The sequence below is a fragment of the Gobio gobio genome, assembly GCF_949357685.1.
Source record: "Gobio gobio genome assembly, chromosome: 15".
Taxonomy (NCBI): domain Eukaryota; kingdom Metazoa; phylum Chordata; class Actinopteri; order Cypriniformes; family Gobionidae; genus Gobio; species Gobio gobio.
Window position 1 is genome coordinate 28605797 of NC_137108.1, and position 72089 is coordinate 28677885.

The following is a 72089-nucleotide window of genomic DNA, read 5'->3' on the forward strand; positions in this document are numbered from 1 at the left end:
GCTATCTCAGCAATCAGCATCTTACCTGGAAAGCACCCCCATTTTGATCGAATCCCTAAAAGATGCATAGCTAGTATTTTTTGGTTCCTAGAACCAAACCAAGCTTTTGGTTACAAAATAGAACCTTAAGAGAACATTCCTAGAACGTTAGGAATTGGTTCTTAAAGAGATAGTTCACCCAAAAATGACCCTCATAGTTGTTCCAAACCTGTATGAGTTTCTTCCTCACAAAAGATGTTAAAGAATGTTGGTAACCAGACAGTCAACCACCCATCAACTTCCCATAGTATTTTTTTCCTACTATGGAAGTCAATGGGTGTCGTCAATTGTTTGATTATCTACCAACATTCTTTAAAATATCTTCTTTTGTGTTCAACTTTTTTTTTTTTGGAACAACTTGAGGGTGAGGAAGTAATGACAAAATTTTCATTTTCGGGTGAATTATCCTTTTAAAGAGAGAGAAAATAAAAACTGTGTGCTAATGCTAGGACAGTGTTTTGTTAGCTGGGAGTTTGATATCATTAGCATCAGCCATCTGATCTAGCTCTATGTAGAATCAAGAGACCTTACAAAAAAAAAAAGGTATCAGATTATGCGACAAATAAAAATCTACATCATACCACTCTCTTTCCACCTACACCCCACTAGCCTTAGTTCCTCCTCACACCAGGGGTTTGGAGTTACCTGGGCTAGTTTGGGACTTTCCTTCATTGTGGGGTTGAGTGGGTATGGAAAGGCAAACTGAAAAAAAATATAGGTGTTTAAAGTCCCCAAAACACCAAGAAGAGTCCATGGTGGGTCTGAACTTGTCAGTTGGTGACAATGCCGTCCAAATGCTGAATCACAGCCAGTTTAGTTCCCATGGGCCAAATGAAGATCTACAAAAAGCAAATTAACTTTTTTATTTAACGGTTAACGTTAGTTTTTTTTTTTTTTTTTTTTTTTAATCACTGAGGGACATGAGGGCTTTCTTAGAGAAAAAAAAAAATACATACTGGTGTATTCAAATGTATTCAAAATTATACTTTTGGACAATCATATATGTATTGTAGGCCAATATGTTTTATTCTTTTAAGCTGATATTCTATTATCTTTTGTGCTCTTCTGTGTTGTAAGGACGGGTGTTCATCCTGTTCTCGGGTTGTGTTTTCTTATTGGCTACATGGTGCACATTTGCAGGAAAAGTGATAAGTGCTAATATATAGGCAGAACGGGCCCCAAAGGGAGTGTACATGTGCTTGAAATGATTACAGTGTTTGTAGGTTGTAAGGCTAAGGTAAGCAGTGGTGTAAAGTATTTGATTAAATGTAAATAGTTACTGCACTTAAGTATCTTTTCGGCTACTTTGTAGTTTTACTGAGTATCAAATATATTAGTAAGTTCTTTTACTCTCGACTTGACTAAATTTTTAAATAAGTAAATATACTTTTTACTCCAATACATTTGTGATGAGTAATGCAATTACACATTATGCATGGTACCTAACCTTTTCTGTAGCGGTTTGTTTCTGCTATAAAGAAGCAATATCGCCATCTAAGAGCACTAAAGGTACTATATCTTGTGTGTTTTGCATTTACTCACTCAAACTTGTCAACAAGGCTACTTTATGCGATTGGGAGTGCACAACAGGCAGTTGAGATTCACGGGTTGTTTGATTTATGAGATGAGGTCATGACTGCAGAAGGTGATGTAGCTGAAACCAGACCATCCAGTGCAAATTGACAATTTAATTTTGTTTATCCACTATATTGACGAGACCTTTTTGAAGGATATTGGTTTACTTATGGCCTTTTTGTGCACTTGAGCTTAACTGAGACTTGAGAGTGTGTAGACATTTAAGAGGCTATTGTGTTGTTGATTGCAATATTAAGGTGTTCGGTTTTATTCTGATTTTAGAAAATGAAGATGATTTCTCATCTTACAAATCAATTGTTTCTTATTTTCACTGGCATGTTTCTTAGATGTTGAGCACTAGTGCATATTTGAGCCTACATTCAGTACAAGTAAAATACTGATAAAATCATATACTATAAGACTTTTACTCAAGTCGAGTCGGAATTGGTGGCTTGTAACTTGTAATGGAGTTATTTTCGCTGTAAGGGAAAACCATACTTTTACTCAAGTATGGTTTTCTGGTAGCTTACTCTTTACACCTCTGAAGGTAAGAAAATTATCTTAAATATTCAGATCTACTAGTAACTAGACCTTTTTTTAAAGATGGTGTTACTAACATAATATGGGCTGACAGGGACTTTTCCTGGGACATGCTCCTTTTAAATGTGCCATTTATACATAACCATATTAGTCTTGGGAAGAAGAAAAATGGTATTTGCATTCAAGTACATATGTGACCCTGGACCACAAAACCAGTCCTAAGTCACACAGGTATACAGTATTTGTTGCAATAGCCAACAATACATTGTATGGGTCAAAATGATCGATTTTTCTTTTATGCCAAAATCATTAGGATATTAAGTAAAGATCATGCTCCATGAAGATATTTAGTAAATTTTCTACCGTAACTATATATAAATTGTATTTTTATTAGTAATATGCATTGCTAAGGACTTCATTTGGACAACTTTAAAGGTGATTTTCGCAATATTTTGCTTATTTATTCATTTAAACTTAGACTAGTTTTGTGGTCCAGGGTCACATATTCAGGATTATGCAGTCAAGCCTAAAGTTAATCAATTTGTTCATGCAAGTATTAATTATGTATCATGGGACCTACATCGTCAAAGCAACCCATGAGTTCATTCAGAACACAAAAAGCATCTTGCACGTTTTTCAAAAGCTGGTCATTCGAGTCTTCTGTTGAAAATGCTGTAAAGCAGTGCCCTCTGCTGGTGTCTACAGTCTACACATATGGTTAACATTTAAAGAATTTGCTTCGTAGCTGTATTTGGATTATGTACCGCAACCAGAAAAAACACAAAAAAATCCTTATGAAAAAATAATGGAATTATTTAATCGAATATAATATTAAGAAAAAAAAGAAAATAGGGAGTAATGATTACTAAGTAGGCTATGGATTTTCCCCCCAGGAAAATCCTGATGAAAAATTACGTGTTAAAGGTTCCATGGCATGGCATTTTTCTATTATTCCATAGTGTTTCCTGAGGTGTACTTATATTGTTAGTATGATTTTTACATCATAAAATGTCATAATTTAGAAATAAAAGGCATTTTTTCTATACTGCTGTTTGCCCTGTGGCTGACTGCCCTGTTTCAAGAGGCGTGTCTGCTGTGAGACTTCAGTAAAAACGCCCACTGTTGTGATTGGCTGACATCTTTGCATTTGAAATGAGCAGAGGGGGCGTGGTTTAACGAGGTCTACGACGCACGAGCTGCTGGCAGAGAGACGGATGGACCGTTGAGTTATGCATATAACAACTGTTCCCAGAAGGAGGGAAACGAGGTACAACACATGACTATGGGATATCGCGCTCTAGCGCCATCTGCTGAAGACATCTTTATTCACGCCTGAAAGGCCAATGACGCATGACGACGTGGGCGGGGTCCCTTGCCCACAGCATATAAATGCAGTCCTATGCGTCATTTCCCTTGTTCAGTGCAGCTTCTTCACCGAGCCCCGACTGTGCGGGGCCCAGAGGTGTTGTACCTCGTTTCCCTCCTTCTGGGAACAGTTGTTATATGCATAACTCAACGTTCCCATTCAGTCGGTCAACTCGGTACAACACATGACTATGGGACATATATTCACGCCCCGCAAGTCGCTGAACTTGAACACAAATGCCAGCACCGCCACACCTTTTATCCCCCTTTTTTTTATTTTTTTTCTCAAGGGAGTGATGGGCCCTGGCTTAAAGCTCCTGCCGTAAGCACGGACCGAGCAACTGACGTAGCAGTAACATCAAGTCGGTAAAACCGAACAAACGTGTGCGGCGATGCCCAACTGGCCGCCGCACAGATGTCCTCTACAGACACCCCTCTAAACAACGCCCATGACGTTGCCATGCCTCTTGTGGAATGCGCGCGTACTCCTGCAGGCAGAGCTAGCCCTTTACTTTTGTATGCAATTGCAATCGCCTCCACAATCCAATGTGAAAGACGCTGTTTAGACAAGGGTTTCCCACAAACTGGTTTTGCAAAACACACAAAAAATTGGTCAGATGTACGCACAGCCTGCGTCTGCTCGATGTACCTGCGTAAAACTCGCACAGGGCACAACGCATGGAGTCTCCTCTCCTCCTCCGAGTCAATCGAAAGGTTCAATAGAGCGGGCAGCTCAAAGGAGAGCGCACTATACGCTCCTGACATGACTTTTGGTGTATACGCCGCATTCGGACGCAACACCACTCTTGACCCATCCAGCGCAAACTGGATGCACGAGGGATGTACTGACAGCGCATGGAGGTCACCAACGCGCTTTGCTGACGCCAGTGCCAACAGTAGAGCTGCTTTATAAGACAGCATTCTCAGATCGAGAGCTTCTAAGGGCTCAAACGGAGGTTCACCCATAGCTTCTAAAACCAAAGTCAGGTCCCATGACGGCACCATTGACTTTGTAACGGGTTTTAGCCGTCGCGCCCCTTTAAGGAACCGAGCAGCCAGCGGGTGCACGCTCGGCGCAGCACCACCAATGCCCTCATGACAGGCCGAAATGGCGGCCAAGTAGACCTTCAGCGTGGAATGGGCACGCCCTTCCTCCAACAGTTCCTGGAGAAAAGTCAATATCTCCGCAATCGGACATTGGTATGGCGTTAAAAACCTCCGACCGCACCACTGTTCAAATATGCGCCACTTCAATGCATAAAGCCCCCTTGTCGATGGCGCCCTAGCGCTCTGTATTGTGGCCACGACAATGCTTGGGAGCCCTGCTGCCATTAGATTCTCCCTCTCAGCGGGTAGGCCCATAGAGCCCACAGTTCCGGCCGAGGGTGCAGAACCTGTCCCTCTGCCTGGGACAACAGGTCCCTGCATAGAGGAAGACACCACGGTGTCCCTACCAGCAGCGACATGATACTCGCGTACCATGTCCTCGCCGTCCAGCGAGGGGCCACTAAAATCAGTGACAGCCCCTCCTGGCGCACTCTGTCTAGAGTGGGCTGTATCAGTTCCACTGGGGGAAACGCATACAGTAGAGTCTTGGGCCATACATGTGACAGGGCATCCACCCCCAGCGGGGCGCTGCTGTCTGTTATTGAGAAAAACAGCGGGCAGTGCGTGTTCTTCGCAGACGCAAAAAGATCCACCTCGGCCCTGCCGAACCGAGCCCAGATCTGCGCCACTATTCGAGGGTGCAAGCGCCACTCTCTGACCTGTGGTCCCCCTCTGGAAAGTAGGTCTGCTCCAACATTCAGACGGCCCGGGACATATACTGCCCGGAGCGACGCCAAATGCTCGCTGGCCCACATCAGGAGTGTCTGTGTCAGTTGTAACAGAGGAAGCGAGCGAGTACCGCCCTGTCTGTTTATATACGACAATACTGTCGTGTTGTCCGTTCTGACTAACACGTGTTTGCCCTGCAAATGCCGAGCAAAATGTTTCAGTGCCAGATGAACCGCCTGCAACTCCAGGCAATTTATATGACGCTCTTTTTGCGCTGCCGACCATTCTCCTCTCACTGAGTTCCCCTGACACAGGGCTCCCCATCCAAGCAGTGACGCATCTGTCGTCACCACTACACGTGACGTAGCTCTCCCCAGGGGAATCCCCTCTGTCAACAGACCGGGGGATCCCCAGGGGATCAGAGCACGAACGCATGACGGCGTTATCGTCACTTGCCTGTTTAAATGCCTCGCGGCATTCAGGCCAGTGCCCAGCGCCCATCTCTGGAACGCGCTCATAAAGAGGAGACCCAGCCGAATGACTGCTATCATTGAGGCCATGAGCCCCAGCAGTCTCAGCACTGTCCGAAAACTCACTCGCATGCCCCGCCGAAACCGACTCAGGTAGCCGTGAAAAACTTTGGCCCTCCGTACTGACAGCATAGCTGTGTTCTGTACTGAATCTATCTCTAAACCGAGATATGAAATCCGCTGACACGGAACCAGGGAGCTCTTTTTGAGATTTATTAAAAACCCCGGAGCTCGCAGATGGGAGACAAGTGCTTGTGTCTGTAACACTGCTTGTTCCCTGCTGTCTGTGGCCAGAAGTAGGTCGTCCAAATAGGCGAACACTCTCATGCCCTGCTGACGCAGTGGAGCCAACGCTGCCTCTGCACATTTCGTGAATATGCGGGGCGCGAGTGACAGCCCGAACGGCAGGACCTGAAATTCGTATGCAGTTCCCTCGAAGGAGAACCTCAGGAATTTCCTGTGTTCTGGGTGGATTGTGACGTGAAAATATGCATCGGTCAAATCCACCGATGTAAACCACTCTCGGGGACGCAGAGTGAATAGCAGGTGACGTACAGTCAGCATTTTGAACTTGTAACGTCTGAGGTGTTTGTTCAATTGCCGTAGATCTAGGATAGGGCGCAAACCCCCACTTTTCTTGGGGAGAAGGAAATAACGGCTGTAAAACCCTTCCTCCGTTCTCCCATGTGGAACCACCTGAATTGCCCCTTTTCCCAGGAGAACCCGAATCTCTTCCCTCAACACAGAGGAAGCCTCTTTCGACACTGACGTCGTAATTATACCTCCGAACCTGGGGGGGGCGCGAAATGAACTGCAGCCGATAACCCCACTGAATCGTTCGAAGAACCCACGGTGTTAGTGCACATGCGCGCCACCGCTCGAGGCTGACAGCGAGGATCCCTGGCATGACCTGGGGAACCCCCGTCCCTTTTTGTGATTTTAGTGGTTCCAACACATTCTGATTGTTTTGACAAATCAACCCCTGAGACAATGTATGATTGTTCTGACAAATCAACCCCTGAGGCAATGTATGATTGTTCTGACAAATCAACACATGAGGCATTGTATGCTGAACACAAAGTTTATTTATTGATACATTTAAAGGTGAACCCGCTCTCTTGCAGGATTCTTTTTTCGGCGAGAGAGAAAAGCGGCTGCCCCTGGACCGACGTTCCTCCCTCGTCTGCGAGCTAGGGACCCGACTGACCCTTCTTTCCTGCGGAGAAATATTTCCCTTTCGCCGGGGGCGGCCCCTTCTTTTGCAACCCCGCCTGCTGTTTAGGATGTGCGTGCTTTCGCCCAGCCTCCCAAGCAGGTCTCGGTGCTGTTGCTGCAGCCGGCCTCTTAGCTGGTGGCGGCCGAAAAGACGCTCTAAAACCAGGCTGTGCCCCCGACTGCGTCGGTCTGCTGAGCTTTCTAGGCATTGACCCCTTCAGCGAAAAGTGTCCAGGCCTTCTCCAAAAAGGCCCGTAGGGGAGATCGGTGCACCGAGAAAAGTATTCCGGTCCCGTTCAGGCAAGTTCGCCAGCGTTAGCCACAGATGGCGCTGAGCGACCACTGTACTGGCCATCGCATGGCCCAACGATACCAACGAGCAACGCGTTGCACGCAGTATATAGTCGGCTGTAGACCGAACTTCTCTCATAAGCCCCTCACATGGCCTACCTCCTAATAAGGCATCGCTCAGTTCCCCCAAACAGATGGCCTGATATGTTTGCAGCAAGGACATAGTATTTAAAGCTCTGGCCGTGCAAGCCTGATCACTATAGATCCTGCTGAGCTGTTTATACGAGAACCTGCATGGCCCCGTTGGGAGAGTCGGAATACCTGCGATCCCACTATTCTGCATTGGAGCTAGATACGCAGCAAGCGGATGCTCCATCGGGGGAGCAGATACTAACCCTGCTGCCCCCGCTCCTTCGAATTCGGTGAACTTATTCGCCCCCGGCACCGGAGGAGGAGGGGACATGGGTTTCGGCCATGAAGCTGTAAGCTCCGCCAAACAATCTGGGTAAAGTGGCAGACGTGTTCTGACCACTGTTTGAACCGGAGACAAATAGAACCCCCCGAAGCGTGAGCTTTTCTGAATCGGGGGAGAGACTGGCCATTCTACGGACAGCTTTCCTGCCACTCTCTGACACAGCTCAATAAAAGAATCACCCATTACCTCACTCCCATCTGCCGCCTCGATGGGCGAGGAGGAAGCGAGGATCTGCTCCGCTTGAAAACTTTCGTCTGAGAATTCCTCGCCCGCTTCAAGCGAGACAGAGTCATCATCCACAAACCGCTGATTACCTTCCGAAACGACTAGAGGAACAAACGCACCCAGACCATCATTAGCCTCCATATGCTCGGCCCAGGATCCCGTAACCTCCTCAAAAACGGATATAGTCGCATCCGGACCAACCCCAGAGGACAGAAGTGGACCATCTCTAGCCACTGCCCCACCGAGCACACGCTCAACAAACGCTACGCGTCGCTCGAGTGTCGAGTGACGGAGCTGCTGGCAGTGCACACATGCCCCGGGGTTGGAGAGAGCCAGCTTAGCATGGACAATCCCCAAACACACCGAGCAGTGCTCGTGAGTATCTCTCTCTGACAGCATATACCCACATGTCATTGGAGAAGGGGCGAGCACCCTTGCTGTGCTTAGACATTCTCTCTTTTCTGTTTTTTTTTTTTTTTTCTCTGAGAAAAGTTTTTAGCTTCTGTTAGCAATGCTAAACTTGTGCTTAAAACTTTCTCCTTTCTGTGCCTTTCCACAAGATTTCACCACCGTGGGCTACCTCCTTGTGAGGACTGGCGTGATGGCGTTCCAGCAGCACGGTGAAGAGCTGAAGAACAAGGGAAATGACGCATACAACTGCATTTATATGCTGTGGGCAAGGGACCCCGCCCACGTCGTCATGCGCCATTGGCCTTTCAGGCGTGAATAAAGGTGTCTTCAGCAGATGGCGCTAGAGCGCGATATCCCATAATCATGTGTTGTACCGAGTTGACCGACTGAATGGGAACTGAGTTCACTTCTCATCAGTTCTCTCAGCATGTCTCAGTTCAGGGTGAACTGTTGTAGTTACTAGAATATACTTCAGGTTATTAGTTTATTTCTAGTCGGAGGGGCTGTCACTCATGTCAGAAAGTTAGTAACTTTAGTAAATTATGGATCAGCGCTGACTCGAGACGCGAACAGTTTAGAACGATTCAGTCCGATGTGGTGAACTGGTTCGGTTCACTAAAAAGAACCGATTCAAAAGAATGATTCGGTCGCGAACCGGACATCACGGAGACGGAGCGATTGCTAACAAAGTTATTTATAGTAACTACTGAGTTGTGAGAGCGCTGTCTGTCAGCGTAAGTTTATTGTGTTTGTATCTGAGAGTTCTGAATAAACACGAGTCCCAGTCACGCCGAGTCCATCTTCATCATTATTCTACCAACTTTGTAACACATGCAATGAACCATTACAGCGAGATGAACGAGTTAGTAAGTTTGATTAAAGCATTATTTCTAGATATGTTCCAATCATATGAAAAGCGTCAGTGACGCGCATTGAGTAACTTACACAGCGCAAACAAAGACACAACAGCAGTAATCGAATGTAATCCAGTTTATTGTGGGGAAAGCTGGCTAGCCTAGCCGGATACCCTCACGCTTACCCCCCTTCTGCTTAATCTCACGCCGCGTTTGGTGCCTCCGCTGTGGGCCAGGTGCAGTACTGGGGGTCGGGGATGTTGAAGGCCGAGCTTCGGCGTGCGTGAGGTTTATCTCTAAAGAGATGTGGCTCTGCCTATGTTGAGCAGAAACTCCCGACTGTATGCACATTTAAGAACAGATAGACGCGACGAGGACGTACAAAAACACTGACTCACAAGATAGAAAACACGAAAACACCGTTCTGTCGGGAGAGAGAGAAGCCGCAGTGTGTGCACGAAAAATAAATAATTAGCTACACATAAGAAATCACTGATCATAGATCAGAAGGAACTGAAAAAAGACTTCTGTTTTCATTTGTACATCCAAACACTGAGAAACTGCCAGCGTTCACTGATCTCTCAAGCGTTTGCATGGGCGTGCCAGATTCTCTGGGCGGAGGAAAGGGAGGTAACCATTCCTGCTTGGACGTCAAACCAGGAGACTTCAGGATTGGCTAATCTGGCCTGTCATTTTCTCAAAGGCAGAGAAAGACAGCCAGAACTCGGTTTTACACCGATCAACATTTCTATCCACTTGGGGACAATATTCAGGCTAGGGGAACTCATATTAAGGTTGAAATACCTCATAAAATGAAAATTTCATGCCATGGGACCTTTAACCTAATATAATATTTGACAAAATAAAAATAAAGAAATATTACAATAGTAAAAGTTACACTTGGCATTTTCAGAGAAGCTTATGTTAGGCTTATTCAATGTTTGTCCATTAGAGGGCCACAAGGAGCCAACTGTTTAAATCAAGTCAAATCTCAAGAAAATTTTTGCTAAAACTAGCTGTAAGTATGAGATTAATATATATATATTTTTTATCTGTGTGGATGTGTTTAGTCTTTGATTTGTGTTAGGATTGTTTTTTTATGTAGTTTTATTAGATTTTATTATAAAGGCATTGGCTATACATATTGAATATATATTTAATATCATAGCATTAAGAGTCACATCAATATGGTATTAGTTTTAATGTTAATTCATTTATGTAATGGTCATTTTAAGGCCAGCCCTACAACAGCACAGAAACTCTATCTCTCCCTCTTTTTGCAGTCTTTTGTTATGCATTCAGGAAGTTGTTCACACATGGTCTGTCCAATACGTCACAATTCAAACAGCGTCCCAAATGCACACAGCCCATGCTGCACAGCTCACTCACAGACACAAAAGAAAACAAACCTGTTTGTCTGCCTCTTAGCTACCCGGAAACTGATCAGAGAGAGAGGGAGGGAGAGAGAGAGAGAGAGAGAGAGAGAGAGAGAGAGGGGGAGAAAGAGAGGTGAATGCCTGCAGCCGAGTTCCTGTCCTCAACCAACGTGAGTGTAAGTGCCTTTTCAAAATTTTGGACACAGAGATACAATCAGACAGGCTGAGAGAAACCGTATGGATGAGAGGGATAATGACAGAGCAAGAGCACTAAATGGCTGTGTGGGTGGAGTGACGGAGCAGGTTGGCTGGTAGATCTGAGAGCAATAATTAGTATTTGAAGAATTCATGTTTTAGGGTTTCGTTTAGCTAGCTTGTTTGCGACGTCTTTGTAATGGAGACATGGCAAAAGGACACATGAAGTTGGACTTTTTTTTCTACGGAGCAATAGCACTTTTTTTTTTGGACGTCTGGCACCAACCTGTATACTTTTTGTAAGGTGTAGCAAGTCTTCTGTTTGAATAAGTGAGCTCTTGTTCTGCTCGTGAAGAATGTATCTTGTTAAAGGCATTTGTATCTCTCAGTGGCAATGGTGACAAACAATTCTCTTCAATTCTTCTCACTTGACCCGACCTGTGGACCTTGATATGGACAATTCAAGATTTTTAAACTGGACTATTGGAAGTTTTGCAGTGGTAAGATGACTATTCATTTAGAAATCATCACAATTACATCCGCTTTTAAACTGCTGTTTCATCATTATATCATATCAGTGATAACAGGACAAAGACTTACCGGGGAAGTGGTTTTCAGATAATTCACTCTACCTAAAAATAGAAATCTTTTCTGAGAATAATGGGGCAAATTGACCACTTGTTATTGTAAGTTATAGCCTCAGAGATTTTCATCTTTTCATGCTAGCTCTGCTAAAAACGACGCTCTCCATAGAATCAACCGATCATCAATTGTTGTATCATGCATACAAGAGGACAACTGAGTCAAATACACTGTAATTGTGTGAAGGAAGTGAGAGGATTCAACACTATCTTAGACAACTGTTGATTCAGACACATGTCTGAAGATTAACATAGGCTGACTAGCACTCCACGTGTGGCTCATTGGATACATCTCATCTATGATGGCAACAGCTAGGCGTTCAGGACCTGCAGGCCGAAGTCAAATTCTTGACGCTTCTCAATCCATGTCTCAAACCCCCACCAGTGCAGACCGCAAACTTCTTGATAAAGTTTTCAAGAGACTGGACAAACTGCATAAACTGAGTACCGACCCCAGGCTGGGTCTAAAAAACAGTCCGCCGTACCTCCCCGAGCTGGTGTCGGAGACCGCCATCCACCTGACGGAAGTATGGGCTCCTTACAGGGGGTCAATGATGGCCGTGCCCCGAGGGGACGAGGGGGATTATCTTAGGATCCATATTCGACACTTGATGGACAAGACAGATAGAGCTGTGCTGCTGTTCAAAGATGGCAAGGAGAAGATGTTTGAAGAAACATCAAGCTACAGGTAAGACAAAGCCAAGCAATGTGGAGGTCAGTTATAGTCTTTGCACACTGGTCCCAGTATGTGTTTTCTTCAGGTGTCCACATTCAAACATCTCAAAGACAAAGTCGACAGAATGATGTTAAAAGTCCAAAAAACAGACAAAAGGTATATAGAAAGTAAAGGAAATTATTCCTGTTTGTTTTCGGTAGTTCAATCAAAGACGTCCTTTGTTATATAGTTTGCAAAAAATAAAAAAAGTAAATTATGTAAAAAAATATTTTATAAAAACTCTAAATCTGTAGTTAGGCATGTAGAAATGTATAATAAAATAAAATACATTACATAAATGTCAATATACGCTCTAAAAAAATCTGTAAAATAAGGGCACAGAGTTTTTTTCGTATTTATTTTTTACAGGCGTTTTACCTTTATTTTGAATTTTGCACTTCAAGTTGTGTTTTAGGGTTATCGGAAATGTCCGTGAAATTAAGATTCAAGATTCAAGATTCAAGAGTTTTATTTGTCACATACACAGTTATATACACAATATACAACTGGCAGTGAAATGTAAACAGGTCCGCTCCATGGACAGTGCAAATAACAGTTACAAGAAATTAAATAGAAATAGAATAAAGTTAGAATAAAAAGTATTAACATAAGTAGAATTATAAATAAATCAAGTAAAAGATAAAAATAGGAAATAAGATAAAAATAAAAATATAAAAAATATGTGGATGATAAGTGAGATAAACTGTAGACTTAAAAATAAGTGGTTAACATAAAATATATAATATGTATATATAAAGAAGTATAATGTGCAAGGTTTATTACAGGTTGTTACGCAGTAACAATAGGGACGTAAAGTAAAGTGCAGTGCAATTGCAGTATGTGGATGTTAATGTTGAAAGACCGTATGTTTATGCGTGTGCGGGGGTGAAGTGAGTCACGTGACTGAGTTCAGGAGTCTGATGGCCTGGGGGAAGAAACTCCTCCTGAGTCTTTCAGTCTTTGCCATCAGGCTACGGAAGCGCTTACCAGATGGCAGCAGGGTGAAGTGAGAGTTTGCAGGGTGATTTATGTCTCTGATGATTTTGGTAGCTCTACCTCTGCAGCGTTTGGTGAAGATGTCCTGCAGAGACGGGAGAGCTGAGCCTGAGATGCGCTCGGATAAGCGCACCACTCTTTGCAGGGCTTTGCAGTCGTGACTGGTGCTGTTCCCGTACCACGCTGTGATGCACTGAGTCAGGACACTTTCTATCGCCCCTCGATAGAAAGTTTTCAGGATGGCTGGTGAAACCCTGAATTTCCTCAGCTGGCGCAGGTGGTACAGTCTTTGCCTGGCTTTTTTCACCTGTGTCTGGATGTGTGTAGTCCAGGTCAGATCCTCGGAGATGTTCAGAGATGAGATGTTACTGGATAATGTCCGGGTGATGAGCTGCCAGTACATTTTCTGATATTTTACAGATTTATTTTTTACAGTGTACTTTAATGCAGGGGCTTATCACCTTCTCTAATAAAACCTCTCGTGGTTCTATGGTTTTTAATGTTTCAATAAACACTGTGAAGAAGAGGCAGAAACACAAAAATTATTAAAACTCACTGAAATTAATCAGTGGGTTTAAATCAGTCATCAGATAAAGTGACCACTTTATTAATGTGATATGTCTGCATACTACAGAAGTACCATGCTTGGCAAAAATGTCAGCCAAAAGAATGTAAATATGAATGCGTACATGTCCATGCACGTATAAAGAGAGGGTCATGTGCATTAGTTTTGCGAGGGAAAAAACTAATTTCCTGGTATACCTTACCAACAACCTGACTGCAACAAAATGGCTTGTTTTCAATCTTAAGCAACCAAAGATTGCAGTCCCTATTTAGTCTTGACCAAGTTTCTGGTCTGCTGTGACTACTAATGACCAGTATGTATAGTGAGGCATTATCATGGAAATGGAGGAAAGTTCCCTCTAGCAATGGAAGCCAGTAGTTTAATGTTGTTTCGGCACAGCAGTGGCCATTCTGTTTACTTCCTGACCACAAAATTGAACTTTTTTCTTTTTCTTTCTACGTCTTTTATTTATTTTTTAATTTGTCAAGTTTAAATAACTTAAAATCCCTGTGACCCAATATATAATATTCGGTCTACTCTTCATTTATCTTCACGTAACGGTAAATACATGGCTTGTTCGCAAGGTCGGCAAATTGTTTTCTCTTCTCTTCTGTGTGAAGTTAAATAACGAGTCCTACAAGTCACAACAGAACAGTTACTTTCTGCTTGACCTGCAAAATATTGTAAATGTTTCACACAGCATGTCACAACTAGAAATTTAGTGTAGATAAACACTACATGATATAAAAGGAACTTGTACCACTGTGCCATGTAGCAGAACCTGATAACAAGTTTACAGTTTATGTAAAAATAAAATAAATAAATACATAAAACATAACACTCTAAGTAAAAAAGTGCTGAAACCATGAAAATGTGCTAAATTATATACATATGTAAATATGAATATATAAAAATGAGAAGTTCTAACAGAACAAATTCTAAAGAAAATAATTTAAACATTAAAATAATATTATAAATAAATGTCTTTTAACTATAACCTAGAAACGTGTAAATTTCATTGGTAACACTTTGTTTGAGCTAGCTATACATGAACAATATGCATTATGCAATATACATTTTACTGCATGTATTAATATTTGAGCAATACAATTGTAACTTCATCCATGTTAGTTCATAGTGCATTAACTAAGTTTAACAGATCAACTAAAAATTAAAACTCAATTTTAAAATGTATAGGCCTACAATACTTTTACAGCATTTATTAACCTTAGTTCATGTTACAAATGGAATCTTATTGTAAACTGTTACCATTTCAAATAAATCCTGTCTGCTTTTTTTAGAACATGACGATTATCTAATCAAAATAACAAAATATGTTTTGAAATTGAATGCGTTTCTGATTTGTTTATATTTTTTTCCGCTGCATGACAATACAGTTTACTTTCTCGTTGTTAGCCTACTGCTAATATTAGCCTAACATCCTCTCAGCCTCTATGACAAAGCAGGCTATACATACTTTATCTGCTAATGCAGCTAGTCAACAAATTAATTACTTATGATTTGGCAGCATGTACTGAAGTGTTCTGTATTCATACCTTTTCGCTGTTGGTGTTTTAAACGCGCATCTGATGTTTCAGCATTCTCTGCAGTCTGCTTTCCATGCAGCGCGCAGCCTCACGTGTCAATGTAAACAACGTCAGTTATAGTTTTTGGCCTCTAGAGGCCGCTCTCGTGCTGTATAATGACAGCAGACCCTTCTCAACGCTCTCGTACTGTGTAATGACCGCGCACCCTTCTGGGAGACAGGGGTAACTGCAGCTTGGAGTAATGGCCGTGCCGAACGGTTTCTCATTGGTCGTGAGAACTGCCTGTTCCTGTTGTTATATTCTTACTCGCTATTGGCCTTTAGATTAAAAGGAAGCAATACATCAAATATAATCATATAAAAACACGAAATTCCAATAAAAACAACACAAATTATATTAAGAACATTCAATCTTTTTAGAAAAAAAAAGTACCATCGGAACTTCTGCATTGCGTGGATTACTGACGTCATTACATGGCGCGTATTAGTGACGTCATCACAGCGAGTTTAGTCTAAGTTTATCAACCATCAAAAACATATAGCAATAATTATTTTAAGGATACAAATGTCTCTCAACACTGTTAGTAACACTAGCTGTTCATAAGTTGAAAATTACCATTTCTATTTTGAACACACATTAGTTAACATGAACTAATAATAAACAGTTCTGCTACAGCATTTATTATTTGTTAATGCTAATTTCAATATTTACTAATACACATTAAAATCAAAATAATTTATTGTGAACATGATCAGCTGTATTTTGAATTACTCAAAACTAACAAAGATTAATAAATACTGTATAAAATGTATTGCTCATAGTTAATACATTAATGGTACCCTAAAAACAATGTTTTGCCTGAGAGACAAATATTGATAAACTGTTGATGAAAGTCACAAAAAAGAGATAAGAATTGTTTAATAACCTTCTGGTGATGGACAGACACAACATTATCCACTAAAACATTTATTTAGGTTTCAATTCAATTTCCATTTAATTTATTTCTTTCACATTCATTCATTCATTCATTCATTCATTCAGTCACATTCATTAATTAATTCATTCATTAATTCACTCATTCATTCACTCTTCATTCATTCATTCATTCATTCATTCACTCACTCATTCATTCAGTCATTCTGTAGTAGCAGTCCATGGAACAGAACCCATCAAAATCTTTGAAAGCTCGGAAGATCCACAGTATCCAGTGGTATTTTTGTAGAGACATCCACAGCCATCACACCTGGTGAACTCCACTCTGTACATCTTCCTCACATCTGGACTGACAGACTTCCAGTCAATGATACCTACACAAGAAATGAATGCAATAAACTTTCTAAATATTTTAAAACTTTGTTCATTTAATAAAAGTAATAAATATAAATACTGTCCAGCCAGGCAAAGTGAGCTTTTCTTCGATGGCTGACAATGTCGTTAAACTTTCTGCACACTACTGACCGAGTGAGAAAGGCTCCACCTCCTTCTTCATTCACTAGAAGAATCTGTCTGAGCAGCTCTGATGGAAGCTGAATAAAATAGAAATATATAACCATTTTAAATATGAAATGACAACAAATAGTTTAATTAAATACTTAATATTAACCCTTGTATGGTGTGTGGGTCTGTTGGACCCGTTTTCATTTTTTATCAAAAGAAAAATGATACGATTAATTATTTTTTCAAACTGAGACTCATTGGCCTTGGCTCATTTTCTGTGAGGAATATATATCAGAACACATTTTCAATGACCACACACTGTACATCCCCCTACACATTTATATGACACACAGGATGTTCGGGTCCACTGGACCCGGGGCTAATAAAAGTGTGGAAATTGTAGGTCCTGTGTACCTTTACTCTGTCCTCCTCCTGTTAAGGCCTGCTGTTAGTGTGTGTATGTTCATGTATATGGTTTATGAGAACACAAATGTGTATAATGACATGGGTATTACAACGTAAACATGGTTTATGACGACATCTGTGTCCTCATACTAAAACATACTAAAAAGCCAAAAGTTTTCTGTGATTGGTAGGTTTAGGGGTAGGGTTAGTGTAGGGGGATAGATTATACAGTTTGTACATTAGAAAAACCATTATGCCTATGGAGAGTAACCATACACCACATATCCAAGTGAGTTTGTGTGTGTGTGTGTGTGTGTGTGTGTGTGTGTGTGTGTGTGTGTGTGTGTGTGTGTGTGTGTGTGTGTGTGTGTGTGTGTGTGTGTGTGTGTGTGTGTGCGTGTGAGAGAGAGATTGTGTGTAAGTGTGAGAGAGTGCAATAGAGTGAGTTTTGTTTCTACCCCTGCCGTTCCCACACGAGGTTGCAAATCTTAAATGTGATCTAACAAAGGTAAAGGTAAAATATTAACCATATATGCTGTTTATATTGCTTGTAATTGGGATGAAGTAAACATCTGTTGAGTATTTTAACATACAATTTTTGATTGTGTTGAATTAAAAACCCCAAAATGCAGCGGGTCCACCTGACCCACGAACACTGGCTGAATAACAAAAATATGAACACCACACAAGGGTTAATACATACTATTCAATCATACATCAGCAAGGCATCCAGCTGGGTCCGTGGCTAAAAAAAAACATACTTATTGAAAAACATACATATATATATTTATAACATTGTAAATGAAAATAGTAATATTATTTACTTGATTGATTGCTTGATTTAATTTCTTTATGGGTTAGCAGCCATATTTGAATTTAATGTTCCCTTTCAAAAGCTACACTCAAAACACTCAAATAACCAGCTGTGAAAATAGTGTGAAAACACGTCAATGAAATTGACCCGGAGCCGGAGGTATTTATAGCCTCGGCCGGTGACGTCATAGGCGCACCTGCTGCACGAGGCTATAAATAGATGAGCTTCAGCTGGAGCAAACCAGGTCTTTTTGTTTTCAGACCAGCTCTGTGTTATGGTGTGTTACTAAGTCACTGATAAAGAAATAAAAATCTCTCTCTCTTTCAAGACTCAACTCGAGATCTTTGTTAGGAGTTAGTTTTCAACATGGCAGTGTGCAGATTTCTCTCTGTCTTTCTCATCTTTGTTACAAAGAAACATTAGTGGAAAGAGTTCTAGTTAAATCTAATCAGTTGGAAACGAGTCAGCAGAGTAAAACGCTGTATTTTCATATTCTCTTTCAAATAACAGAACTGGATGCGCACGTTTATTGCTGTGTGTGTTTGGGGAAGAGCATGCGGTCGCTGCATTGAGTCAGAGTGCGAGCATTGCGAGCCTTTACAGTTAGAATGCTTTATGCTCGTCTTGGCAACTTTCAGTCCGCACCCGTGTTCGGAGCTCTCGAATGGGTTTTTTGACGAGCAAGAGACGGGTCCGTCCCTTTCGCTTGCTCGCTCACCAAATACATGTTTCCCCGCGTGATCCCGAAGCGCGCTCCGGCGTTTCTTCGGCTCGCGCGGGGAATTATGATGACTCTCTGGGTCCGCGGACCTCGAGCAGCCGCCTGCGATCGTTCCTCACATGATAGTGAATCCATACGAGGAATTTATCGAGGTGGTTGTTCGCGCGGTGGCCAGGGCAGTTTGTCTGGTACCGTGAATGAGAGATCCCCGAACGCAGTGAGCTTGAGGTTTCTGTCTAGAAAAAACATTTACTTCACGTGTTTTTGTACCCTTGCGTCGACATTTTCGACTATCATGGGTGCGAAATCGCGTGTATATGTGAGAATACCCCAGGTGGGAGACGCTCACGAGCTATCTCTCGCCTGGGTCTGCATTTTCATTAAAGAGACGGTAACACAATGACAGTACATGAATAATCATGTATTAATACATGAATTAATAGTTAATTAAACATTAACTCATGATTAGTGAAGATATGAACTAATCATGAACAAATGAGGAGCTATCATGAACAGGAGTCATAAGGATTCATGCATGAATTACAGCAGCATTAATACATGTTAGTACATGTTTGATAATTAATGCATTAATTAACATGGTTAAACTAAATCAAACAGGCTCCTTAAGAATAAATAAGAAGTACTCTGACTTTGAATTAAACATGTGATTTAATATTGTCATAATTTAAACTGTAATAGCCTATTATAATCTGCCATCTGCAGCTTTGTGATTTTTAGCCATTTTTGTGAGCCATTAATTACACACATTTGTCTAATCAAACGTGGAAAATAGACTAATAACTATCACTAATCATTTTAATTTGATATAAACCGTTTTTAGATTTTTATATTTCAATTAGGCTACGTTTAGTCACAGCTAGTTTTCTTCCCGGAACTACAGTATGTAGGGTTTGTTTCTGGTGGGATACTCATTAGTGGCGCTCTCGGTGCTCCTAGCGCGTTAGTTGTGTTCCTTCGGTATTGCTGGCATTTTCATCAAATAATATATGTCGACTGCTTTGGTTAACCGAAATAATAATTTAAGACATGTTTGTATGATTGTTGTATTGGGATATTTCTGGAGGTGTGTACTTTAATTAACTGTATCTTTTAATTGTTTAAATGTAACTTATATGCTTCGATTAGCATTAGCCGTGTTTTACAGGTAAACATGCCTTATGTGTCTTTACAGGTATGTTTGGGCTTTCTTTTAAGTCCATATATGTTTAATTATATAAATATAAATAAAAGAACTAGCCTACAAATACTTTTTATCTTTGTTTTTTTTTGTACCAAGGGTGTAAGGAATAAGGATTCTTAGTGTATATGTTTATTCATTTTGTAATGAATGAATTGTTAGTCCATCATTGTGTCATGACTTTACTTCAGGGGGCACGGCATTACTATCTCATGGTTAACTCACCATACACTAACTAACATCAACTAATGGCTTGTTACTGTATGACTATGTCATGACTTTACTTGAGGGGGCACATCATGATTAATTCATTATTAACTAACCATACACTAACATCAACTCATGGCTTGTTAATGCATCATTGTGTCATGACTTTACTTGAGGGGGCACATCATGATTAATTCACTGTTAACTACTTACCAAATTCAGCTCATGATTTATCATAAACTTACAATCAAATAGCCTACACATGTAACTAACTAGTATAGTATTCAGCCCAGTTAAGAGAATGGAGGTACAGTATCATCACGGCCTGTGTCTGGAGAGAGAACTGTACGGTTCCCAGCAGACGATCCCTCACTTACTGACTTTACTGCATGTTTCCTGTTTGGTAATTTTTTGAAAACTGATTTCTCAGAAACTTATAAGTCACGGTAGGTTTAGTTTGATGGGAAAGAGAATATCACAAAACAGAGACCTTTTGAGATAAAATATAGCAGATTTAGTATTTTCTATGTTTGATAAGGGTGATCAGTGAAAGTAATTAAAAACTATTCCTGTTGCTTTCAGTAATATTTATGATGAAGCTTCTGATAGAAATTGTTTAAATTATTACAATAATACATTTTAAAATGTATTTCAAAGTCAAAATATTTGTTATTCATTCTTAGAAAGCCTGTTTGATTTAGTTTACCCATACATGTTAATTAACCTGTTAACTGTCACTGGCCCACCGGTGGGCCCGTTTGCCACTGCATGTTTAAAACAATTATATCCTATATTTATCCTGATCTAATGTTGACAAACTTTATATCATTTGAAAGCTTACGAACTCAAGATTCATCCTGTGAAACCCATTTTCAAATCGGATTTTGCGTTACCAAGGAAACGGTACTCTAAATTCTTCTAGCGGCTCCTCCCCTAGTGGACGTCGTCATGTTTCATATTACAACATTTATTTTAAAAACTTTATAATAAAAACTTTTTCTAATCTTGACAAAACACATATAGTCGGAAAGGTCTGAGTCTCACGGTTCTATATCTGCCAACTGTTTTGTGATATTTGGACAAAAATATATACATTTGTTACAGGAGATTGCATAAAAAAAATCTATGGAATTTCAATGACACCCGGTGGCTATTTGTTGTACAGCACCTAAACAAAATCTCATGGGAACTTCAATTTTTGTGATATCAACTTCAAATTTGGAACAAAAATTGGTTAGACATTTGGCTTTAATTTGATAGTAATTTTAGAGTACAAATTATTTTGTAACATATATTTTTTATATTTTATATAAAATATTTAGTACAGTATATTTGATTTACAGTACATTTAAACTTTCATAACCTTTTCATACTTTGAGTTTTTGAAGTTATTCCACTTGAGCCATAATCTGCTGGCTGTCTTCTTTAAAATGAGACCTAATTTATGTCTATATTCCAAAGCATTCTTGAATTGCAACAATTTAAGTTTGGATAGTGCATCTTCATGTATATCTTCAAAAAGGGGGGTGACAGTTAACAGGTTAATGCATTAATTATCAAACATATACTAACATGTATTAATGCTGCTGTTATTCATGCATGAATCCTTATGACTCCTGTCTTAGTTCATGATAGCTCCTCATTTGTTCATGATTAGTTCATATCTTCACTAATCATGAGTTCATGTTGAATTAATCATTAATTAATGTATTAATACATGATTATTCATGTACTGTTATTGTAAAGTGTTACCAAATTATATATTTTATATGGAATATATATAGTATATGATTTATATAAGAATTATAAATATAAGGGGACAGGCTGGTGCTGCGCTGCACACTATGGCTGTCTTGCAGGCATATCAGGCTGACCTTCTGAAGGATTTGAGTGGTTCATTTGGTGACTCAGTTAACTCTGTAGTGGCCAGATTTAAAGGAGTGGAAGAAACATGAGGAAGTGTTCACTCAGTTTCTTCCTCAATGCACTCAAAGGGAGGGGCTGTCAGCTACATAACCTCTCTTCGATCCTTCAAGATTTAGGGGGGTAATAAGCAGAGTGTGGCGAGTCGCACTCTCCCTTGTAAAGACTGGAGACCAGCTCGTCATCCTCAAGAACCTCCCAGGGCAGACCTCGGGACTGTCATCAATATAAGAAGTCTGGTGGTCTGGTGCCCAGTCTGCCCCCACGGGAGAGGGCGTGTCAAACATTTGCTCCCCCCACCCCGTTATCCTCAAAACTACTCCATCCCGCCGCCTCTGGTGATTCGGGGGGGGCAGCGGTTTCCAGTAAAATGTTAGACGTTCAGTGTTTAAATTCTACTATCATCCAGGACAGAACGTCTAACATCCCCTCAACAGGAAGTGTTAAAATTGTCACTCTCAGAGTCTCAGGCAGCGTGTGAACTTCTGCCAGGCGTTTCTGCATGGGTGTTAAGCACAGTAAAAATTAGTAAACTAATTTATTTGTCGTCCTCCGTGTTTGAATGGTGTGGTCTCCACTTCTGAGAAGGCGGAGTTGGCGTTCGTACTGTCGTACAGCTGTTACTTCCTGGTCCCCAGTAGGGAGGGAGGGGGGGGGGGGGGGGGGGGGGGGTTGTGATTGGATTCGGCACGATTGATCCGATGGACGCATGTATTCGCATATAAAGACTGCCACAACACAGGAAGTTCCTGAGGTTCGCTCTTGGGGGCAAAAGCTTACCAATTTCGGGTCTTCCTTTCGGCTAGCCTTGTAACCGCACCTATACGAAATGCATGGATGTATTACTGGCTCCATTGGGATTCCGGGGCATTCACATTTTGAATTACATAGGCGATTGCTAAAATTAGCACAATCACATGAGATGGTGCTTCAACACAGAGACAGTGTGTTAGCTCATCTAGTTTCTTTAGGGTTGAGACTCAACACCAAGAAAAGTCTTCTTTCTCCTGCCAAGAGAACGGAATGGAAACTCCACCCAGAAGTAGTCAAGCAGATCTAGATCAGATTTTACAGAGTGGGAGTGGACCTTTTCGCCTCTTCTCAGACAGTGCAATGTCCCTGCTTCTCTCTGTCACCCAGCCCCGCTAGGTCTGGATGTGATGGTCCATACATGGCCCAAAATGAGTATGTATGCCCTCCTTCCAGTCGCTCTGCTCCTGGGAGTTCTAGCCAGGGTTCGCCAAAAAGGGTCTTGCTTCTTATCGATAGCGCTGCGTTGGTCGAACAGGGTTTGGTTCTCGGAGATAGTGTCTCTCCTCAACGGCTCGCCTTGGGCAATTCCGGCGAGGAGGGACCTTCTGTCTCAGGCAGAGGGCACGATATTCCATTCCAGGCCCGACCTGTGGAACCTTCATGTTTGGCCCCTGAAGGGCACCAACTGAGGGACACGAGGCTTTCGCCTGCAGTTATTGAGACCATCCTAAGTGCTAGGGCTTCCTCCACTCTGAAAGTTTATGCTAATAAATGGGGTGTCTTTGAAAGGTGGTGTACGACACAATGTAGATTCAGTCAACTGCCAGGTTACTTCAGTTCTGGATTTTCTGCAAGAAAAGTTGTCATCAGGCACCTGCCCCTCCACTCTCAGGGTTTATGTGGCCGCTCTTTTGGCTTGCCACACCCTGGTGGATGGGGTGCCGCTTGGGAGGCATCCTCTGCCTGCTCACTTTGTTGTGCCAGGCAGTTGTGGCCTCCATTAAGAACCAAGATTCCTTCATGGGACTTAGTTTTAGCCTTCGAGGGTCTGGTTGAGACCCCCTTTGAACCTCTACAATCAGCGTCTGACAAACTTCTGACTCTAAAGATGGCTATAATTTCTCAGAAAATAATTGGGGACATGCAGGATCTGTCAATATCGTCATCCTGCTTAGACTTTGCCCCAGGTTTGGTGAAAGTGATTTTGCATCCCCACCCTGACTACCTACCTAAGGTTCCTTTCTCGACTGTACATCCTGTCACTCTTGAAACCTCCTGCCCTCTGCCGTTCACAACGCCAGATCAGGAGAAACTTCATAGACTGTGTCCAGTCCATGCTCTTCAGGCCTACGTCCACCGCACTAGCCAGTGGCGTAAGTCAGAGCAACTGTTTGTTTGCCATGGGGGCCGTAACAGAGGTTCTGCGCCACCAAACAATGTCACATTGGGTCAGGGATGCTACTGCGCTTGCCCATGAGGCGCAAGGTCAAGCCTCGCCTATAGGATTAAGGGCTCACTCCACCAGGGGAGTCGCCTCTTCTACTGTGTTAGCAAGGGGTGCTCCCTTACAAAGTGTTTGTGATGCGGCAGGTTGGTCCTCTTCGCACACATTCATAAGACTTTATAGCTTGGATGCTCATGCCACTCCGGGCTCTCATGTCCTTGAGTTGACATCACAGGCTAATGCCTGAGGCTTCTTGCGTTCTTGTGCACACCTACACAACCGTAAGGGGTCCAGGCACCATCAAGCACAGTGGCGTGGGTATTCTCGTTCCCATTTGCATAAGCTTATGCAGCATTGAGTGTAGCTTTTGAAAGGGAACACTTGGGGTTGCTTGACTGTAACCCTGTCTAAGGTACTAACAAAGATTAATAAATACTGTATAAAACTTCGATGTAAAATATATATATATATATGCTATATTAAAAACGAGGCCAGTGGAAATTATGGTGAAAATTGAAAACACTTGGGGTTACTTGACTGTAACCCTGTTCCCTGATAAAGCGGAACGAGATGCTGCATAAGCTTATGCAAATGGGAATGTCTTTTACATAAACAGCTGTGAAAATAGTGGGAAAACACGTCAATGAAATTGACCGAGAGGTATTTATAGCCTCGGCTGGTGACGTCATAGGCGCACCTGCTGCACAAGGCTATAATTAGATGAGCTTCAGCTGGAGCAAACCAGATCTTCTTTGTTTGAAGACCACTCCTGAAGCATCATCAGCATGGCCTAGCAATGCAGCATCTCGTTCGGCTTTATCAGGGAACAGGGTTACAGTCAAGTAACCCCAAGTGTTTTCCATTGTCACCATAATTTCCACTGGCCTCATTTTTAATATAGCATATATATATATATATATATATATATATATTTATTATTAGTTCATGTTCATGTTAACTAATGTGTGTTCAAAATAGAAATGGTAATTTCCAACTTATGAACAGCTAGTGTGACTAACAGTGTTGAGAGACATTTGTATCCTTAAAATAATTATTGCTATATGTTTTTGATGGTTGATAAACTTAGACTAAACTCGCTGTGATGACGTCACTAATACGCGCCATGTAATTACGTCAGTAATCCACGCAATGCAGAAGTTCCGATGGTACTTTTTTTTTCTAAAAAGATCGAATGTTCTTAATATCATTAATGTTGTTTTTACTTTAAAAGACTGGAATTTGGTTTTATATTATTATATTTGATGTATTGCTTCCTTTTAATATATAGGCCAATAGCGAGTAAGAATATGACAACAGGAACAGGCAGTTCTCGCGACCAATAGAAACCGTTCGGCACGCCCCCACCATTCGGCACGCCCATTACTCCAAGCTGCAGTTACCCATACTTGCTCCAGCAACGGACGCAACCCGGAAAAACTATCGGTATGGATTTTGCGATAACCACCAATCAGCTATCGGTGTGTAAACTAGAGGTTGACCGATTCATCGGCAAAACCCACACACAAAGACTATCTTTCACTATCTTTGTGGGGACTCTCCATAGATTCCGTAAGGTTTTTATACTGTACAAACTGCATATTCTATTCCCTTTACACTAACTCTACCCCTAAACAGGGCTCTACATAGCGACCATTTCGGGCGCATTTGCGCCTGAAAATTACTGCATACGACTGCAAAAAAATATTTAGGCGCACCGGTGCGAGTGACCCGATCGATTCTCATGAATAGATGTATAATACAATCGGAATAAAAGCTACAACTGCCAAAGTGCATCAACACTGACTGAGCAACTGTTACGTTTCGTGCTGCAATCAACTGCTTTTCATGCTTTCTGTCAGCAGAGCAAGTGCAAACAACGCGTGCCACGGAGACGGACTACACTTCACAGATTGTTTAGCCTACATGATGAAACCAAGCCTGTAGTGCTCCTCTCAGAAACTGAAGCCTCCGTGCCTTGACTGAATCTGGTCTCTAATTGGTTTTTAAAGATCTTCCTCCGGACGCAGGTCGCTGCGTCCCTGGCGAATCAGAATTGGATGCGTGTTATTTTATCCAATCTGATTGGTTCTCGTCACCTGTCATTCAACTTTCCGCTCTTGGCCACTAAAGCGAAAGTGCATGGGCGACACAGTCACTCCGACTCCGCCAAAACCTTGTTATGATGATCACTTTCGTAGAGATGGCAGCAGTTAAACCAAATTCTTTCACAAGGCGTTCGCTGGAACGCGTGCAGTTCTGTTTATTAAGCGCCTGAGCGCCTAAAGTTACGGACTGCTATTGCTCCGAGTATTGGCATGGTTACAAATGTGATACTGATCTTGTACAGACGTCCAATAGACAAGTTGATATTAAGTAACAACGTTTTAGCCACAATACTGTCTATTTTGTGAAAATCAAAACTACACCAGAACTGTTGCGCATCTCCAAGCGGTTCGATTCGAATGAATCTGCGTTTGAACGATAGAATGAATGACTCGCACATAGACTTGACGCCACCTACTGGCTGTGTTATTTTCATATTATACTTTGCAATGACTTTTTATTTAAAATATAAATCTTTTAACAAATTTTAAGTATAACTTGTACATAACCTATTTCTAAATTCAAAAACATTAATACAACATTCTTTACCCATGAGCTGCGGAGCTGCTGTGCCACTTCTACAGTGCAAAGATTGATCTTTTGATGCTGATTTAATTAGATTGTTAACAGTCTGGTTGTGTCTGTTGTAACTGAATTTATTGTTTAAATTAACATTTTAAAAACAACGTTTCTATTTTAATTTAAGAAATTGACAAAAGATGATGCACACATTTAATAAGATTAGAAAACATTGCTCTTATAATGGTAAACATGCCCCTGGATATTAATTTAAAGGGACAAAGATCGTCCTTTAATGGGAAATTTATAATTGGAATGTGTGTTATAGAACAGAAAGTGGTCCTAAATTTGTTTAATTAGGAGCACAAGTGCTCCTCAAGAAGAATGTTAGCGTAGAGCCCTGCCCCTAAACCTACCAACACACAAAACTTTGTGCATTTTTACAATAAAAACAAAAAAAGTATAAGCTTGTTTCCTCATGGGGAGCTCAATTTAGGTCCCCACGGTGACACGAGGCCCCATAAGTCAGTGTGCATCCAGGTTGAGGTCCCCACCAGGATTGAAAAACATGTCCACATTGATTATGACACATACATAATCTGAACACCATATGTTTAATATATTTCTTAGATAGATACAGTTTATACCCATTCCTCAAAGTTCTAATTTTTCAGTGAGAAGCGTGGAACATTATATCGCTCCTGTGACTAATTCATTTGATTCATTCACTATTAAAGGTAACGGAATCACCACATAAACCTATTACAGTACATGTGGGTAAATGTAGCTAATTTCTTTGTGACTACTTGGCAACGCTGAAAGGTGTCAACATGGTTAGTGGACAGGACATTGTAAATGTGTGGTGGAAAATTTAAGAACATGACAGAAGGAAGGTTCAAGCCTAAGAAGCGGTGCACTGAGGGCTTTGTGGCTAAGCTAGAGATAAAAGTAGAAACTAAGCGGTCATATTGTCTGAGTGGAAAAATCTGTTGCATGCATGCCATGGTTGGTCAGTTTAAGACCCAGGGCAGAGAGTTTATGCATATCTCAACACACTAAGCAACATTATCCACAGTCAAACAGAAATAGCCTTAAAGGTGTCATGAACTGGCTTTTTAAAAATGTTTATACGGTTGTCTGATGTCAACTTATGACGTTTGCGTGGTTTTTACATTCAAAAACGTCATAATGAAGGCTATTTTCTACCCTGGTTTTGAGGCTCTCAGTGAGAACGAGCTATGCAGATTCCGTGACAGACAGCAGTTATATGGTCATCATTAGGTTCCGTTTGAGTGTTTAAAGTAGTGTGCGTCCAGAGAGAAAGTGAGTATTGTTTTCACTGTTACTCTAGCTAAGTTGATTGCTGTACACTGAATAGAGATGTTAAAGGAATAAATGGATGCTAATGAGAAATATGAGTACTCATACAGTGTAGTGTAATAATGAAAGCTGTTTATAATGTTGTATAATGCCCTTTTGTGTATAGTGACACATTTTGTTCATGTTTGAGGGAAGTCATTTATGTTGTTATTATGAGTGTAATCGGGATGAGAAGCATTGTTTGTTAGAACACATCCTTTATTTGTTTGTTACAGACCACACACATAATGCTGATACACTTCTATGACAGAGCAAGGAAGTTTTCAGCTCTGAAACTTACAGGATATTCTTATATTACCATGACCTTATATATTTCAAAAGCTCAAGGGAAAGTTGATTTCTCAATTCATGACCCATTTAATGAATGTCAATTACAAGAAGATTTATTGTTTAAACATTGTCTAATCATTATATATTACAATGAAAAGTTTAAACAGTGCTTTCTTCAAACATTACTACAGCATTTTTAAATAGATTGTAAATTACTGCCCTGTTGTGTGTTTTTAATATAATATAATATAATAAATATAATATAATATAATATAATATAATATAATATAATATAATATAATATAATATAACATAATATAATATAATATAATATAATATAATATAACATAACATAACATAACATAACATAACATAACATAACATAACATAACATAACATAACATAACATAATATAATATAATATAATATAATATAATATAATGTATTTCTACATTTAGAAGGAGCAACTTTCTTTATAAAGAATCAGTTAGCAGATTCTTGGACAAAAAGAGTATAACAGATGAAGGGTGTAGATCTGTGCCGTGCTGTGTAGAGGATGCTGACGTTACCATGACAACCTCTTTGATCAATTAGTAATGGAACATTCTGTCACCGCAAACACTCAGGACAGGATGCATCAAAGTACTACTTCCTGTTTCCAGTACTTAGAGTGTGTTGTGCTTATGCCAGTTTTTTGTTTCTTTTTTTGGGGGTGTTTGTTTGTGCATGAAGGAATATGTTGTGTATAAACTTGTTGACATGATTATATCATAATGACATGATATATCATTATATCAACCAACAATCATCATATTAGCTCTCATGTGCGTTCAGTATTTTTGCCAACTTTATATACAGATAAAGTGCTTGTTATATCAGATAATGTGCTTGTTAATGTTTACTAATGACATAATAATATAATGATTAACAGATCATTATTTAATGGAAATGCTTGCAAATGTCATTAAACTTTCAATTAATTCAATCATGCACTTTTTAAAAATCTATAAATCATTTTGACAGATGGTTTACAATGATTAAAAGACATTATAAACGTTAAATAAAACATGATATAATGCTTAACAGATAATTAGTTAATATCCAAATAGCTATGCGATAACATACTTGTTAGTGTTTAAATAAACGTATTAAAGATTACATAGGATTAACAGATCATTATTTTATGTAAATAAAATGCCAACAAATCGTTTTAAACTTCTATTCTTATATTACCTAATACACTTTTTTTTTCATTTACAAATGTTGTGAAATTTTTTTTTTTAATTAACAACTTTACTTTTAATAATATTATAATTTATAATTTTAAATTTTAAAATCTTATAATTTTAAGCATATCACACACTATTCATGTTAACATATTATTCATTAACTTATAAACAGTCTTTAAAGGTCATACATTTGGTCTTCGTTTGTTATGGTGTGTATTTTTTACAAGACATATATTAATTATTTGTTCATGTTTTTGCAGTACCAATCTAAAATTGAAACTATTATTTGCACATTATTATAAATGTTTACTAATCATTCAGTACCTTTATGGGCATTGGGCTTTTAGCTACTGTAACGTTTGTTTAAAGGGTTAAGTTTAGCTAAATGCTTGCTAAAGACAGCAACACCACATAATTGTAATTTGGGTGCAAAACATGTTTTTATTGCCTCAGAACTTAGTATACTATATCCTTAAACAGGATATTCCTTGAATCATACATCAACATGAGAAAACAAATAATTTTTTTCAAGAAAATACTTGCGCATTTATCAAAACTGTGTTCCCTTATCAGACTGACCCCTGTACACTGTTGACCCTTTAACCAAGCCTTTAACCTACCCGTACCAGCAAACCTGTCCCTAACATTACCCGTATCACACCTCAATAACAGCAAAGTGTTTTGCACTTTGAACATGAACACCATCAGTACATTGTACCTAACAATTCAGTACATAGTAGTTAAAGACACCTAAAATTGTCACATTTGTTCTGTTTTGGGCACTCTGTGGGACTTTTATGTTGAAGTTTATCTGTGCAGTGTCTGTGTTCATTTCTGTGTCCTGTTTCCTGTGGAGTTTTTGTAGTTGTTGTAGTTTTTCATCATGATTAGTTTTCCCCAGGTGTTCCCTATTAGCCACTCCCCCTTGTTATCTTGTTTACCTTGTTCCCTTTGTGTATATATACCCCTGTGCTTCAGTTGTTCTCTGTCGATCATTGTTTCATGTCATGCAGGTGTTCCCCGTTCCCCGTTCCCCGTTCCCCGTTCCCCGTTCCCCGTTCCCCGTTCCCCGTTCCCCGTTCCCCGTTCCCCGTTCCCCGTTCCCCGTTCCCCGTTCCCCGTTCCCCGTTGTTTTCTTTGTTTTTTCTCAGTGCTATTTTGTTCCTGGTTTTTGATTGTTTATTTTCATTAAATTCTCTCTGCATTTGGATCCCTCATGTCTGACTGCCACCTGTTATTTCCCGTTTCCTGACAAATATAAAGTGGGACTCATTCTTATCTTATATTCAGTTCTTGAATATCCGGATCACTCATAGCTACCAAATGCCCTTTTGCATTTGTATATTTGTAAATGTAAAAAAAGTGCATTAGGCACAGTAATATTAGTAAACATTAACAAGCACATTATCTCATATTTCTAGCTATGTGAATATATATTAACTAATGATCTGTTAAGCATTATATAATGTTTGTTTATGATTTATTAATGAAAGTTACTATAAAGCATTACCTATTTATTATTATTAATTTTTTTTAAAATTGTGTTTTAATTTGCTTTATCTTTCAGGAGAAATCTAACTAAGCTGTCACTTCTGTTCAGCCACATGTTGAACGAACTACGAAATATGTTTCCTGGGGGACGATTTCAGGGTGACACTTATAGGGTTACAAAGACAGAGGCCAAAGATTTCTGGAGGAAGGCTTTTGGACACAAGTATGACAAAAATTATTGAGTGAATATGCTTTCAAAGACTTAAACCGTATGCATCCATTTTTGGACAATCATCCCTCCCTCTCTCTCTCTCTCTCTCTCTCTCTCTCTCTCTCTCTCTCTCTCTCTCTCTCTCTCTCTCGCTCTCTCTCTCTCTCTCTTTCTTTCTTTCTTTCTTTCTTTCTTTCTTTCTTTCTTTCTTTCTTTCTTTCAGGTGTATAGTGCAGTGGAGCATTTTTAAACAGCAGCTGAGGAGGGTTCATTACTTCGAAGAGGGAATGGAGGCCATGGCTTTGAAGTCCACAGTTGATCTCACTTGTAATGATCACATATCCATCTTTGAGTTTGATATTTTCACCAGGCTTTTTCAGGTATTCTGAGCTTGAGGTATACTTCTAAGGAGATACTAATATAGTTTGGTTGCTTGCATAGCAAATGCTTCTTAAAAATACTTAAAAAAAATAATAGTCATATTCCATGAATATGGTATATAGTATTTTTTTTGGTTGCACTTTAATTTACAGTATGTAAAATCGAATTAAAATTAAAATTATGCACAAAGCGTGTCATTAAATTATATTGACATTAATTTTATTGTAGTAAAAAAAATATTAACACATTTTAATGACAAAAAAAAAAAAAAAAAAAAAAAAAAATATATATATATATATATATATATATATATATATATATATATATATATATATATATATATATATATATATATATATATATATATATATATATTTATATACAATATTAACACACATTTTGTCTCAAATTATTTACAAATCCTTAAAATAATAATATTTGGACCCTTTTGCACCATTTTATTACACAAACTGATTTGTGATGTTCAAATTATATCTATTTAATTTTGATATATATATTTTATGCTTATTGCAAAATGGAAAACCCCATAGAAATTGAATAGAAAATAAAACTAATATATTTCTTGCAAGTTTCAGGCCTTATTTTGTACTCTATTTATTAAAAGTTCCAGCAATAGAACTTGTCCTGGCCCTTTCATTCCTCCCCTTACTTTTTGAGTTTGTTTGCATTTTGGTCTTTTGTCATTTTCATATTGTAATCACTTCAAAACATAAAGTTATTTCATCTTCTATTCTCCCTTTAGCCCTGGTTAACTTTGTTAAGGAACTGGAATCAGTTAGCAGTAACTCACCCTGGATACATGGCGTTTCTCACCTACGATCAGGTCAAGGCCCGACTGGAGCACTACAGACATCGTCCTGGCAGGTGAGACATGCAGCAGACAATACTCTGTAAAACATTTCAGGCCTCTCCAATTAAATTGACTGGTCACATCTAAATTTTTAATTTTTTTAATTGATGCAAATTAATTCACAGAAATTCAATTTGGCCAACTAAAAAATTTAGATGTGATCAGTCACTAGAAAATTTTAAATTGGAGACCTGAATTTTTTTTACAGTGTATCAAGGTAGGATGCTTACTTACACTTACTATGGTTTAGATCTAAACTTTCATTGGCTCTCTCTGCGCATCCACAGCTACATCTTTCGTCTCAGTTGCACACAAATGGGTCAGTGGGCGATTGGTCATGTGACCAGTGATGGCAGCATTGTGCAAACCATTCCCCAGAATACACCTCTCTTCCAAGCACTCATACAAGGTTTCAGGGAGGGCTGGTGTGTATTATTTCAAGAAAAAATACACAATGAAATGTAAGCCGTCATCATAATGTTAATATAATCTGAACTACTTTCATCTGCAGCTACTTATACCCTGATGGGCGTGACGTGAACCCTGACCTCACCAGCCTGTGCAGTCCGGCTCACAAGGGTCGAGTCAAAGTCACAGAAGTAACTGAAAGTTCATAAATTAGAGTTTCAGAATTATTTCTGATTTGCTCATTTCTTTTATCTCTTGAATGCAATTGCATTTTTGTCTCTAATGCAAGGTCTTTTTTCTGTCTTCACTTTCTCTCTTCAGGAGCAGTATGAGTTGTACTGTGAGATTGGCAGCACATTTCAGCTCTGCAAAATCTGCACAGAACGAGACAAGGACACTCGCATTCAGCCCTGCGGGCATCTGCTGTGTCAGCCCTGCTTGACTGGCTGGCAGGTATATTGTTTTTTATTGTGCTCAAATCTCCCATTCACATTTGGATCCACACTCATGAGCAATTATGGTGGTGAGGTTACACCCAAAAAACCCACATTCAGAACAGCTACACATGATTACATGATTGTATTTGGTCATATTGGTGCAAATATATAAACATTATAAATAGAACTCCTTAGAGTATAATTCTTTTCATATAACTTAATTAATAATTAAATACGTGCAAAAATCAAAGTCAGTACTGCAGTACTGCATGAATTATAGTGTTTGCCACAGAGTCATGCAGCGTGACCTGACTTTTTGGCTCAAGCTTCCTGCCTGTGTTTGATCAAGCATGTGTGCGTGTGTGACTGATTTTCCACTTCTCTCAAGTTCACAGTCACACATCATGGTATGGTGAGATAACATTTACCTTAGATTGAGAGGATGTGATGCATGTATGCAGCTCTAGAGTTAATGTAACACATTTAAAGAGTAGTGCAACTCATTCTCATAAGATGCAAGAGATAAGCAAATCTTTCTTGTGGTATGTCTTTGTGAACTAAGAACTCGATTCCATGGTTTTGGTGCCCTGTGCATTAGATAAGTAGTTAAATGTGCATTTTGAAAGTTGTGTCACTCCCTCTAATATGCAGAAGTCAGATGGACACACGTGCCCCTACTGCCGCTGTGACATCAGAGGCACGGAGTCCATCCTCATTGAGCCCTACCTGCCAGTGAGAGACAGGAGTGCAGGGGGAAATGAGGAAGAGGAGGAAGATGAAGATGAGGAGGAGGATCATGAGGACATAGAGCTGGTAATGAAAAAACTGGCTTGTATGAAAAAGGTGAGAGTGCATAATTGTTGCATCAAGAAACTTTTGCTTGCCAATCTGAAACCCACATCCTTATTTGTTTTCTCATATGTTCTTAAATATTGATTGTGCATTGTTTGCATTTTTGTATTATTAACCACATTCACACCTCATATTCTAGACCTCACACTGTCCTTTCAATCAAAATGCATTTACATTAAACAAACAGGTACTGTATTAATATAAATATACAGCAGTGTAATGGCTAGATTATAGATGATTAAACTAAGAATGCACAGTATCTGCACTATAATATATTGGTTATATCAGTTGATATTAGAAATGTATACATTTATAGGGTATTTAATGTGAATGCTCATTTCCCCTGTTTTAACATTTACATTACTGTTGCCATCATCTAAAGTTCACTTAAAGTTAATCTTGAAAAACACTAACAAAATAAATATAATTTTTTGATGCCTAAAGTTACAGTCATAGGCCACTTTATTAGGTACACCTTGCTAGTACCGGGTTAGACCCCTATTTTCCTTCAGAAGTGCCTTAATTCTTCATGGCATAGATTCAACAAAGTTCTGGAAACATTCCTCATTGACGTGATAGCATCATGCGGTTTCTGAAGATTTATCAGCTGTAAATACATGATGTGATCTCCCATTCCACCACATCCCAAAGGGGCTTTATTGAGTTGAGATTTGTTGACTGTTGAGGCCATTTGAGTATAGTGAGCTCACTATCCAGTTTGAGATGATTTGAGCTTTGTGACATGGCGCGTTATCCTGCTGGAAGTAGCCATCAGAAGATGGTACACTGTGGCCATAAAGGGATTGGACATGGTCAGCAACAATACTCAGGTAGGCTGTGTCGTTTAAATTGTGCTCAGTTGGTACTAAGGGACCCAAAGTGTGCCAAGAAAATACCCCCACACCATTACACCACCACCAGCAGCCCAAATTGTTGATACAAGGCTGGATGGATCCATGCTTTCATGTTGTTTACACCAAATTCTGACCATCTATTCAGTAGGAACAGTCGCAGCAGAAATCAAGACTCATCAGACCAGGCAACGTTTTTCCAATCTTCTATTGTTCAATTTTGGTGAGGCCCGTGCGGTTTGTAGTCTCAGTTCCTTGTTTTTTGCTGACAGGAGTGGCACCCAGTGTGTAGCCCATTTGCTTCAAAGTTCAGATGCTCTTCTGCAGACCTTGGTTGTAATGAGTGGTTATTTGAGTTATTATTGCCTTTCTATCAGCTCGAACCAGTCTGGCCATTCCCTTCTGACTTCTGGCACCAACAAGGCATTTTTGCCCACAGTACTGCCGCTCACTGGATATTTTGTCTTCCATTCTCTGTAAACCCTAGAGATGGTTGTGCGTGAAAATACCAGTAGATCAGCAGTTTCTGAAATACTCACCCCATTCTGATGCTCAGTTTGAACTTCAGCAGATTGTCTTGACCATGAGTGCATCTCAATGAGCTCCCAAGCTCGTGAATCAGTATATCGTATACATGAATCTGGGCACTGTAAGGACCCTGCTTACTACACATTGGGACTGTGATTACTCATCTTCCTACCTGTCTATCAATGTGTTTATGCTGACATATAATTAAAAATGTTTTGTCTTTTCCAATCTTCTATCGCGTGTCATTATATTTATTGAGTTGGTTTCAGAAATGTGATGTGATTTCCGGTAAGGGAGCATAGTGAGCATCGATGCTCCCTGTATTTTAATATAAAAATAGAATTTTAATATTGGGAATTTATCGGTTAGTAGCAATGATATAAAAATGATTATTGGCTTATCCCTAATTGCTAGAATGAATTCATACATTTAGTCCGTAATTCCAAAATGTATTGTATCATATGTATCAAGTTGGTTTGCTAAGAAAATGCCAGCTTAGACAATAAATGTGAACGTAAATGTAGGTTTATCTATTTTCCTGAATCTGTACAAGTCTTCAATTTACTGACTTTAATGGTTGGTTAAACTCATTCCTCTCTCACTATTACAGATATCACAGGAGGAGTATCAAGTTCCCCGTTCCAGTCTGTTACCTCCTCCCCTTCCTCCCAAAAGAAACCCACTCTCCCCTTGTCCCTCTCCTAAACCACGCTCCAGATCCTTTGGCACAGGCACACAGGTCTGTCTGTCTACGTGTTGTTTTTTAAACCACTTTGTGGTTGGTAACCTAATGAAATGAATGTCAGGTTTGTTAAGTGCATGGTCCTTGGTAGTTAATAAGTAAATTCAAACTGACTGTTTTCATGAAAATCAGTTATGTTTTCTCCCCAGAAAGTTAAACACAGTTCCTGGTCAGAAAACATGCTAAGACAAACTTCCTCAGATAGGTAGGAAAATATCTGAATAGGCAATATTCAATCCAAATACCCCCCTCACCCCCTCCAAAAAATTATAATAATGAAACCTTATGGCTAATTGCATTTTCTGTTATCATTTTCCTCCTTTACCTTTCCCATTCCGACTGGATTCAGAAGCGAGGAACTTTTGGAAGACTTCCGTCCCTCCTCTTTGCCATGTGTTAGAAACAGTGGGTACCATAACTATGCTTGATTCACCTCTGTGTTCTTATAATGTGATAATTTTTTATTCTGAGAATACTTGTGACACAACCAGGCATGACTTTTTCTGCTGTTATACTGACATCTGGTGGCAGGGCTTGAAGTTACATCACTCTAAAAAAAATTGCTGGGTTGTTTTAACCAATGTTTGGGTCACATATGAACAAACCCAACCATTGGGTTAAAAAATTCAAACCAACAGTTCGGTTAATTCATATGGGACCCAAACAGATGTTGAAACAACCCAGCATTTTTAAGTGTAGAGTATAAGCCATATCTGATGAAAACTAATTTCCCTGTCTCACGTAGGTGGGGTGCCGTGGGAAGGGCCTTCAGAAACTGTAAAAAGGAAGAAGAGACAGAAAAGGAGGGACAGGGAAGGAGAAGATAGTGAGAGAGATGTGGCGGATTCAGAATCTCTCTCAGGAAGACACGGTCATGGGGAGACCCAAGAAAACACTTCATCCTGACAGCAACATTTCTCAGACTTCAGACTGTAAAAACAAAGCAATTGTGTGATGTCATCAACACTGGACAACCAAAAGGATTCAAGGGACTTAATATCCGCCAGATTCAGAACAGACATGTAGTATACTACTGTATATAGGAATGTTATTTCGATTGATCTTTGCATTGACAAAACAGAAAACACATCTTAATGCTCACACATTTTAAGACATTTTAAATTCTACCTCATGGCTACTAAATGTTTAGAGAAAAAGCACTGTTTTGATAGATCACATCGAATAAAAAAATTTAAGATAAAACAAACTACAGACTTTTTGCTTTTAGATCTTATTTTGCCGCCAAATCTGTCCCAATTAAACCACCTGCCTGTAACATCAGTCCACTGTAGGCGAGTTGCAGAACCCAAGTGCAGTTTTTATTCCAAAAGATCCACAACATAAAACAAAGGCTTGGCTAACTAAACTCGAACAGCCACAAAAGCCGTGTTTCCACAGCAGGAACTTTCCCCAGGAACTAGGAACTTTGGGCTGGTACTTTGTGTGTTTCGACCGCAGGAACCAGGGTCTAAATGAAGTTCCGGGTAAATATTTCCCCCTCCAAACCAAGGGGATAATCCAGCACCCGGAAAGCGCACCTTCCATAAGGGCAGCCATTGCTAACCAAGCCATCACCTGCTGTTAGCATCCCATTGACATGACAGCCCATTCATTTTGGCGTCACTTTGACAGCGAATAACTTTACATCTGAGGCGTTTAAAGATTTCATTTGTCCATTGTTTATTTTTAAAGAAACACGACAATGTATAAAAGGCTCCATTACCTTGTATCTTACACTATCGCCCTGTAGAAGCCGTTTTTGTAAAAAATAGGCTAACGATTGCGTCATAATCACGAGACTCAGTCGCATAGTAGAGAAATTACCGTATATACAGTTGGAGAAGCTCGCGGGCAATCTTTTACTGTCTATGAGGCAATCGGGGGGACGTGGAGGCATAGAGTCCGATAAAGTAAGGGGAGAAGCCTATAGAGAGCCAAAAGCAACGGGACAAAATATTTCAACAACATGATTCAGATTTCACTTTGCACAACTACTAGTCAGACAGGTTGCTCACGTCACATCTATGTCGTCAAGCTCAGTCTGAGGCTGCGCAGTACGCTCAGCCATCAGGAAGTGAGTGCTTCTAACTGACTTCACTTTTCCCCATATTAGCCTATGGGGTCGCTGTGTCCATTTCTTTTACTGTCTATTCTCCAAACGGCCCTGCTCATGAGGTAGTACTTTTTCAAAGTTCCGGAACTTTCGGGGGTGGGACTTGGGCACTAAACATGCTGATCGGTTCAGCGCACGCAGCATTTTATTTCAACCAGCATTTTTTAAAGTCTTGCGAGGTTCATTCCATGTTCAGTAATTATCAGTCTTGCTCTTTCTGTCCGATGGCGCGCGTTGTCTCAGCAATCGCACAGTCAATGTCCGTAATAGCTGATAATAACATACGTGGTCTTATTTTAAATCTAGCTTTACGAGCTTTCAGAATATGCTTCAGTATCAGTGCTCGTCTCTTTTCCACCATTTTGTTAATTACATATTTAGTAAACCAATACATAACCAGCAAAAGCAGCGCTGCTTGCATCTCCTCCATACTTGTTATTGTTGCAGACAGTATAAAAATTATTACTGTCCGTCACTGACTGGGAGGAGCAGTCGCGCACAGTCCCACGTCTCTGGACTAAAATCTTCACAGTACTTAGGACCGCAGTGGAAACGCAGACAGTAGCAGGTCTGGGGGAAAAAAAGTTCCTGGTACAAATTGTTCCGGGTAATTTTGGTGGAAACGGGGCTAAAGACTCACTACCAACAGGTTACAACATTCAATAGCCTACTAGACAAGAACACATGGCAAACACGAGGGCTTAAATACACAAGGACAAATGACTAGACAAGGGACACCAGTGAACAATGATTGAACAATGAACCAATGAGAACAAGACAACAGAACACATGACAAGAGAGCATATGAGGGCATGGGAATCACATGACCAACCAGGAAACAAGTGAACATGGCAAAATAAGAAACATGACAGGGAATATGACAAACTAAGAACATGAAACATCACCAAAACACACTGTCAAGCTGGAATTTACAATAAAAACGTTTTTTTTCTGACTGTAAATGTAATTTATAACAGCCAATTGTTCCATACTTTGGCTTCACCCTCATTAAAGGCGCAAAATATAGGATTTTTACATGAAAATATGAAAAAAACACTAGAACAATGTTATATATTTTGTTGACTTGTGTACTTACATTATCCCAATGACGGCTTACGATTAGCGGGTGAAGGTTTCTGTGCGTTCAGTCTTTTCAGTGGGGCCAATTTAATTCCAATTTACCTTTATCTGACTCCATTTTATTATGATTGGTTATTTGGTCATTTGTATAATAGTTTATAATAGTTTTTACTACACATTTTATTATTCTATTTAACCCTTTGTTGAAATTATACCCGTTCATCCAGATTCCGATAACACTTTGATTCTCGCACCGGCCAGGTTTACGATCTCTTTGTCACAAACTCATCAGTCTTGGTCACTAGACAGAGGCGATTAACTGATTTTCAAGATGCCCGTGCTCCACATTGATTATTCTAGAATACTTTATTCAGTCCCAATAGAACTGAATTCACTTAAAGGGATAGTTCACCCAAAAACTAAAATGTTATGTTTTTCTGCTTACCCCCAGGGCATCCAAGATGTAGGTGTCTTTGTTTCTTCAGTAGAACACAAATAAAGATTTTTAACTCCAATCGTTGCCGTCTGTCAGTCGTATAATGCATGTGAATGGGGTCCAATTCTATTAGAGTAAAAAAAAACATGCACAGACAACTTCAAATTAAACCCTGTGGCTCTTGGCGACACATTGATGTCTTAAGACATTAAACGATCGGTTTCTGCGAGAAACCGAACGGTAGATACCTCATATCAGACGAATGTCATCAGCTCTCCATACCACCATAACTTACTGTGAATAAGGTCAAAATACCATCGCGATCATAGAAATATATACATAGATTCTAGGGGTGTAACGATTCATCTACTACATCGATGTATCGATTTATTTTCCTATGATCTAACTACATCGATCTGTGCTCGGCAAGTTGGCCTTCCGGACGACATATATCGATCTAACATCGTTTTAAAAGGTAATCAATCGATTGTATCGATCATAGGAAATAACGCATTGGATTTAAGCACGTCAGACTTTATATGGATGTTTTTTCTTAGCACTTTTAATGATAAAGGCGTTAAACGTTACTCGATTAAGTCTGCCTATCTGTGACATCTTCGCAACGCACCAGCAGCAGCAGCAGAAGAAAACAAAACATAGCATGGCGGATGGCAGAGGAGAAGCCAACGTGCGAGAAATGATCAAGCCACCAGGAGAAAGAGCTAAGTTAGTAACGTGTTACCTGTACTTTCAACCCTTGCTAAATGTTACCTGTGCATTCCTGGCACCAGTGTGCCAGCAGAGCGAGCTTTTAGTACTGCTGGAGACATAGTGAACGCACAGAGAAGTGTTCTGCGGTCAGATCATGTTGATATTTTTGAAAAAAAAAAAATCTTTAGACTCATTGAAGAGTAGTTGGTTACATTTTATCTTTGTTAAATATTGTTTGTTTATTAAACTGAGAGTAGTAGCAGGTTCAGCCAGTTTATTCAACCTGAAGAAATGTTGGTTGCACTTTATTTGTGATATTAATATTGTATTTGTATTATTTTAATGTTGTAAAACAACAGCAAAAGTAGCAGGTAAACCTACTATTAATAAAACATGAAGAGTAGTTAGTTGCACTTTATTTTTGATATTAATATTGTAATATTTTTATGTTGGAAAACAAAAGCAGAAGTAGCAGGTTAACCTACTGTTGAAATGTTGGTTGCACTTACTGTGCTTTTATTGAAAATTGAAAATGAGAGCAGAAAAGGTTAACTTCCTGTTAATTCAACCTAAACTGTTGGTTGCACTTTATTCAAATAAAATTGTAATGCATTTGCCATTAATTGTTGTTTACTTGTTTGTTTATATCCATAATTAATTGTATACCTGATTCCCTTACAAGAAACAACAGGAATCTAGGAAACTTTACCTGCACTGACCAGTATCCAGATATTTATTTCAGTCACACAATTTTTGGCTAAAAAGTTACTGAATCGATTTCAAGTCACTGAATCGTTTCGGATCGTATCGTTCTAAATGAACCAATATCGTCCTTGAATCGTATCGACAACCTCAAATCGTGATACGAATCGAATCGTTGTTAAAACGAATCGTTACACCCCTAGTAGATTCCTCATTCGACCGTTCCGCCAGGCACTAATGAGGCATCTATGTATATATCTATGACCACGCTGGTATTTTGACCTTATTCGCAGGAAGTTATGGGGGTCTGGAGAGCTGATGACATTCGTCTGATAATAGGTGAAATAATAGCATAAATACTGCTCGGTTTCTCGCAGAAACCTGTCGTTTCATGTCTTAGACATCAATGTATCGCCACAAGCTTCAGGGTTTAATTTGAAGTTGTCTGTGCATGTTTTTTTTACTCTAATAAAATTGGACCCCATTCACATGCCTTATACGACCATCACACTGCAACGGTTGGAGTTAAAAATCTTAATTTGTGTTCTACTGAAGAAACAAAGACACCTACATCTTGGATGCCTTGGGGGTAAGCAGAAAAACATAAAATTTTCGTTTTCTAATCAATGGCCATGACCATTACCATAGAACCAGGCGACCAACTTAACTACCTCTAATGGTAACTTTACATAATCATGCTGTGGTTTCCCACATACACGTAATTAGAATAATATTACACTAATCATGAATTGAGGCTCGCGCTATTTAGATTGGTCTAACAACTTTTTGTTGCTCTAAATGGAAGACCCATTTGTCAGGGCTGGTGATGGGAAAGGAGCGAGGACTCAAAGATGCAGATGAAATGGGTCTTTTAATGATAATAATAAAATAAAACAAGACAAGACAAAACTACCCCGAGGGGGAAAACAGACTTGACTTGACTTGACTTGACTTGGCTAAGCTTGACTTGACTGGAGCAGGGAAACATGAGGTAAAGACGACGATTCCGCACTGGACTACAAACACAAGGAGATTAAATAGGGAACAAACAAAAGAGGGTAACGAGGGAAGACAGGTGGGGCAAATGAACCAATAATCAGGAAACAAGGTGGGCGGGGTTAGACAATAGACACGAGCACATGGCACAAAGAAACACTTAACAAGACACTTAACAAGACATGTGCTCACACCAAACATGACATGAACATGCAGCCAATGAGAACTCATCAGCAGCATGTTCACACAAAACATGACAACATAAAAGCACGTAGCCAGTGAAAAACACCAACCACGTGCTACACAACATAAGATAAAACATAACATGAAAGCACACGGCCGATGTAAACATGAACCTTGTGCTACACAGAACACAACACACAGACAGAAGAGCACACGCTCACATGACAAGACAGAGCGCACGAGAACGAGCGAATGCTCATTCTGTGCGCTCGAGACAAAACAAACACGCAGAGCATGAATGTCCAAATCCCAACACAAAACTGAAACCCAAACTAGACCGAAGTGCTGGGATCCGAACACCACGCCCGCACACAAAACACAAAGACAGAAGAGCACGCAGCTCGAGCATGCTCAAAGCTGCGCGCTCACACAAGACAAGACAAACAATACAGGAGTGTCAGGGCTCTGTCACAAAACCATGAATAAACTAGACAGAAGTGACAGAACCCTGACACCATTAGGTACTAGCCTCTACAGTCTAAGTATACACTCTAAAAAATGCTGGGTTAAAAATAACCCAAGTTGGGTTGAAAATAGACAAACCCAGCGGTTGGGTTGTTTTAACCCAGTGAATGGGTTGTTTTAACCGACACTGTAAAAAAAAATCAGGTCTCCAATTGAAAATTTTTTAGTGACTTTGTCGGAGATCTGGTGGGTCCTTATGCTTCACCGAAACTGTGTTTTAGTCCGCTACTGACCTGAGTGTAGATATGTGGTGTTATGGACTTAACTTAATCGACTTACTCCAGAGTAAGTCAGAATTAAAACAAACGTAACAATTTATTATTAGTCAGGTAAATGTATCATGCCTATTACATACTCAATTCAAAAATAATCCATACAGACCAGGACAGAAACCTCTTTCAAATTTGAACATGAGTTCACGATGGGAATTTGCATTAATTAAGTCCTGTGGACCTGTAATTTACACCAATAATTGGCAGAGGACACACCCACACCCACATGGCAAAATATCTCTAAACTCTTAAAACCTTTGTTACCTTTTGCTTTACTTCTGTGGGAATGAGACCTTTTGTACCAGTCACACTGAGACGTACAAACGATTCCAAACCTGTATAATACTGTATAGTACACTTGTTCACAATAAGCCATGTAGATTGTGGGTGAATTATAGAGGAGAGATGGGGGAAGAGGCAGTGGAGGGAAAGAAATGTGAATTTAGGCAATACTTGGGTGATCAATTCAGTGTGATAGTCGTCTCGGATGGGGACACTAAATGCACAAGAGTGAGTTCAGATGTTCATTTCCTTTGTTTTCTCAGAGAGTCTGCATCTCTTATAGTTCTTCCAGTTTTCAGTCTTACAGACCGTGTCATTGCGTCGCCTGTCAATGACGTCTTATCAGTGCAACTCTCGATTTCCAGTTTTACTTTCTTAGAAACCATGGAAAGAACAAAGACGATTTACTATATTATGGGTTTATTAGACAGGTTAGCAACTGTTTGAATACATTCATCAAACTAAGGAGAAAATTAACCATTGTTATACAGCTCAACACGGTTAGTCTCCTTGTTTGCATCAAAATGTTTTCTTGATTTAACATGTGTAACGTTACCATGTTTTACCATGCATCAGAGACAACACTATTCTGTCAAGTGGCTAACTATAGCATAATCAGAGAGCGATTTCTCCATCATACATTTTAAAATTAATTCTATGCAATATATTTTTTTATGAAATAAAATTGACAGCTTTGCAATTTTCCCTCCATTGACAGCAATGCAGCTATAGGCCTACCATTCTGACTCTTCAAAAAGATACTAAAACAAATCCATATTTTCTGAAGAGACACGATCACTTTATATGCTGAACAGATTGAATTTAGGCGCTTATTCATATATAAACATTAATCATACATCAATTGTGGTAAATGGCCGCATGTTCGCTTAATGTGCAAGAACCAGCACGTTTGAGCAGCACGTTTGAGCTTCTGCAAGAACCAGTGAGGTTTGTTCTTGCACATCAAGCAGGTTCAGTTGAGCTTCTATGTTCGCTGATCAAAGTTTATATGTGAATAAACGTGAAAAAAGACTGAATTAAAACTTTTATCATATAAAGCAATCAAGCACCTTCAGAAAATTTGGACTAAACCACTCAATTCATGTGGATTATTTTTACACTCTCTTTGTGAACATTTTAAAGCGTTGAAGTGTCAGGAGGGACATTTCTCAGATTTCCTCAAAAAGACCTTCATTTGTGTTCCAAAGATGAATGAAAATATTATGGGTTTGGAATAACATGAGGGTGAGTAATATAATGACAGAATATTCATTTTTGGGTGAACTATCCCTTTAATGATCTATATTTGTCTCTGTTGTCCTCTGCTGGTTAGAGACAGAACTTCATTTGTGTAAATACTGAAGTAGTTTAGTTGGTTCAGAAGTGGTTGGGATTCACCTGAATGCATTCTTCCAGTTTCCTTCATTCACTTAAAATTAGTTTTATATTATTTGTTGTAGTGGAATATGGATTTTAACAAGAAGATCATTTAAAAAAATATATATATCAAGGGTGTGCTTCAGAAAGCCCTGAGAAAATTCATCAGCTTATTCTCTTTTGGATTTTTTGTTTAGATTAGATGTTGCTATAATAATTACTTTTCCAAATAATGACTCGAAACAATGGACGTTACAAAATCTGATATTGCTAGAAAACAGGTCTATAGAATGACGACCTGCATCAGTAGCCTACATCAAATAAAAATAACGTTACAAAAACTATTAAATAACGATCGAGTAGCTAATTTAGTTAAACGATCATAGGCTAGTCTATGTGTCATGCAGTTAGCTTTCATTACGTCGTTCGTTCCCTCCTCCCACTGCCCTTGTTTACAGCTACATTTGATAATTCGGCGAGAAGACAGTCGTCATTTTATAAGGTCCGCAGTTCTGAAAGTAAATTATCAAGAAAACATGAGAAATATGACAGTGTGTTGTTTTTGTTAATATATACATATTTTTTTTAAATAGCCTACCTTACTTTCGATTTCTTGGAAACTGAAACAGGGAATCGACAGCACAATGGATAATGGGTGAGTGGGTTCGCAAGTTACCAATCGCCGAATTAAGTCTATCATTAATTATTAAACTGTCATTAATAGCCTAAGTGTTGAAATTGAAAGTGTAAACGTTATCCACGCGTCAAATTTGTGTTACGCTTTCGACTGCATTTCCTGGTAGGTAGGCTACATAGACGATAGACATAGCCTAATCACTTTAAAAGCATGACAACTCTACATCGATGCGATGTTATTTTTCTTGTGTGCTTTATAAAGCCTACGACTGTGTAGGATAATGTTGAATAAAAAAAAAATGTACAGCATAAAATGTTGACAGACTATCATGTTTTCTATAGATTTTACATGCCAGAAAAAATTCAAGAAGACCATTCCAAGAAAATCAAGGATGTGTTTGCTTCTGAAAGGCCAGAGGAAATTCCCAGTCAGCTTATATCTCTTCTGGAGGTTTTTGACCATTTTAAGATAGATATCGCTGTGACTGGAGAGTCTGGTGCTGGAAAGTCTTCTCTTATCAATGTGTTCCTCGGACTGAATCCTGATGACACAGGGGCGGCTCCAACTGGAGCTATAGAAACCACAAAGCAAGCAACTATGTATCAGCCTCCAAATCTCCCACACGTCAGACTGTGGGATCTTCCAGGGATGGGGACCCCTTCCTTTACATCCAAGAGTTATGTAAACACAATGAACTTTGATCTGTATGACATGTTTATGGTTGTGATATCAGAGCGAGTCAGAGAAAACAACATGCTTTTGATTGACGAAATTGGGCAACGAAAAAAGCCACTTTATTTTATTAGAACAAAAGCTGATAATGATATGCGATCCCAAAAAAGGAAAAGCAAATTCTCTGAAAAACGTGCATTGGATCAACTGAGACAAGACTGTGAGAAGTATCTAAAGGAGAAGAAATTGGACCCCCACGTGTTCCTAGTTTCAGCCCATGACACACACAAATATGACATGCAGAAGCTCATGGATACTTTTAAGGATGAGGTTTCTCAGCTTAGAGCAGAAGTATTTTCAAGTTTTCTGGACAAGTTGTTTCACGGAGGTTGGATGAAAGCAAGGTTAGTATGCACTGTAACTAAATACTTGTTCAGAACAGTAGTAATTTGTTTTAGTGATTGTAATAGTTTGAAAGAGAGTAATTTAATTAATGCGATGTTCTTATAAATGTACCTTATATCATTTTTATTCTCGAAATATGTAATTTTTAATAAAGTATAAAGCAATAACATATTTTCCTTACACCTTTAATACAGGTACACATCTGAACCATCATTCTCCAAAAGACTAAAACCATTTTTTTAATTTATTTTTATTTGCATTAATTATTAACTCTAGCCTGACGTCGTCATACTCAATTCTAGTCAGAATATGAGTCTGATACTGCTCCGTTGGGCTGTGATTATGGGGCGTGTTTCAACCGAACCAGGAAAGACCTCAATTGGATAGACCTACAACCAATCAGAGCAACGGAGCGACGCTAGTTATCAAATGTCAACAGAACTCAACTGCACTGTGTTGCCATGTCCGCGGGTTGAAGCGACCCCAATTATGTGATATACAGACCCAGGAATGCGAATTTTAGCTGCCAGCCCTGCCAACATAACACATATTTTACCCCCCAAATGCCTTTTTTTCCCGGAGAACCCCCCCTGGAAAGCTATTGGGCTTGTTTTTGGCTAGTTTTGAGGAACGTTAGCAATTGGGCGGGTTTTGTTGTAAAAATTTGGCAACCCTGTACCTGCACGCACGCTGGAATAAGTAGCCTAACGTTAGAAGGAAAAGATGAGTGTAAACGATCTTTGCCGGTGTTGTAAAAAAAGAATTTAAGGATACACAGAGTACTTACCAACACGATCATCATTTCTGAGAGAAATAGTAAAGGTGAATGCATATACGAACAAGTTCTCCGTTTAGGATTAGAACAAACTCAACCCAAGCGCCTTTGATGACGTGGATGATTACGTTAATGTTGATCATTTGTCCATCATCGTCTAAAGCCCGCCCTGACAATTTCATTGGTCCGAACAGTTTCTGTTCGGGCATAATTACTTCTCTTTGGATCAAGTCCAGACCGAACTGCCCGAGTAAAAATGTTGTGGGCGGGGCTAAGTTTGGCTGGCATCCAGGCTATATTAACTCATAAACCTCATTACATTTTCAACACAGAATTTGTTGTCACATTGGAAAATTCCAGTACTTAAAGGAACACGGCAATTTTTTGGGACTTTAGCTTATTCACCGTATCCCCCGGAGTTAGATAAGTCCATACATACCATTCTCATCTCTGTGCGTGCCATAACTTTGTCTGACGCACCCACTGCTAGCCTAGCTTAGCACAAAGACTGGAGGTAAATGGCTCCAGTTAGCCTACTGCTCAATAAGTGACAAAATAACGCCAACATTTTCCTATTTACATGTTGTGATGTGTATAGTTACATCGTGTACTAAGACCGACGGAAAATGAAAAGTTGCGATTTTCTAGACTGAAATGGCTAGGAACTATACTCTCATTCCTGTGTAATGATCAAGGAACTTTGAGACGTACCATGAGTGCAGCGGCGCAATGATATTATGCAGCACCTGATAATAGTCCCCAGCGCTCTCTGTGCAAGCAGATTGTCACGTTGTGTAGCAGACCCTGTCCGAATGATGGCCAGACTTTATTGATGTTTCATGGAGTTTATTGAAACCGTTTGATCTCCAAAAAATCACTGTAAGAGCTGAACAAATAAAGCAAAGAAGTGCGCATTAACACCTCGTACACAAACTCTCTCTCTCTTCATAGCATTATCATTAACATACAGCGAAATACACAAAAGAGAGCTGTTTTCATGAATATAAGTGTGATTGCAAATGATATTGATTAACACAAATGTTCAATAAACAAGAAGTTGATATTAAATGATATTTTAAACTGTCTTTGCTAATTTGGCAACGTTTGATTATTAAATGAATTGTCTGCTTTAAACAACTCGGTTGAATAAAGGATTCCGTGACTGTTAAATAATGTTCATGTTTTAATGTTAAATTAATCTGAACATTATTTATGCAGGTGTAATTATACCAATTCAGATGCAACTTCTGTGCCATGAATTTTATAGTTAGTGATTTGATTGGTAACAGCGTTATAGTGTTTTACTATTCTAATTGTAATTAAATATTTGTCATTTCTCAGACAGTAGATATGGATCTTTTAGATGAATTTAAGGAGTGCTGGACTGGTCTCGGTCTTGACTCGGTCTTGCCCTGTCTTGGTCTTGGTCTTGTCTTGGTCTCAACCCCACAAAGTCTTGGTCTTGTCTTGGTCTCGGCACATGCTGGTCTTGGTCTCGACTTGGTCTCGGTTTAGGTGGTCTTGACTACAACACTACTGCATAATATCATTGCGCCGCTGCACTCATGGTAAGGCAGTAAAATTCTTTGATCATTACGCAGGAATGATAGTATAGTTCCTAGTCATATCGATCTAGAAAATCGTCTCGGTTACGGATGTAACCCTCGTTCCCTGAGGAGGGAACGGAGACGTAACGTTAGTGACTAACGAATGGGGGTTTCGCTTAGAAGCCTATCAACTTCGAGTTTTGAGAAAACGCCCAATGGCGTGCCAATGCCATGGGGCATGCGGAATTTGCATACGTAGCTCCGCCTCACTGCGTGAGTATATAAGGAAGTACGAGGCAATATCGCATTATGTTACCTGCTTGAGGAGCCAAGACTGAACTCCTGCGTTCCAGGTAGCACAGCTCGAAGTGGCAAGGGGACGTTACGTCTCCGTTCCCTCCTCAGGGAACGAGGGTTACATCCGTAACCGAGACGTTCCCTTTCGTTCAGTCACTACGACGTAACGTTAGTGACTAACGAATGGGGGTCCCAATATAATCCCGCCACTCAGCTGTCTTCCAGTGCCCTGCGTAAGTGTGAGTACCCTGTCGTAAGACTAGTACGGACGAAGGACTCCCACTTAACACAGGAATACCAAGGTACACTGGGAAGCATATCCCAGTGAGGGAATGCCAAAGATGCCTACCCGTGGGGAGGACTTAAGAGACACATATGACCCGGAGAGGGTTGCATATGGAAGATCTCTAGGGTACCAGCCGAAGGTGGATTTTTAACCCTAGGGGTGGCGGGGACACGCCAAGGGAAGAAACCCGCTCACTGCGGAGACTTACGGTGAAATACACATGTGGGGGTCGCCGGAGGGAACCATGCACATGGGGCACCTGGCCGGACATGAGGGTCTGGGCTCGAAAGGGCAGACAGAACTGATGTCGGCGTCGACAGTGCTGGAGGAGCTCAGGGCTCTCGGGGAGCTCACCTGAGGAAAATATTGCACGTATCCAGTGCGTGGAGTGGAGTGGCGAGCAAGCGAAGACACCTGAGCCTGGCCCATCACCGGCCCCTCGGGGGGGCGAGTACATAGTCGGACACTGGCTCCACTCGGAGATTGTAGAATCTGGCGAATGTGTTGGGTGTCGCCCAGCCTGCAGCTCTGCAGATGTCTGCTAGCGAGGCGCCATGCGCTAGAGCCCAAGAGGAGGCCACACTCCGGGTGGAGTGTGCCCTCACACCAAGGGGACATGGTCGGCCTTGCTGCTGGTAAGCCAAAGCAATGGTGTCCACTATCCAGTGAGACAGCCTCTGCTTTGAGAGAGCACTTCCCTTCCGCTCTCCACCATAACAGACAAAGAGCTGGTCTGAGGTCCTGAAACACTGCGTCATGTCTACGTAGGCGCGAAGGGCGCGTACTGGACAGAGCAATGCCAAGGCTGGGTCTGCCTCCTCCAAAGGCAGCGCTTGCAGGTTCACCACCTGGTCCTTAAACGGAGTGGTGGGAACCTTGGGCACATATCCAAGCCGGGGTCTCAGGATCACGTGAGAGTTAGCCGGCCCGAATTCCAGGCACGCTTCGTCAACCGAAAATGCCTGCAGGTCCCCGACCCTCTTGACTGAGGCCAATGCGGTCAGCAGAGCCGTCTTCATAGACAGAAACTTAATATCAACCGACCGCAAAGGCTCAAAGGGAGGTCTCTGCAGAGCAGTTAACACTACTGCGAGGTCCCAAGAGGGTACGAGAGGAGAGCGAGGAGGATTCAGTCTCCTAGCTCCCCTCAGGAACCTGATGACCAGGTCGTGCTGACTTACCTTTTTGTTCTCCAAGAGATCGTGGTGGGCAGATATTGCGGCCACATATACCTTGAGGGTGGAGGGAGACAGCCTTCGCTCCAGCCCCTCTTGGAGAAACTCAAGCACGGACCCGATCGGGCATTTCCAGGGGTCTTCTTGGCGGGAAGAGCACCAGGTGACGAAGAGGTTCCACTTCAACGCATAGGCATGCCGAGTGGACTCTGCCCTAGCGGAAGTGATGGTGGCGACCACCGTAGGTGGTAGGCCACTCAAACCTGCCGGGTCCCGTCTAGGAGCCACACGTGGAGGCTCCAAAGGTCGGGACGCGGGTGCCAATGGGTGCCCCGTCTCTGAGTAAGGAGGTCCGGTCTCAGAGGAATAGGCCAGGGAGGGGCTGTCGCAAGGAGAATGAGTTCGGGGAACCAAGTCCGGCCGTGCCAGTACGGGGCGACCAAAAGGACCTGCTCCTTGTCCTCCCTGATCTTGCACAGAAGCTGTGCGAGTAGGCTCACTGGGGGGAACGCATATTTGCGTAGGCCCCGCGACCAGCTGTGCGCCAGTGCATCCGTGCCGAGCGTGCCCTCGGTCAGGGAATAATACAGGCTGCAGTGGGAAGAGTCGTGGGAGGCAAACAGGTCTACCTGTGCGTCGCCGAACTGTTCCCAAATCAGCTGAACTGTCCGGGGATGGAGTCTCCATTCTCCCGGGAGAGGCTGAAACCGCGAGAGCTCGTCGGCTGCGTGGTTCAGGACTCCCGGAATATGGACAGCACGAAGGGACCTCAGGCGCTTCTGACTCCATAGGATGAGATGGCGGGCGAGTTGAGACATGCGGCGGGAGCGTAGACCGCCCTGGTGGTTGATGTATGCTACTACGGCCGTGTTGTCTGTCCGGACAAGCACATGTTGGCCCTTCAGCAACGCTCGGAAGCGGTGCAGGGCGAACCGTACTGCCAGCAACTCGAGGCAATTGACATGCAGGAGGCGCTGGGGTCCTGTCCAGGAGCCCGCGGCTGCTTGTCCATTGCACATGGCACCCCAGCCCGTGGCAGAGGCATCCGTCGATACGACAACATGCCTGGAAACTCGTTCTAAGGGCACACCGGCCCGTAGAAAGCTGAGGTTCGACCACGGGGTGAGTGTCTGTAAGCAGGCCCGAGTCACTTGGACCCGGAGCGTGCCAGACTGCCATGCCCATCTCGGGACTCGATCGCGAAGCCAGTGCTGAAGCGGTCTCATATGAAGCAATCCGAGCGGCGTTACCGCGGCTGCAGATGCCATATGCCCCAGGAGCCTCTGAAATAGTTTCAGTGGAACCGCATTCTTGCTCTCGATTTGTCGGAGGCAAGTCAGCAGAGACTGCGCGCGCTCGCTCGAAAGCTGCACGTACATGGCGACCGAGTCGATCTCCATACCGAGAAAAGAGATCCTCTGCACGGGGCAAAGTTTGCTCTTCTCCCAGTTGACCCGAAGGCCCAGACGGGTTAAGTGGTGGAGAACCAGATCTCTGTGTCCGCAAACCTGCTCTCGAGAGTGGCCTAGTATGAGCCAGTCGTCGAGGTAGTTCAGGATGCGGACCCCGTGCTGCCAAAGGGGCGCAAGGGCTGCCTCGGCGATCTTTGTGAAGACGCGAGGGGACAGAGATAACCCGAATGGGAGAACTGCGTACTGGTATGCCCGCCCCTCGAAAGCAAACCGTAGGAACGGTCTGTGTCGAGGAAGGATGGAGACATGGAAGTAGGCGTCCTTCAGGTCGATCGCTGCAAACCAATCGTACGGACGAACGCATTCGAAAAGGCGTTTCGCAGTCAACATCTTGAACGGAAGCCGGTGAAGGGATCGGTTCAAGATGCGAAGGTCCAGGATTGGCCGTAACCCACCGGTTTTCTTGGGTACAATGAAGTAGGGGCTGTAGAACCCCGACCTCATTTCGGCTGGAGGGACAGGCTCGATCGCACCCTTCGCCAGTAGAGTGGCAATCTCCACACGCATGACGGGGGCATGGGCCCCGGTCATGGTATAGCGGACTCCCCTGTAACGAGGAGGAGCCTGCGCGAACTGAATCGCGTAGCCGAGCCTGATGGTCCGGGCAACCCAGCGGGACAGCCCCGGAAGCTGAAGCCAGGCTTCCAGAGACTGCACCAACGGGGTCATACGGACGACAGACGTACCCTGGGTGGGGCAGCGAGGCAGCGTTACCGGCGCGGACAGGGGAGGCTGTTGGGCGTCCCCGGGTCGGAGCACGGTTAACGGCTGCGCCCTGACAGAGGAGACCAGGGAAGGACTCGCGTTCCACTGGGGTCTGCTCTGCCAGGGGGCTGGCGACAGAGAGGGACGAGAGTGGCGAGACCCGAGGGTGGCGCGCACTGCCGTCACCGATCTCTGGGGGCTCAGGGATGGGGTTGTCAGTTCTTTCTTTAACCACATTAGGGTGCTGCTGACCCGGGGGCCAGCAGCTGAACAAAAGATTCTCCCCCGGCCCTCCACCGGGGGAAGGAGCGGCCCTGCCGCCGTCTCCTGGAAAGAACTGCCCATCCTTGAGCCGTCCGCATCAGGAGCGCCGCTTAGCCTGGCGTTTCTTCTTGGCGGGCTGCGGGGCTGGAGCGGACTGGGACGCCTTCCTGCGGCTGCCTCTGCGCGGCCCGGGTGGAGGCTGCTGCTTGGGTGGCGCAGAGGCGGAGGAAGCCGCGGGAGGGCGTCCTCGGCGGCGAGCAGGCCGAGGCACCTGCGCGGGCGGTGGGGTGGAGGCAGCAGCTGACCGCCGGGGCAGGATGTATTTTATTGCCTCAGTCTGCTTCTGAGCGGCCGAGAACTGTTGGGCGAAGCTCTCGACCGCTCCGCCGAATAGCCCATCCTGCGATATGGGGGCGTTGAGGAAACGTGTTCGCTCAGCGTCGCGCATATCAGACAGGTTGAGCCATAGGTGTCTCTCCTGGACCACATTTGTGGACATCACCTGACCCAGGGAGCGTGCGGTCACCTTCGTCGCCCGGAGAGCGAGGTCGGTGGCGGCACGCAACTCATTGCTGAGTCCTGGATCAGCCCCTCTCTCGTGCATATCACACAGCAACTTGGCTTGGTAAGCCTGAAGAGTTGCCATGGTATGCAAAGAAGCGGCGGCCTGCCCCGCAGCTCTATAGGACTTCGCCACCAGGGATGACGAAAACCTACAGGCTTTGGAGGGGTGCTTTGGGTCACCACGCCAGGACGAAGCGCTCTGAGGACACAGTTGCATCGCAACAGAACGTTCGACTGGGGGGACCCCAGTGTACCCATGAGCCGCGGCTCCATCAAGAGAGGTGAAGGCGGAAGAGGCCGCCAAACGTTCACGGGAAGACAACGGGGCCTTCCAGGAACGCGCGACCTCTTCATACACCTCGGGGAAGAAAGGTATTGGAGGAGCGGTCGGACGGGTGTCCGAACGCGCCGCCCCCAAAAACCAATCATCCAACCGCGAACGCTCGGGCTGAGGCGGAGGGTTCCACTCCAGTCCAAGCGCTGCGGCGGCCCGAGATAGCATGGCTGTCAACTCTGGGTCCGACTCAGGCAATGCTGGCGCACCCGAAGGTGGCAGCACAGCCGAATCATCATCCTCAGATGACTCCAGCCCACCTTGTGATGCAGCGATAGACATCACTTCCTCTTCCGCCGCGCCAAACGCCACAGTTGGGACAGCAGGAGCCGGCCCCGATGTAGACGCCTGAGCGCGGACCGGGTCAAGTGCCTGAGAGGGGGGTGTGGGCCGAGGAACTAGCGTCGGAGCTTTGTTCCACACCGTCACCCTCAGATCACCCTGGTCACCAGCCAAAGTGCCGCCTCCAGAGGAGACCGCAGATTGGGGGGTGGCGGAGGGGACTCTCGTTCCGGCATCAGCACGGAACTCACGGAGTCTCGATCGAAGCACTGAGATGGCCAGGTTCCCGCAGAGGGAACATGAATCATCCACGAGCGCTGCCTGAGCGTGCTGAAAGCCCAAACACGTCACACAGCGCTCGTGCCCGTCAAAAGAAAAAAGCGATCTACCGCACCCAGAAGTGCACGGACGAAACATCCTGAAAAGGACGTGTCACGTGCAAGCTCTTTTATGAGAGGAAACTTTGCAGCCGATGCCGAAGCGCCCAGGGAAACACACACCAGCTGGATGCAGACCACTGCACAGATCAGCAGGCAGGAAGTATGCGATCACTGGAACGCGCCGTCACACCAACACCGACTGGAAAGCTGCTCGTCTCGAAGAAGCTGACAGAGTCTCAGAAGGCTGTAGGAGTGAAGAGGTAGGTACTCTTGGCTCCGAAAGCAGAAACATAATGCGATATTGCCTCGTACTTCCTTATATACTCACGCAGTGAGGCGGAGCTACGTATGCAAATTCCACATGCCCCATGGCATTGGCACGCCATTGGGCGTTTTCTCAAAACTCGAAGTTGATAGGCTTCTAAGCGAAACCCCCATTCGTTAGTCACTAACGTTACGTCGTAGTGACTGAACGAAAGGGAACTCAACTTTTAATTTTCCGTCGGTCTCAGTACACAATGTAACTATACGCATCACAACATGTAAATAGGAAAATGTTGGCGTTATTTTGACAATTATTGAGCAGTAGGCTAGCTGGAGCCATTTACTTCCAGTCTTTGTGCTAAGCTAGGCTAGTGGTGGGTGCGTCAGACAGAGTTATGGCACGCACTGAGATGAGAATGGAATGTATGGACTTATCTAACTCTGGGGGATATGGGGAATAAGATAAAGCCCCAAAAAGTCGGCCTGTTCCTTTAAATATAAGATAAATATACTTAAATATATAACATAAGATAAAGAATGTAAAAAAAAAATAGTTTACGTTTAAAACTAAAGCTGCTGTCCGTAACTTTTTTTTATAATGAATATGAAATATGAATTATATTATTTAATTATAATTTTATAATTATTTAATGAGAATGTACAACATGAATTCATTTTCCAAACCGTTTTTTTGTCTTAGCATGAATCATTATGGTACACTTATAATAAGTGCAGTTCTGTTTATTAACTGCTAGAGCGCAAAAAGTTACGCACTGCAGCTTTAAAGGGTTAGTTCACCCAAAAATGAAAATTCTGTCATTAATTACTTACCCTCATGTCGTTCGATACCCGTAAGACCTCCGTTCATCTTCGGAACACAAATTAAGATATTTTAGTTGAAATCTGATGGCTCTGAAAGGCCTCCATTGGCACAATGCACGGTTCACTCTCAAGACCCTTAAAAGGTACTAAAGACGTCGTTACAAAGTCCATCTCACTACAGTGGTTCTTAAATAACTTTATGAATCGGCGAGAATAGTTTTGTGCGCAAAAAAACCCTAAATAACGACTTATATAGTGATGACGATTTCAAAACACGGCCTCATGAAGCTTCGAAGCGTTATGAATCAGTGAGCCGAATCAGCAGTTTGGATCGCCAAATTTTAGCAGTTTGGCGGTTTGACACACGATCCGAATCATGATTCGACTCACTGATTCATAACGCTTCGAAGTAGGGGTGGGCGATATATCGCATGACATTGTTAGGCGCATCTCGTCAGTAAAGCCGGTTCCTTGATTAGTAGTAAATCACCATCACCTGCTTTCAGATGGAGCGGCATTTACTACACAGAGCCGTAGTTCACTGACAAGCTGAGCCATATCGCATTAATTATCGCAGGCGATACGTCCGTGATAATTAATGCGATATGGCTCAGCTTCATGAGGCCGTGTTTTGAAATCGTCATCACTATATAAGTCGCTATTTAGGGTTTTTTTGCGCACAAAAACTATTCTCGCCGATTCATAAAGTTATTTTAGAACCACTGTAGTGAGATGGACTTTGTAACGACGTCTTTAGTACCTTTTAAGGGTCTTGAGAGTGAACCGTGCCATTGTGCCAATGGAGGCCTTTCAGAGCCATAAGATTTCAACTAAAATATCTTAATTTGTCTTACGGGTGTCGAACGACATGAGGGTAAGTAATTAATGACAGAATTTTCATTTTTGGGTGAACTAACCCTTTAAGTTTAGGGATTTGAACCACAGGACAATTAACAACCTGAACTAGCCTTGCCCTGTCATAGAAAGTCAATATCAATTTATTTGATATTTTATTGACTTGTTGACCTTGACTCAATAAGGGTCTGGTGGGTTCTTCTCTACGATATAATTTCCTGTTCTGATTAAGCATAGTTGGAGCACATGATTTTTATTTGTCAGAAAAAAGTTTGGTTACAATTTATTTTAAGGTGGCTTACTCAGATAAGTACAATACAGTTAGGTGGTGGTACAGTTAGGTTCGGTTTAGGGTTAGTTACTTGTAATTATGCATAATTTACTGTTATTACTAGTACATGTAGTAACGTGTAATGACATCACCTTGAATTAAAGTGCTACCATCAAGTTTTCTTTTTCAAGAATTTAATTTTATTGTTGAACCTTTTTTTCTTCATTATTATATCAGGACATTGGTATCAGCTGATATTTTTGGTTTTATACCCAAAATCAAATATCACAAGTGAGGGGCCGTTTACACGACATCGTTTTCAAATAAAAACTTAAAACTTTTTATGCGTTTCGGCCGTTCAAGAGCGTATTGTCGGCCTGAAAAAGCAAGCTTTTGTAAGTGCAAGTTTTCGAAAATGATAACGTTATAATTTCCATGTAAACAACTGAAGCGCAAATTTGTGAAAATGATGATGTCATTTGCATGCATATTATATGTTCAGTCTATAGGCGCGTAGTATTTATCTACAAAGTAACATTGTCAATTACTGACCTGGCATGAATAACAGCATAACATACCCTTATTGTAATACAGAAATTAAGAACATCCTCATCATAGATGAGGTTTATTGAAGTATTTGAATGTTTGACTGGCATCTTTAATGTATTTCTGAATAAATGAATAGGGAGGAATGAATGAATGTCACATCACCCTATCATTAATTTCCTTGATATTTCTTTATTACTTACTTTACTTTATTACTTGTATTACTATAGGAATGCTACGTACCACATCCAACAGACTGGGAAACTTCAAGCTGATGACATCACAACATTGCAAAATATGTACAAGCGCACAGGCTTTGGAGCCACAAAAGTCAGTGTTGTACTAGAGGCCCTGAGTCACTTTCAGCTAGATGTTGCAGTTTTGGGTGAGACGGGATCTGGAACATCCACTTTAGTAAATGCCTTAATTGGGCTTGAGAATGAGGAGTGTGGTGCAGCAACAGCATCCATCAGCAACCCAGCACTGAGTCCTGGAAACCCAGATGTCCGGTTCTGGGATGTATCAGGCATAGAGACAGTCATGGATTACTCAATGAATGAGATGAAACAAGCTCTGAATTGTTATGACTTCTATATCATCCTTGTATCAGACTGGCAGAAAGCACGGCATATAAAACTAGCCAAAGCAGTTGAAGAACAAAGGAAGCATTACCTCTTGGTCCAAACCAAAGTAGACTGTCATCTACAGACGCAAACAGATTTCTGCTGTGATGAGACTGACATGCTTGATGGGCTACGGGCACAATACACACAAGAGCTTCAGATGGCAAAACTGTCTGAACGACAGATTTTTCTCATGAACAGCCTAGACAAAAGTGCATTTGACTTTGTAGGCCTGGAAAGTGCATTATCCAGTGACCTCAGCACTGTCAGGACAAGTGCTTTTGCATATTATATAGCAAGAATAGTCAAGGAACATAAATAAAATAACACAGAAAAATGAGATGTGATGCAGCGATAAACTGTTTTAAAATTATTTGATTTCTATTTAATTTACCATCAAATATTTAACATTAAATGTTTGTAACTGGTGTGCAATATAATATGTGAATGGAATAAGCTAGAAATATAAAATATAATGGCTTAATATACTGTATAGTTGATTGTGATTGTGTCTTTGAAACAAAGAAAATACAAACTATCTCAAAACGGTTGGTGATCAGAAGTATCCTGTCTACTATGAGTTATATCTGATGTTAATTGTTTGTGCTTGGTACACTGATTGAAATTATCTCAAGTCATATGTTTTAAAAGTAATATTGTATTGTAATTCGCTGTAAATAAACAGAAAAGGGTTGCTCTTTATTTTACAGTACATGCTTTCAATGTACTCACAGTGTACTACCACAAAAGAACTGAGTAGTGTAAGGTAACTACATTGGTTAAACTAAGGTTTAGGGGTAGGTTCAGGGTTAGTAGTTAGTGTCATTACTACAATAAGTACATAGTATGTTTATATGAAACAGCACTGTAAAATAAAGTGCCAGCCAGAAATGTAGGACATTTTGTAATGATACCACATGCATGATCTCTATTTAAATTGTCATTAAAGTCTACAGGCTTTGAATATTCTGATTCAGAGGGATAGTTCACCCAAAAATGAAAATTCTGTCATCATTTACTCACCCTCACATTGTTTCAAACCTGTTTGAGTTTCTTTGTTCTGCTGAACACAAAAGAAGATATTTAGAAGAATGTTTGTAACAAAGCAGATAGAGCAACCATTGACTACTATAGTATAGGGAAAAAAATACTATGATAGTTAATGGTTGCTCTGCTTTGTTACAAACATTCTTCTAAATATATTTTGTTGTGCTCAGCAGAACAAAGAAACTCATACAGGTTTGGAACAATGTGAGGGTGAGTAAATGATGACAGAATTTTCATTGTTGGGTGAACTATCCCTTTAAGGCAGAAATTAGACTATTTCTTTAATAAAAGGTTCACGAAAAATGCACCACACTTCTCTTGTTATGCAAACCCAAGGCTCGAACATTGTATTACAATAATATTTTATTTAAAAATATGCACACATTTGCCTTTATTTGTATGTCTAATTTGTCAAAGATGCTAAATGTTTATTGTCTCGTCTCGTCACATTATGAATGACATGGATCATATAAAAAATTATAGCATATTTTCAATTCAAAATGGCATAATTCAATTCAATTCGGCCATTTCTTATTATTCAGGGTAAGAAGTAGTAAGAATCATGCTATGTGCACTTTCTGGATCAGCTTCTATATGTTATGTTGTTATGGGTACAAACAAATAGTTCATGACTCCCACATGACTCTATCGATGCTAAGAAATGTACTAATCTTTTGTTTGCTGTGACACCAATTAGTCACAATTTTCAATAGGTTTATAAATGATAAATGTGTCATAGCTGATAATATGCCCAAAATAAACATGTGAACAAAGGGCGTTTTACACAACAAAGCTTCATGTATTAACAAACCAACCCAACACCTTTGAGAATTCAACAAATAAACTGCCAACAGTAAAGCTTAAATTTATGTAAGCAAAATGTACAATTACATTTTTTTAAGTCAGTTCAACTTAGAAAATGTACTTCATGTAACATCTACAGTAACTGATTTTGTTGAAATGAAATAAATGATTTAAAATGACTGATTATTACTGAATTCAACCAACCTGAAAACTGGTTTTGTTGAAATTAAATAAATGATTAAAGATTACTGAATTCAACCAACCTGACAAAACACTTGGGGTTACTTGACTGTAACCCTGTTCCCTGATAAAGCGGAACGAGATGCTGCATAAGCTTATGCAAATGGGAAATGTCTTTGACATAACCAGCTGTGAAAATAGTGTGAAAACACGTCAATGAAATTGACCCGGAGGTATTTATAGCCTCGGCCGGTGACGTCATAGGCGCACCTGCTGCACGAGGCTATAAATAGATGAGCTTCCGCTGGAGCAAACCAGATCTTCTTTGTTTGAAGACCAGTCCTGAAGCATCATCAGCACGGCCTAGCAATGCAGCATCTCGTTCCGCTTTATCAGGGAACAGGGTTACAGTCAAGTAACCCCAAGTGTTCCCTTTCAAAAGCTACACTCAATGCTGCATAAGCTTATGCAAATGGGAACGAGAATACCCACGCCGCCGTGCTTGATGGTGCCTGGACCCCTTACGGTTGTGTAGGTGTGCACAAGAACGCAAGAAGCCTCAGGCATTAGCCTGTGATGTCGACTCAAGGACATGAGAGCCCAGAGTGGCATGAGCATCCAAGCTATAAAGTCTTAAGAATGTGTGCGGAGAGGACCAACCTGCCGCATCACAAACACTTTGTAAGGGAGCACCCCTTGCTAACGCAGTAGAAGAGGCGACTCCCCTGGTGGAGTGAGCCCTTAATCCTATAGGCGAAGCTTGACCGCGCACCTCATAGGCAAGAGCAGTAGCATCCCTGACCCAATGTGACATTGTTTGATGGTGGCAGAACCTCTGTTACGGCCCCCATGGCAAACAAACAGTTGCTCTGACTTACGCCACTGGCTAGTGCGGTGGACGTAGGCCTGAAGAGCATGGACTGGACACAGTCTATGAAGTTTCTCCTGATCCGGCGTTGTGCACGGCAGAGGGCAGAAGGTTTCAAGAGTGACAGGATGTACAGTCGACAAAGGAACCTTAGGCAGGTAGTCAGGGTGGGGATGCAAAATCACTTTCACCAAACCTGGGGCAAAGTCTAAGCAGGATGGCGATATTGACAGAGCCTGCATGTCCCCAATTCTTTTCAGAGAAGTTATAGCCATAAGAAAAACCATCTTTAGAGTCAGAAGTTCGTCATACGCTGATTCTAGAGGTTCAAAGGGGGTCTCAACCAGACCCTCGAGGGCTAAAACTAAGTCCCATGAAGGGATCTTGGCTCTTAATGGAGGCCACAACTGCCTGGCACAACAAAGTGAGCAGGCAGAAGATGCCTCCCAAGCGGCACCCCATCCACCAGGGCGTGGCAAGCCAAAAGAGCGGCCACATGAACCCTGAGAGTGGAGGGGCAAGCTAATGTTTCAAAGGGGGTCTCAACCAGACCCTCGAAGACTAAAGCTAAGTCCCATGAAGGGATCTTGGTTCTAACAGGTGGCCTCAACCGCCTACCCCACGAATGAAGCGAGCGAGTAGAGGATGTCTCCCGAGCGGCACCCCATCCACCAAGGCGTGGCAAGCCGAAAGAGCGGCCACATGAACCCTGAGAGTGGAGGGGCAGGTGCCTGATGACAACTTTTCTTGCAGAAAATCCAGAACTGAAGTTACCTGGCAGTTGACTGAATCTACATTGTGTCGTACACCACCTTTCAAAGACACCCCATTTATTAGCATAAACTTCCGAGTGGAGGAAGCTCTAGCACTTAGAATGGTCTCAATAACTGCAGGCGAAAGCCCCGTGTCCCTCAGTTGGTGCCCTTCAGGGGCCAAACATGAAGGTTCCACAGGTCGGGCCTGGAATGGAATATCGTGCTCTCTGCCTGAGACAGAAGGTCCCTCCTCGCCGGAATCGCCCAAGGCGAGCCGTTGAGGAGAGACACTATCTCCGAGAACCAAACCCTGTTCGACCAACGCAGCGCTATTGATAAGAAGCAAGACCCTTGTTGGCGAACCCCGGCTAGAACTCCCAGGAGCAGAGCGACTGGAAGGAGGGCATACAGACACATTTTGGGCCATGTATGAACCATCACACCCAGACCCAGCGGGGCTGGGTGACAGAGAGAAGCAGGGACATTGCGCTGTCTGAGAAGAGGCGAAGAGGTCCACTCCCTGTGGTCAGCTCTGTAAAATCTGATCCAGATCTGCTTGACTACTTCTGGGTGGAGTTTCCACCCCCCCATCTGTAACTCTATCTGGACAGTAAATCTGCTCCTGCCCTTGAATGTACACTGCTCGAGTGACAGGAACTTGTTCTGAGCCCAGAGAAAAATCTGTCTCGCTATTCTGATAGCGTGAGCACAGACCCCCCTGGTGATTATATACAAGATATTTAGCTGTACTGTCCACCCGCACTAGGACATGACAGCCCCTCAATTGGGGGAGAAAGTATTTCAGGGCCAGAAATACAGCCGTCAACTCGAGGCAGTTGATGTGCCAACTGAGTTGATAACCCTCCCATTCCCGTTGGGCTGGACGACCACTTAAGGCCGCACCCCAGCCCGTCAGGGAAGCGTCCGTCGTTAGCAACTTGCGACGACAAGGTACGCCTAGAGTGGGACCCAAGGCAAAAACCGGGGTCTGAACCACATAGTTAGTGTACGAAGCCACATGGCGCGCCACTTTATTTGCCTGAGGATTGGCCCTAAGTCCTCTGGCTTTGAGCCACAACTGAAACGGTCTTATGTGCAACAACCCCAAAGGGAAACCCGTGGATGCTGATGCCATTAGACCTAACACTCTGGTGCTGATGATCAGTAAGATCTTGGTCTAGCCTGACTTTGCTCAGGGAATACTGAATGGTCTTGATTCAAGCGGGAAACCATTGTGCCCACCTTGTGACCAAAAACCGAACAAACCCTAGATAAGTCGTTCTCTGGGCAGGAGAAAGAACACTTTTCTTGGTGTTGAGTCTCAACCCTAGAGAAACTAGATGAGCCAACACACTGTGTTGAAGCACCATCTCATGTGATTGTGCTAATTTTAGCAATCGCCTTTGTAATTCAAAATTTGAATGTCCCGGAATCCCAATGGAGCCAGTAATACATCCATACATTTTGTTTATGTGCGGTTACAAGGCTAGCCAAATGGAAGACCCGAAATTGGTAAGCTTTTGCCCCCAAGAGCGAACCTCAGGAACTTCCTGTGTTGTGGCAGACTTTATATGCGAATACATGCGTCCTTCGGATCAATCGTGCCGAATCCAATCACAATGTTGAATATGCGACACGACCGCCTTCACTGTAACATCTTGACCTTGAGTACTTTAACTGCTTCACGGTTTAAGACTCGAAGATCTGAGATTAGACACCCCCCCCCCCCCCAACCTACTGGGGACCAGGAAGTAACTGCTGTCACTTGTGACAGTACGAACGCCAACTCCGCCTTCACGGAAGTGGAGACCACGCCGTTCAAACAAGGAGGATGACAAATAAATTAGTTTACTAATTTTTACTGTGCTTAACACCAATGCAGAAACGCCTGGCAGAAGTTAACACGCTGCCTGAGACTCTGAGAGTGACAATTTTAACACTTCCTGTTGAGGGGATGTTAGACGTTCTATGTCCTGGATGATAGCAGGATTTAAACACTGAACGTCTAACATTTCACTGGAAACCACTGCCCCCCCGAATCACCAGAGGCGGCGGGGATGGAGTAGTTTTGAGGATAACGGGGTGGGGCGAGCAAATGTTTGACACGCCCTGTCCCGTGGGGGCAGACTGGGCACCAGACCACCGGACTTCTTATATTGATGACAGTCCCGAGGTCTGCCCTGGGAGGTTGTTGAGGATGACGAGCCGGTCTCCAATCTTTACGAGGGAGAGCGCGACTCGCCACACTCTGCTTATTACCCCCCTAAATCTTGAAGGACTGAAGAGAGGTTGTGTGGCTGATAGCCCCTCCCCTTGAGTACATTGAGGAAGAAACTGAGTGAACACTTCATGTTTCTTCCACTCCTTTAAATCTGGCCACTACAGAGTTAACTGAGTCACCAAATGAACCACTCAAATCCTTCAGAAGGTCAGCCTGATATGCTTGCAAGACAGCCATAGTGTGCAGCGCAGCACCAGCCTGTCCCTTTATATTTATTATTCTTATATAAATCATATACAATATATATTGATATAAAATAATATATATATATATATATATATATATATATATATATATATATTCCATATAAAATAATATACAATATATAATTCATATATATAAGCTTTGCCCATGACAGCCGATGTTTATTTTCTACATGGCTTTATGGGGAGGTATGTCTCTTTAATGAAAATGCAGACCCAGGCGAGAGATAGCTCGTGAGCGTCTCCCACCTGGGGTATTCTCACATATCCACGCGATTTCGCACCCATGATAGTCGAAAATGTCGACGTCAAGGGTACAAAAACACGTGAAGTAAATGTTTTTTTTTTTTTCTAGACAGAAACCTCAAGCTCACTGCGTTCGGGGATCTCTCATTCACGGTACCAGACAAACTGCCCTGGCCACCGCGCGAACAACCACCTCGATAAATTCCTCGTATGGATTCACCATCATGTGAGGAACGATCGCAGGTGGCTGCTCGAGGTCCGCGGACCCAGAGATTCATCATCATTCCCCGCGCGAGCCGAAGAAACGCTGGAGCGCGCTTCGGGATCACGCGGGGAAACATGCATTTGTTGAGCGAGCAAGCGAAAGGGACGGACCCGTCTCTTGCTCGTCAACAAACCCATTCGAGAGCTCCGAAAACTGGTGCGGACTGAAAGTAGCCCAGACGAGCATAAAGCATTCTAACTGTAAAGGCTTGCAATGCTCGCACTCGTCTGACTCAATGAAGCAACCGCATGCTCTTCCCCAAACACACACAGCAATACACGTGTGCATCCAGTTCTGTTTTTTGAAAGAGAACATGGATATACAGCGTTTTACTCTGCTGACTCGTTTCCAACTGATCAGATTTAACTAGAACTCTTTCCACTTATGTTTCTTTGTAACAGAGATGAGAAAGAGAGAGAAATCTGCACACTGCCATGTTGAAAACTAACTCCTAACAAAGATCTCGAGTTGAGTCTTGAAAGAGACTTTTTTTTTCAGAGACTTTGTAACACACCATAACACAGAGCTGGTCTGAAAACAAAAAGACCTGGTTTGCTCCAGCGGAAGCTCATCTATTTATAGCCTCGTGCAGCAGGTGCGCCTATGACGTCACCGGCCGAGGCTATAAATACCTCCGGGTCAATTTCATTGACGTGTTTTCACACTATTTTCACAGCTGGTTATGTCAAAGACATTTCCCATTTGCATAAGCTTATGCAGCATTGAGTGTAGCTTTTGAAAGGGAACAAGGTTTTACTGAAACATAACTGTCAGTATAGATATAACCTGATTTCTCCAGTTAGGTAAAATTAAGTTTGACATCTTTTTCGAATTATATGATGAATGTCATTTTTTCTACCTTGCTGTAAATACACTCAAAAAATAATTCATTACCCTTACTTAATTCAACTGAAGACATTTTTATCCTTATGCATAATGTATGAACCACTAAGAAAACACTGGAGTCAGTACTGACATTAGCATGGAACACTGAGTGCCCACAGCCTAAGCACAAACGCTACACTCTAAAAAAAAAGGCTCGTAATCATAGGGGAACCTTTTTTAGTGCTATATAGCACCAATTTTGGTGCTTCAGTGGTTCTTCAGCGGTTCTTCAGAGGTGCTATATAGCACCTTAGTCAAAGAACTGGTTAAGAACCTCTGAAGAACCGCTGAAGAACCACTGAAGCACCACTGAAGCACCACTGAAGCACCAAAATTGGTGCTATATAGCACTAAAAAAGGTTCCCCTATGATTACGAGCCAAGAACCATTTTTGGTGCCATATAGAACCTTTTTTTTTTTAGAGTGTACTATTCATCACAATGGTAACAACAGAAAAAACTCTAAATGTCCAGCATAACTGAACGCTGACCCAGGGCTGCATTTACCAAAAGCATCAAGGCCTAAGTAGATCGTAGAGTCTTTTCCACCAATGATCTCAACTGAAAGGGTGGATTCTGAAATTCACTGCCGCTTCAATATACCTATATATATCCGAATTCAATTCAAAATCAAAGCCTTAATCAATATTTATCTTTCTATATCATTCTAATGATTTGTAATGAATCTTTCCAGCTATGCTTTTGCTTAATCAATAGGACCAATGATTGTTGTTTCTTCCTTTAATATTTTCTAAAGTTTGTATTTGGTCTCTGAGTGGTGACTGAGGGTCTGTCCTAGGGATGTGTGATGTGTCACTAAACACTTGATTTCAGTCATGTGCTTGGATTTTGGAGGTATCACACACCCTGACCTGACAGAGTGCAGTAACAGTGCTTGCTCACTTAGCCCGGCTTCCAGATATGAAATATGGATTTGTCTTTAATTTTAATTATTTTTTTCATTTTATATTTCCTTTTACTGAAACCCTAAATAATTGAATGAATATTGCCTGTACTTTAGTCTGTACCTCTCACTGAGAGAAAGCACATGTTATCAGTATGTTTTGGGAAACTTTTTCTGGTCAGTACTAGAGCTCACCAACTCCAACCTTGGAGAGACTGTGTATCTGTGTGTGTGCGCAGATCAGTATTGGAGGTGGATTACTGGCATCCGAAGAGATGGGTAAACTAAGAGATGGGTAAACTTGTTGTTCTGGGCAAGCTGGCGCCTGCTCCAGAATCTGGAAGCTCACTATGTGCCTAATTCCAGGGTGAAGATGTCAACATGTGATGTACACGTGAATCTGATTAACTGACAATGTGTGGAAATTTATCATGACTGTTCATTTTCTCTGAGCCAATCAGAATCATCCACCTTGCAGTAATGACATGGCTAGACCTTAAAAACAGTAAAACTGTTCATAAATTGCATGCACGATAAGCGGGTAGAGGGAGAGCGGCCTACAAACTCCTTGTGAAACTTGTGAAACTGGCTTCTGCTGATGAAACTGCAAACTATTCTTCAGTAAATTTCTCTTTAATTAATTGCACCCCTGACTCTTGGTCTTCATTTTTCACTACTGGTCCTGGGTCCTAAACTGTTACCCCAACACAACGATCAACATAGCTCACGATGCTTTTGAGAAATGCAGCCCTGGGCAGTGGATCTGTAGTTCCCAGCATGCTTTGCAAGGAACACATTAAGAATAAATGTAGGGATCAAGTGCTATTTTATGTTATATTTTATTTTTTCAGTAAAGGGAAAGATGTTGGTTTAATGTTCAGTTATGGTAAACATTTAGGAGTTTATGTTATTGAATATGTTGGATCAATGTAACTCAATTAAGTTAAAACAGCCTTCCCTTGTTTAATGTTACATAAAACTGATTGAAGTAGGTTAGAAAAACAAACTTAGATTTTATTGGTAGAATCACCTTCTTAAAGCAACAACTGCACATGTACACTTTTTACAGTGAAGCACCATGGAACAAAAATGCTAATGGATGACAATCACAACACATTTGTTAATATAAAAATATTTTTTTTATTCTTTTATTGTTATTATTTCATACTTTCTGCCCCCTTTTTATAGTAAACCACACACATTTTGGATAAATGCAAATCCCCACCTCATACAACTATAGACCATCCAGAAAGTCAAAAGCCACTGTGCCTTTTATTATCATAAGTCTAATTTCATTAACAATAAGCATAAAACAAATTCACTGATTAAAACACTATTTCTATATCTATACAGAACTAGTTTGTTGTTCTGTGGAAGGTACTGTAAAGAGATCCTCACCCTTGGCATAAAGCCCTTCTACATTATAAAACAAGTTAAACATTCAGTGAAGTTAATAGTCCTCATTTACAAAATTGCACAATAAAAAGATAAGACAGAACATTTCTTGCACAAACCACCAGATTCCCATATTTTCACACATTTAACCCATTTTGTTGTTAAAAAACATATTATTTTATATTCCATTACATTTAACATTCACCTTGATAAATTATAAAGAAAATTACTGGACAATATTCAGTATAACTTTCTATTTCCATTTTCCTTTTCTGAATAACTCTCCATTGCAAATTCCCCAGTGTAAACTTGTGGCTAATAAACTAAGTTTTGATGTTCTGATTAAACATAAACAGTTTTAGTAAATATCTCTTTGCTGTACCAGCTTGATCTTATTCATCCAAACCTGCCGCTTGGAGAACCTGTCTCATGTCATTTATCATTTCATTTAGAGTTCCACTCAAGACAGTGTATGTCATTTTGAAGGCCTCAGTTGCATTCAGAAAACAGTTTACAATAAATTTACCATCTAGGATATCCTCTAAGCTTTTCACTGGATTTGTCATTGATCTACGAGGCCTAATCCCCAGTGTGTTTACCACTGCTAATGTTACAGGAGATCTTATAGCTGATTGCAGCTGTGAGACAGGCTTATCCATTCTCTCTGACAGTTGGATGAGTGATTTCTCATTCAAACCCAAAGAGTAATGACAACCTACGAGATAGCTCGCCAATACCGTCTTGTCAATGGCCAGCGATAACACAGGGACAGGGACAAAGGCACCCACACCTGAGGCCAATGCTGCAAGCCAAATACATTTCTCCAAAGCCTCTTTCTTCTTCTCCAGCATTGCCAGAGAACACACAGGCAAAGACTGAACCAGAGCAAGACGCTTCTGTTCTGGAAGGTCAACCTCTAGGGTATCTACCAGACATTGGAAGTCATATTTTCCCAAGTCATAAGAGGATATCAGAAACACCTTGGGGTTTCCCAATTCTTTCAGATTTCTGTTGCAGTCCTCTCTAATTGTGCAAAGTACCTGCTGCTCATTGAAATTTATTTTCTGTGCCACTGAGCGAATGTCATTATCAATCTTGGTCCGGACAAAATAAAAACGTTTCTTCTTTTTTTGAATCTCCTTGGCCAAAAATACATCATTTTCCTTGAACCTCTCTGAGGAAATGATGATAAATAAATCATATGTCTCAAATTGAACGTCTTTGAGGAATTTGTTAGCCTTGAATTTTGGCATACCAGTCCCTGGCAGGTCCCACAGTTTGATGTTTGATTTCGTGGGATGGGTGTACATGGTCATTTGTTTTGTGGTTTCAGTTATTCCAGTTGGTGCAGAATTGTCATCTTCGTCACCCAGACCTCGAAATGCATTAATGAATGCAGATTTTCCTGCTCCTGTTTCCCCAGTTACAGCAATATTCAGAGTCACACTGTCAAGACTGTCCAGTTGTTCTTTAGCCTTTGTAACAGCTGCATTTGAGTCATTTTCTCCCAGTCTCTGCAAAGCTCCAGACAAATCCATGTCAGAAGAAGAATTTTCTGTCAGTATGCCACCTGTAAAACACACAAACAAAATATTATAGAAGGTATAAATCTTCTATCATTGCATGGTTTAACTCAATTTAAAGTCATAACATGGACATATTTCACATCTAACTTTTTCGTTCGTAATTGAAACTTTATTTTTCACAATGCATCTTTATATCTCCTAACTGAGATTGTTTTTATTCCTTATTTATTTTTTAACTCTGAAAAGGACAGAGGCTTCCATAAATAACTTCAGGAAAATGTTGAAAAATATTTTAATTATTAGAAATATTAAGGGGCACATATTATGCCCCTTTTTGCAAGATGTAATATAAGTCTCAGGTGTGAGAGTGTGTCTGTGAAGTTTCAGATCAAAATTCCTAACAGATCATTTAATATATCATTTTGAAAATTAAAATTTTGGGGTTTGAGAAAAATGGGCTGTTTTGTGTGTGTCTCCTTTAAATGCAAATGAGCTGCTGCTCCCCACCCCAGAGGGCAGAGCCTTCACAGCTCATGAACGCAAATAAAAACTGAAACATGTTTGGCTTTGATTATCATCTCTATGGCAGACACGCTCACGTGACATTGCAGTTATTCATCATCATGAAATATCATCTGCATGCGTTTTAAAGCCATTTCACTCTCAACCTTACAGTCTATGCTCCCAACTTGAGCACACACACACACTTGACGCATGCGCACAGAGAGCTGGATGTCGGTGGTTCCGTGAGTAGGCTATTAAACTAGATTAGTTCTCTTTCATGTGTTATTGTGATTAAACTGTCAAATGCACACAAGGTTATGTCAGAAACACAAAGTTCACATGAAAACAGTTGGTTGTGTCTGTGCACTTATGCAGCGGACTGTGTACAGCTCTCTGAGGGCGAGGTCTATGCTAATACGGCAGTGTCCATCAACACTCATGGGCAGGGTCTGTGAAATGTGACGTCCTTTTGCCAGGAATCTGCAAACAGCTTGTTCTGAGACCAGTGATGGGAATAACGGCGTTACAGATAAACGGCGTTACTAACGTAATTATTTTTTTCAGTAACGAGTAATCAAACGAATTACTGTTTCTCCCGTTACAACGCCGTTAGCGTTACTGAGGAAAAAAAATAAGGCGTTAGTCACGTTACTATAATTGAGCTCACTGAAGCGCTTTTCATCCGAACAGGCTCTCTGTCAGTCGGACCTGCAACGTGTGTGTGTGTGTGTGTGTGTGTGTGTGTGTGAGTGCGTGTGCGCGCGCTCCAGCCATGCGTGTTGGGGGTGGGTGCGGTGGTACACATAACTGATGATGATTGGTGGGTGGGAGACAAGGTTGAAGTTGATAGGTTGAGTTCACACCTATTTTTTTCACGGTCTATGGTTCACACACACACACACACACACACACCTATGATGCACACGCATATGCACATTCAGCGATGGTCCAACGACTTCAAAGATAGCTTTCGCAAACTGGAAGTATAAGCGCTACTTTTCCCTCGTTGAGGTGAAAGGTAAGAATATTTATGTAACGTTCAACTTATGCCCAGGAAGAAAGAGTCTCTCCACGCCGATGGCAAGTGATTCTGAAGCACCTCACATCATCATATGCCACAAAATTAGTGGCTAAAAACCCAGGTGATAACGTGAGCTCCACTACCAAAGGAAAGTATAGTACTGATAATATTTACACAATATTTACACTATAGTAGGCCTAATGATAATATTTACAATAATGCATTGAATTTGATAGGTGTCTCTCACATTGTCCCACAGCAACATTACAATAGTGTACATTAATGTACAATGTTTTCTATAAATAATTTATTCTATTTAGTGTCCAATTCATTCATTTAACATATCTAATATTGGGGGCATCCAAGTTATTTGACATATTTGAACATTTTGAAAAAAAGTAGTAGTAGTAATTACTTTCCCTGGTAATTAGTTACTTTTATAATGATGTAACTCAGTTACTAACTCAGTTACTATTTGTAAGAAGTAACTAGTAACTATAACTAATTACTTTTTTAAAGTAACGTGCCCAACACTGTCTGAGACACTGCTTGTGATTTATGGGGATTTAAAAAAAGAAGTGGGTGGATTTTTACCATTATAGGGTGGTTGTGTACACACACTGCCAACATTTATGTTCAAATACCATGTAAAAGTGAATTTTGCATAATAGGTGCCCTTTAAAACATTGGACGTACAGTTAAACTACATTTGCAAACATTTATTACGAAAAGGTATATGAACATATTTTTATTTTTTATTGTATGAGATTTGATTATTCAATAACAAATACATTATTATGTGACATTCACAAATTGTGAAATGAAAGCTCTAGTGTAAGTTCTGCCA

At 41.4% G+C, this 72089-nt stretch overlaps 3 protein-coding genes across 4 annotated transcripts in view; 2 read left to right on the forward strand and 1 right to left on the reverse strand.

Annotated features, from left to right (window-relative positions):
• The first annotated feature begins 10686 nt into the window (after positions 1 to 10686).
• Positions 10687 to 40212, forward strand: cblc (Cbl proto-oncogene C, E3 ubiquitin protein ligase). Of its 2 annotated transcripts, none has more exons than XM_079837936.1 (13): positions 10687 to 11367; positions 11594 to 12196; positions 31302 to 31448; positions 31660 to 31816; positions 32581 to 32702; positions 32976 to 33113; positions 33200 to 33287; positions 33418 to 33549; positions 34185 to 34376; positions 36375 to 36503; positions 36656 to 36711; positions 36856 to 36911; positions 37252 to 40212. In XM_079837936.1, exons 2-13 carry the CDS (start codon positions 11808 to 11810, stop codon positions 37410 to 37412), a joined length of 1767 nt encoding a protein of 588 aa, XP_079694062.1. In that variant the 5' UTR covers positions 10687 to 11367; positions 11594 to 11807; the 3' UTR covers positions 37413 to 40212. The 2 variants fall into 2 exon arrangements, with proteins under 2 accessions (XP_079694062.1, XP_079694063.1); XM_079837937.1 differs by having other exon boundaries at positions 10742 to 11367; positions 11621 to 12196.
• A 5421-nt stretch (positions 40213 to 45633) lies between these two features.
• irgq1 (immunity-related GTPase family, q1) lies at positions 45634 to 59789 on the forward strand. Its single transcript, XM_079836524.1, has 4 exons — positions 45634 to 45685; positions 45777 to 45838; positions 46162 to 46896; positions 57967 to 59789. The coding sequence occupies exons 2-4, from the start codon at positions 45828 to 45830 to the stop codon at positions 58679 to 58681; spliced, it is 1461 nt and encodes a 486-aa protein (XP_079692650.1). The 5' UTR covers positions 45634 to 45685; positions 45777 to 45827; the 3' UTR covers positions 58682 to 59789.
• Positions 59790 to 67786: 7997 nt separating this feature from the next.
• LOC307138293 (uncharacterized protein) overlaps positions 67787 to 72089 on the reverse strand; it is a 12133-nt gene continuing 7830 nt past the window's right edge. Inside the window, exon 3 of the mRNA XM_079836523.1 lies at positions 67787 to 69761. Coding sequence (XP_079692649.1) covers positions 68584 to 69761 — 1178 coding nt within the window. The 3' untranslated portion in view covers positions 67787 to 68583. The remainder of the gene's footprint in view (positions 69762 to 72089) is intronic.

Bases quoted from the DNA above. Each gene is read 5' to 3' on its own strand.
- cblc (XM_079837936.1), top strand. From the start codon at position 11,808: ATGATGGCAACAGCTAGGCGTTCAGGACCTGCAGGCCGAAGTCAAATT. The intron at 31,817-32,580 runs GTATTCTGAGCT...TTCTCCCTTTAG, and splicing joins TTTTCACCAGGCTTTTTCAG to CCCTGGTTAACTTTGTTAAG. The intron at 32,703-32,975 runs GTGAGACATGCA...GCGCATCCACAG, and splicing joins TACAGACATCGTCCTGGCAG to CTACATCTTTCGTCTCAGTT.
- irgq1 (XM_079836524.1), top strand. The intron at 46,897-57,966 runs GTTAGTATGCAC...GTATTACTATAG, and splicing joins GGAGGTTGGATGAAAGCAAG to GAATGCTACGTACCACATCC.